Below are 72,089 nucleotides of genomic sequence, written 5' to 3' on the forward strand. Positions count from 1 at the left end.
ACATGACATCGGTGGATTCTGGAACCCTCTGGCCAGGGAACATGAGAACGGTTTGATTCTGGAACCCTGTGTCCTGGAAACTTGTCTGAGGTTTGATGGTGGAAACCTGTGACCAGGCAACATGACTGAGGGTTGATGGTGGAACCCTGTGGCCTGGAAAGATGACTTAGGTTTCATTGTGGAACACTCTGGCCTGGGAACATGACTGAGGCTTGCTGGTGGAACCGTGGCCTAGCAAAAGGACTGAGGTTTGATTGTGGAACCCTCTGGCCTGGGAATATGACTGAGGTTTAGTTGTGGTACCCTGTGGCCTGAGAACATGACTGGGATTTTATTTTTGAAACCTGTGTCCAGGGAACATGACTGAGGTTTGATTCTGGAACCCTGGGTCCTGGGAACATGACTGAGGTTTGAATCTGGAACCATGTGGCCTGGGAATATGACTGAGGTTTGATTCTGGAAACCATTGGCCTGGGAACATGCCTGATGTGAGATTGTGGAATCCTGTGGCTTGGGAACATGACATCGGTTTGGATTCTGGTACCCTGTTGCCTGGGAACATGAAATCGGATTGATTCTGGAAACCTGTGGCCTGGGAATATGAGTGAGGTTTGATTCTGGAACCAGGTGGCCTGGGAACATGACATCTGTTTAGTTTGTGGAATACTGTGCCCCGGTAACCTGACTGAGCCTTGGTTCCTGAACCCTGTGGACTGGGAACATGACTGAGGTTTGATTCTGGAACCCTGTAGCCAGGGAACATAACTGAGGATTGATTCTGGAACCCTGTGGCCTGGGAACATGACATCAGTGGATTCTGGAACCCTGTGGCCAGGGAACATGAGAACGGTTTGATTCTGGAACCCTGTGTCCTGGAAACTTGTCTGAGGTTTGATGGTGGAAACCTCTGACCTGGCAACATGACTGAGGTTTAATTCTGGAAGACTGTGGCCAGGGAACATGATCTCGGGTTGACTCTGGAAACCTGTGTCCTGGGAACATGACTGAGGTTTGCTTCTGGAAACCTGTGGCCTGGGAACATGGCTGAGGTTTGATTGTGGAACCCCCTGGCCTGGGAACATGACTGTGGTTTGAATCTGGAACCCTGTGGCCTGGGAACATGACATCGGTTGGATTCTGGAATCCTGTGGCCTGGGAACAAGACTGAGGTTTGATTGTGCAACCCTCTGGCCTGGGAACATGACTGTGGTTTGATTCTGAAACCCTGTGGCCTGGGAAAATGACTGAGGTTTGTTTCTGGAAGCCTGTTCCCTGGGAACATGACTGAGGTTGGATTCTGGACACCTGTGTTCTGGGAAATTGAATGAGGTTTGATTGTTGAAACCTGTGCCCTGCGAACATGACTGAGGTTTGATAATGGAAACATGTGTCCTGGGAATATGACTGAGGTTTGATTCTGGAAACCTGTGGCCTGGGATAATGACTGAGGTTTCATTGTGGAAACATGTGGCCTGGGATCATGACTGAGGTTTGATGGTGGACCACTCTTGACTGGCAAAATGACTGAGGCTGGATTTTGAAACCCTGTGGCCTGGCAACATGACTGAAGCCTGATTCTGAAACCCTGTGGCCTGGGAACATGAGAAAGGTTTGATTCTGGAACCCTGTGGCTTGGGAATATGTCTGAGGTTTGATGGTGGAAACCTGTGGCCTGGCAACATGACTGAGGTTTGTTACTGGAACCCTGTTCCCTGGGAACATGAGTGAGGTTTGCTTCTGGACACCTTTGTCCTGGGAACATGACCGTGCTTTGATTGTGGAAACCTGTGGCCTGCAAACATGACTGAGGTTTGATTCTGGAACCATGTGTCATGGGAATATGACTGAGGTTTGATTCTGGAAATCTGTGGCCTGGGAACTTGACTGAGGTTTGATGGCAGAAACCTGTGGACTGGCGACATGACTGAGGTTTGATTGTAGAACCCTCTGTCCTGGAAACATGACTGCGACCTGATACTTGAAACCCATGGCCTGGGAACTTGACATTGGTTTGATTCTGGAACCCTGTGGCCAGGGAACATGACAGAGGCGTGATTCTGGAATCCTGTGGCCTGGGAACATGACATCTGTTTAGATTGTGGAATACTGTGCCATGGGAACCTGACTGAGGCTTGGTTCTGGAACCCTGTGCACTGGGAACATGACTGAGGTTTTATTCTGGAATCCTGTGGCCTGGGAACATGACATCAGTGGATTCTGGAACCCTGTGGCCTGGGAACATGAGAACGGTTTGATTCTGGAACCCTATGGCCTGGGAACATGTCTGAGGTTTCATGGTGGAAACCTGTGGCTTGGCAACATGACTGAGGTTTGTTACTGGAACCCTGTTCCCTGGGAACATGACTGAGGTTTGATTCTGGACACCTTTGTGCTGGGAACATGACTGTGGTTTGATTGTGGAACCATGGGTCCTGCAAACATGACTGAGGTTTGATTCTGGAACCATGTGACCTGGGAATATGACTGCGGTTTGATTCTGGAAATCTGTGTCCTGGGAACTTGACTGAGGTTTGATGGCAGAAACCTGTGGACTGGCAACATGACTGAGGTTTGACTGTAGAACCCTGTGCCCTGGAAACATGACTGCGGCCTGGTACTGGAAACCCATGGCCTAGGAACTTGACATTGGTTTGATTCTGGAACCCTGTGGCCTGGGAACATGACTGAGGCGTGATTCTGGAAACCTGTGGCCTGGGAACATGACATCTGTTTAGATTGTGGAATACTGTGCCCTGGGAACCTGACTGAAGGCTTGGTTCTGGAATCCTGTGGACTGGGAACATGACTGAGGATTGATTCTGGGACCATGTGGCCTGGGTATATGACTGTGGTTTGATTCTGGAGGGCATTGTCCTGGGAACATGACTTATGTTAGATTGTGGAATCCTGTGGCCTGGGAACATGACATCGGTTTGGATTCTGGTACCCTGTTGCCTGGGAACATGAAATCGGTTTGATTTTGGAAACCTGTGGTCTGGCAATATGACTGAGGTTTGATGGTGGTACCCTATGGCCTGGCAACATGACTGAGGTTTAATTCTGGATGCTTGTGGCCTGGGAACATGACTGAGGCGTGATTCTGGAATCCTGTGGCCTGGGAATATGACATCTGTTTAGATTGTGGAATACTGTGCCCTGGGAACCTAACTGAGGCTTGGTTCTGGAACCCTGTGGACTGGGAACATGACTGAGGTTTTATTCTGGCACCCTGTAGACTGGGAATATAACTGAGGATTGATACTGGAACCCTGTTGCCTGGGAACATTACATCAGTGGATTCTGGAACCCTGTGGCCGGGGAACATGAGAACGGTTTGATTCTGGAACCCTGTGGCCTGGGAACATGTCTGAGGTTTGATGGTGGAAACCTGTGGCTTGGCAACATGACTGAGGTTTGTTCCTGGAACCCTGTTCCCTGGGAACATGACTGAGGTTTGATTCCGGAACCCTGTAGCCTGGGAACATAACTGAGGATTAATTCTGGAACCCTGTGGCCTGGGAACATGACATCGGTGGATTCTGGAACCCTGTGGCCTGGGAACATGACATCGGTGGATTCTGGAACCCTCTGGCCAGGGAACATGAGAACGGTTTGATTCTGGAACCCTGTGTCCTGGAAACTTGTCTGAGGTTTGATGGTGGAAACCTGTGACCAGGCAACATGACTGAGGGTTGATGGTGGAACCCTGTGGCCTGGAAAGATGACTTAGGTTTGATTGTGGAACACTCTGGCCTGGGAACATGACTGAGGCTTGCTGGTAGAACCGTGGCCTAGCAAAAGGACTGAGGTTTGATTGTGGAACCCTCTGGCCTGGGAATATGACTGAGGTTTAGTTGTGGTACCCTGTGGCCTGAGAACATGACTGGGATTTTATTTTTGAAACCTGTGTCCAGGGAACATGACTGAGGTTTGATTCTGGAACCCTGGGTCCTGGGAACATGACTGAGGTTTGAATCTGGAACCATGTGGCCTGGGAATATGACTGAGGTTTGATTCTGGAAACCATTGGCCTGGGAACATGCCTGATGTGAGATTGTGGAATCCTGTGGCTTGGGAACATGACATCGGTTTGGATTCTGGTACCCTGTTGCCTGGGAACATGAAATCGGATTGATTCTGGAAACCTGTGGCCTGGGAATATGAGTGAGGTTTGATTCTGGAACCATGTGGCCTGGGAACATGACATCTGTTTAGTTTGTGGAATACTGTGCCCCGGTAACCTGACTGAGCCTTGGTTCCTGAACCCTGTGGACTGGGAACATGACTGAGGTTTGATTCTGGAACCCTGTAGCCAGGGAACATAACTGAGGATTGATTCTGGAACCCTGTGGCCTGGGAACATGACATCAGTGGATTCTGGAACCCTGTGGCCAGGGAACATGAGAACGGTTTGATTCTGGAACCCTGTGTCCTGGAAACTTGTCTGAGGTTTGATGGTGGAAACCTCTGACCTGGCAACATGACTGAGGTTTAATTCTGGAAGACTGTGGCCAGGGAACATGATCTCGGGTTGACTCTGGAAACCTGTGTCCTGGGAACATGACTGAGGTTTGCTTCTGGAAACCTGTGGCCTGGGAACATGGCTGAGGTTTGATTGTGGAACCCCCTGGCCTGGGAACATGACTGTGGTTTGAATCTGGAACCCTGTGGCCTGGGAACATGACATCGGTTGGATTCTGGAATCCTGTGGCCTGGGAACAAGACTGAGGTTTGATTGTGCAACCCTCTGGCCTGGGAACATGACTGTGGTTTGATTCTGAAACCCTGTGGCCTGGGAAAATGACTGAGGTTTGTTTCTGGAAGCCTGTTCCCTGGGAACATGACTGAGGTTGGATTCTGGACACCTGTGTTCTGGGAAATTGAATGAGGTTTGATTGTTGAAACCTGTGCCCTGCGAACATGACTGAGGTTTGATAATGGAAACATGTGTCCTGGGAATATGACTGAGGTTTGATTCTGGAAACCTGTGGCCTGGGATAATGACTGAGGTTTCATTGTGGAAACATGTGGCCTGGGATCATGACTGAGGTTTGATGGTGGACCACTCTTGACTGGCAAAATGACTGAGGCTGGATTTTGGAACCCTGTGGCCTGGCAACATGACTGAAGCCTGATTCTGAAACCCTGTGGCCTGGGAACATGAGAAAGGTTTGATTCTGGAACCCTGTGGCTTGGGAATATGTCTGAGGTTTGATGGTGGAAACCTGTGGCCTGGCAACATGACTGAGGTTTGTTACTGGAACCCTGTTCCCTGGGAACATGAGTGAGGTTTGCTTCTGGACACCTTTGTCCTGGGAACATGACCGTGCTTTGATTGTGGAAACCTGTGGCCTGCGAACATGACTGAGGTTTGATTCTGGAACCATGTGTCATGGGAATATGACTGAGGTTTGATTCTGGAAATCTGTGGCCTGGGAACTTGACTGAGGTTTGATGGCAGAAACCTGTGGACTGGCGACATGACTGAGGTTTGATTGTAGAACCCTCTGTCCTGGAAACATGACTGCGACCTGATACTTGAAACCCATGGCCTGGGAACTTGACATTGGTTTGATTCTGGAACCCTGTGGCCAGGGAACATGACAGAGGCGTGATTCTGGAATCCTGTGGCCTGGGAACATGACATCTGTTTAGATTGTGGAATACTGTGCCATGGGAACCTGACTGAGGCTTGGTTCTGGAACCCTGTGCACTGGGAACATGACTGAGGTTTTATTCTGGAATCCTGTGGCCTGGGAACATGACATCAGTGGATTCTGGAACCCTGTGGCCTGGGAACATGAGAACGGTTTGATTCTGGAACCCTATGGCCTGGGAACATGTCTGAGGTTTCATGGTGGAAACCTGTGGCTTGGCAACATGACTGAGGTTTGTTACTGGAACCCTGTTCCCTGGGAACATGACTGAGGTTTGATTCTGGACACCTTTGTGCTGGGAACATGACTGTGGTTTGATTGTGGAACCATGGGTCCTGCAAACATGACTGAGGTTTGATTCTGGAACCATGTGACCTGGGAATATGACTGCGGTTTGATTCTGGAAATCTGTGTCCTGGGAACTTGACTGAGGTTTGATGGCAGAAACCTGTGGACTGGCAACATGACTGAGGTTTGACTGTAGAACCCTGTGCCCTGGAAACATGACTGCGGCCTGGTACTGGAAACCCATGGCCTAGGAACTTGACATTGGTTTGATTCTGGAACCCTGTGGCCTGGGAACATGACTGAGGCGTGATTCTGGAAACCTGTGGCCTGGGAACATGACATCTGTTTAGATTGTGGAATACTGTGCCCTGGGAACCTGACTGAAGGCTTGGTTCTGGAATCCTGTGGACTGGGAACATGACTGAGGATTGATTCTGGGACCATGTGGCCTGGGTATATGACTGTGGTTTGATTCTGGAGGGCATTGTCCTGGGAACATGACTTATGTTAGATTGTGGAATCCTGTGGCCTGGGAACATGACATCGGTTTGGATTCTGGTACCCTGTTGCCTGGGAACATGAAATCGGTTTGATTGTGGAAACCTGTGGTCTGGCAATATGACTGAGGTTTGATGGTGGTACCCTATGGCCTGGCAACATGACTGAGGTTTAATTCTGGATGCTTGTGGCCTGGGAACATGACTGAGGCGTGATTCTGGAATCCTGTGGCCTGGGAATATGACATCTGTTTAGATTGTGGAATACTGTGCCCTGGGAACCTAACTGAGGCTTGGTTCTGGAACCCTGTGGACTGGGAACATGACTGAGGTTTTATTCTGGCACCCTGTAGACTGGGACTATGACTGAGGATTGATACTGGAACCCTGTTGCCTGGGAACATTACATCAGTGGATTCTGGAACCCTGTGGCCTGGGAACATGAGAACGGTTTGATTCTGGAACCCTGTGGCCTGGGAACATGTCTGAGGTTTGATGGTGGAAACCTGTGGCTTGGCAACATGACTGAGGTTTGTTCCTGGAACCCTGTTCCCTGGGAACATGACTGAGGTTTGATTCCGGAACCCTGTAGCCTGGGAACATAACTGAGGATTAATTCTGGAACCCTGTGGCCTGGGAACATGACATCGGTGGATTCTGGAACCCTGTGGCCTGGGAACATGACATCGGTGGATTCTGGAACCCTCTGGCCAGGGAACATGAGAACGGTTTGATTCTGGAACCCTGTGTCCTGGAAACTTGTCTGAGGTTTGATGGTGGAAACCTGTGACCAGGCAACATGACTGAGGGTTGATGGTGGAACCCTGTGGCCTGGAAAGATGACTTAGGTTTGATTGTGGAACACTCTGGCCTGGGAACATGACTGAGGCTTGCTGGTGGAACCGTGGCCTAGCAAAAGGACTGAGGTTTGATTGTGGAACCCTCTGGCCTGGGAATATGACTGAGGTTTAGTTGTGGTACCCTGTGGCCTGAGAACATGACTGGGATTTTATTTTTGAAACCTGTGTCCAGGGAACATGACTGAGGTTTGATTCTGGAACCCTGGGTCCTGGGAACATGACTGAGGTTTGAATCTGGAACCATGTGGCCTGGGAATATGACTGAGGTTTGATTCTGGAAACCATTGGCCTGGGAACATGCCTGATGTGAGATTGTGGAATCCTGTGGCTTGGGAACATGACATCGGTTTGGATTCTGGTACCCTGTTGCCTGGGAACATGAAATCGGATTGATTCTGGAAACCTGTGGCCTGGGAATATGAGTGAGGTTTGATTCTGGAACCAGGTGGCCTGGGAACATGACATCTGTTTAGTTTGTGGAATACTGTGCCCCGGTAACCTGACTGAGCCTTGGTTCCTGAACCCTGTGGACTGGGAACATGACTGAGGTTTGATTCTGGAACCCTGTAGCCAGGGAACATAACTGAGGATTGATTCTGGAACCCTGTGGCCTGGGAACATGACATCAGTGGATTCTGGAACCCTGTGGCCAGGGAACATGAGAACGGTTTGATTCTGGAACCCTGTGTCCTGGAAACTTGTCTGAGGTTTGATGGTGGAAACCTCTGACCTGGCAACATGACTGAGGTTTAATTCTGGAAGACTGTGGCCAGGGAACATGATCTCGGGTTGACTCTGGAAACCTGTGTCCTGGGAACATGACTGAGGTTTGCTTCTGGAAACCTGTGGCCTGGGAACATGGCTGAGGTTTGATTGTGGAACCCCCTGGCCTGGGAACATGACTGTGGTTTGAATCTGGAACCCTGTGGCCTGGGAACATGACATCGGTTGGATTCTGGAATCCTGTGGCCTGGGAACAAGACTGAGGTTTGATTGTGCAACCCTCTGGCCTGGGAACATGACTGTGGTTTGATTCTGAAACCCTGTGGCCTGGGAAAATGACTGAGGTTTGTTTCTGGAAGCCTGTTCCCTGGGAACATGACTGAGGTTGGATTCTGGACACCTGTGTTCTGGGAAATTGAATGAGGTTTGATTGTTGAAACCTGTGCCCTGCGAACATGACTGAGGTTTGATAATGGAAACATGTGTCCTGGGAATATGACTGAGGTTTGATTCTGGAAACCTGTGGCCTGGGATAATGACTGAGGTTTCATTGTGGAAACATGTGGCCTGGGATCATGACTGAGGTTTGATGGTGGACCACTCTTGACTGGCAAAATGACTGAGGCTGGATTTTGGAACCCTGTGGCCTGGCAACATGACTGAAGCCTGATTCTGAAACCCTGTGGCCTGGGAACATGAGAAAGGTTTGATTCTGGAACCCTGTGGCTTGGGAATATGTCTGAGGTTTGATGGTGGAAACCTGTGGCCTGGCAACATGACTGAGGTTTGTTACTGGAACCCTGTTCCCTGGGAACATGAGTGAGGTTTGCTTCTGGACACCTTTGTCCTGGGAACATGACCGTGCTTTGATTGTGGAAACCTGTGGCCTGCGAACATGACTGAGGTTTGATTCTGGAACCATGTGTCATGGGAATATGACTGAGGTTTGATTCTGGAAATCTGTGGCCTGGGAACTTGACTGAGGTTTGATGGCAGAAACCTGTGGACTGGCGACATGACTGAGGTTTGATTGTAGAACCCTCTGTCCTGGAAACATGACTGCGACCTGATACTTGAAACCCATGGCCTGGGAACTTGACATTGGTTTGATTCTGGAACCCTGTGGCCAGGGAACATGACAGAGGCGTGATTCTGGAATCCTGTGGCCTGGGAACATGACATCTGTTTAGATTGTGGAATACTGTGCCATGGGAACCTGACTGAGGCTTGGTTCTGGAACCCTGTGCACTGGGAACATGACTGAGGTTTTATTCTGGAATCCTGTGGCCTGGGAACATGACATCAGTGGATTCTGGAACGCTGTGGCCTGGGAACATGAGAACGGTTTGATTCTGGAACCCTATGGCCTGGGAACATGTCTGAGGTTTCATGGTGGAAACCTGTGGCTTGGCAACATGACTGAGGTTTGTTACTGGAACCCTGTTCCCTGGGAACATGACTGAGGTTTGATTCTGGACACCTTTGTGCTGGGAACATGACTGTGGTTTGATTGTGGAACCATGGGTCCTGCAAACATGACTGAGGTTTGATTCTGGAACCATGTGACCTGGGAATATGACTGCGGTTTGATTCTGGAAATCTGTGTCCTGGGAACTTGACTGAGGTTTGATGGCAGAAACCTGTGGACTGGCAACATGACTGAGGTTTGACTGTAGAACCCTGTGCCCTGGAAACATGACTGCGGCCTGGTACTGGAAACCCATGGCCTAGGAACTTGACATTGGTTTGATTCTGGAACCCTGTGGCCTGGGAACATGACTGAGGCGTGATTCTGGAAACCTGTGGCCTGGGAACATGACATCTGTTTAGATTGTGGAATACTGTGCCCTGGGAACCTGACTGAAGGCTTGGTTCTGGAATCCTGTGGACTGGGAACATGACTGAGGATTGATTCTGGGACCATGTGGCCTGGGTATATGACTGTGGTTTGATTCTGGAGGGCATTGTCCTGGGAACATGACTGATGTTAGATTGTGGAATCCTGTGGCCTGGGAACATGACATCGGTTTGGATTCTGGTACCCTGTTGCCTGGGAACATGAAATCGGTTTGATTGTGGAAACCTGTGGTCTGGCAATATGACTGAGGTTTGATGGTGGTACCCTATGGCCTGGCAACATGACTGAGGTTTAATTCTGGATGCTTGTGGCCTGGGAACATGACTGAGGCGTGATTCTGGAATCCTGTGGCCTGGGAATATGACATCTGTTTAGATTGTGGAATACTGTGCCCTGGGAACCTAACTGAGGCTTGGTTCTGGAACCCTGTGGACTGGGAACATGACTGAGGTTTTATTCTGGAACCCTGTAGACTGGGAATATAACTGAGGATTGATACTGGAACCCTGTTGCCTGGGAACATTACATCAGTGGATTCTGGAACCCTGTGGCCTGGGAACATGAGAACGGTTTGATTCTGGAACCCTGTGGCCTGGGAACATGTCTGAGGTTTGATGGTGGAAACCTGTGGCTTGGCAACATGACTGAGGTTTGTTCCTGGAACCCTGTTCCCTGGGAACATGACTGAGGTTTGATTCCGGAACCCTGTAGCCTGGGAACATAACTGAGGATTAATTCTGGAACCCTGTGGCCTGGGAACATGACATCGGTGGATTCTGGAACCCTGTGGCCTGGGAACATGACATCGGTGGATTCTGGAACCCTCTGGCCAGGGAACATGAGAACGGTTTGATTCTGGAACCCTGTGTCCTGGAAACTTGTCTGAGGTTTGATGGTGGAAACCTGTGACCAGGCAACATGACTGAGGGTTGATGGTGGAACCCTGTGGCCTGGAAAGATGACTTAGGTTTGATTGTGGAACACTCTGGCCTGGGAACATGACTGAGGCTTGCTGGTAGAACCGTGGCCTAGCAAAAGGACTGAGGTTTGATTGTGGAACCCTCTGGCCTGGGAATATGACTGAGGTTTAGTTGTGGTACCCTGTGGCCTGAGAACATGACTGGGATTTTATTTTTGAAACCTGTGTCCAGGGAACATGACTGAGGTTTGATTCTGGAACCCTGGGTCCTGGGAACATGACTGAGGTTTGAATCTGGAACCATGTGGCCTGGGAATATGACTGAGGTTTGATTCTGGAAACCATTGGCCTGGGAACATGCCTGATGTGAGATTGTGGAATCCTGTGGCTTGGGAACATGACATCGGTTTGGATTCTGGTACCCTGTTGCCTGGGAACATGAAATCGGATTGATTCTGGAAACCTGTGGCCTGGGAATATGAGTGAGGTTTGATTCTGGAACCATGTGGCCTGGGAACATGACATCTGTTTAGTTTGTGGAATACTGTGCCCCGGTAACCTGACTGAGCCTTGGTTCCTGAACCCTGTGGACTGGGAACATGACTGAGGTTTGATTCTGGAACCCTGTAGCCAGGGAACATAACTGAGGATTGATTCTGGAACCCTGTGGCCTGGGAACATGACATCAGTGGATTCTGGAACCCTGTGGCCAGGGAACATGAGAACGGTTTGATTCTGGAACCCTGTGTCCTGGAAACTTGTCTGAGGTTTGATGGTGGAAACCTCTGACCTGGCAACATGACTGAGGTTTAATTCTGGAAGACTGTGGCCAGGGAACATGATCTCGGGTTGACTCTGGAAACCTGTGTCCTGGGAACATGACTGAGGTTTGCTTCTGGAAACCTGTGGCCTGGGAACATGGCTGAGGTTTGATTGTGGAACCCCCTGGCCTGGGAACATGACTGTGGTTTGAATCTGGAACCCTGTGGCCTGGGAACATGACATCGGTTGGATTCTGGAATCCTGTGGCCTGGGAACAAGACTGAGGTTTGATTGTGCAACCCTCTGGCCTGGGAACATGACTGTGGTTTGATTCTGAAACCCTGTGGCCTGGGAAAATGACTGAGGTTTGTTTCTGGAAGCCTGTTCCCTGGGAACATGACTGAGGTTGGATTCTGGACACCTGTGTTCTGGGAAATTGAATGAGGTTTGATTGTTGAAACCTGTGCCCTGCGAACATGACTGAGGTTTGATAATGGAAACATGTGTCCTGGGAATATGACTGAGGTTTGATTCTGGAAACCTGTGGCCTGGGATAATGACTGAGGTTTCATTGTGGAAACATGTGGCCTGGGATCATGACTGAGGTTTGATGGTGGACCACTCTTGACTGGCAAAATGACTGAGGCTGGATTTTGGAACCCTGTGGCCTGGCAACATGACTGAAGCCTGATTCTGAAACCCTGTGGCCTGGGAACATGAGAAAGGTTTGATTCTGGAACCCTGTGGCTTGGGAATATGTCTGAGGTTTGATGGTGGAAACCTGTGGCCTGGCAACATGACTGAGGTTTGTTACTGGAACCCTGTTCCCTGGGAACATGAGTGAGGTTTGCTTCTGGACACCTTTGTCCTGGGAACATGACCGTGCTTTGATTGTGGAAACCTGTGGCCTGCGAACATGACTGAGGTTTGATTCTGGAACCATGTGTCATGGGAATATGACTGAGGTTTGATTCTGGAAATCTGTGGCCTGGGAACTTGACTGAGGTTTGATGGCAGAAACCTGTGGACTGGCGACATGACTGAGGTTTGATTGTAGAACCCTCTGTCCTGGAAACATGACTGCGACCTGATACTTGAAACCCATGGCCTGGGAACTTGACATTGGTTTGATTCTGGAACCCTGTGGCCAGGGAACATGACAGAGGCGTGATTCTGGAATCCTGTGGCCTGGGAACATGACATCTGTTTAGATTGTGGAATACTGTGCCATGGGAACCTGACTGAGGCTTGGTTCTGGAACCCTGTGCACTGGGAACATGACTGAGGTTTTATTCTGGAATCCTGTGGCCTGGGAACATGACATCAGTGGATTCTGGAACGCTGTGGCCTGGGAACATGAGAACGGTTTGATTCTGGAACCCTATGGCCTGGGAACATGTCTGAGGTTTCATGGTGGAAACCTGTGGCTTGGCAACATGACTGAGGTTTGTTACTGGAACCCTGTTCCCTGGGAACATGACTGAGGTTTGATTCTGGACACCTTTGTGCTGGGAACATGACTGTGGTTTGATTGTGGAACCATGGGTCCTGCAAACATGACTGAGGTTTGATTCTGGAACCATGTGACCTGGGAATATGACTGCGGTTTGATTCTGGAAATCTGTGTCCTGGGAACTTGACTGAGGTTTGATGGCAGAAACCTGTGGACTGGCAACATGACTGAGGTTTGACTGTAGAACCCTGTGCCCTGGAAACATGACTGCGGCCTGGTACTGGAAACCCATGGCCTAGGAACTTGACATTGGTTTGATTCTGGAACCCTGTGGCCTGGGAACATGACTGAGGCGTGATTCTGGAAACCTGTGGCCTGGGAACATGACATCTGTTTAGATTGTGGAATACTGTGCCCTGGGAACCTGACTGAAGGCTTGGTTCTGGAATCCTGTGGACTGGGAACATGACTGAGGATTGATTCTGGGACCATGTGGCCTGGGTATATGACTGTGGTTTGATTCTGGAGGGCATTGTCCTGGGAACATGACTTATGTTAGATTGTGGAATCCTGTGGCCTGGGAACATGACATCGGTTTGGATTCTGGTACCCTGTTGCCTGGGAACATGAAATCGGTTTGATTGTGGAAACCTGTGGTCTGGCAATATGACTGAGGTTTGATGGTGGTACCCTATGGCCTGGCAACATGACTGAGGTTTAATTCTGGATGCTTGTGGCCTGGGAACATGACTGAGGCGTGATTCTGGAATCCTGTGGCCTGGGAATATGACATCTGTTTAGATTGTGGAATACTGTGCCCTGGGAACCTAACTGAGGCTTGGTTCTGGAACCCTGTGGACTGGGAACATGACTGAGGTTTTATTCTGGCACCCTGTAGACTGGGACTATAACTGAGGATTGATACTGGAACCCTGTTGCCTGGGAACATTACATCAGTGGATTCTGGAACCCTGTGGCCTGGGAACATGAGAACGGTTTGATTCTGGAACCCTGTGGCCTGGGAACATGTCTGAGGTTTGATGGTGGAAACCTGTGGCTTGGCAACATGACTGAGGTTTGTTCCTGGAACCCTGTTCCCTGGGAACATGACTGAGGTTTGATTCCGGAACCCTGTAGCCTGGGAACATAACTGAGGATTAATTCTGGAACCCTGTGGCCTGGGAACATGACATCGGTGGATTCTGGAACCCTGTGGCCTGGGAACATGACATCGGTGGATTCTGGAACCCTCTGGCCAGGGAACATGAGAACGGTTTGATTCTGGAACCCTGTGTCCTGGAAACTTGTCTGAGGTTTGATGGTGGAAACCTGTGACCAGGCAACATGACTGAGGGTTGATGGTGGAACCCTGTGGCCTGGAAAGATGACTTAGGTTTGATTGTGGAACACTCTGGCCTGGGAACATGACTGAGGCTTGCTGGTGGAACCGTGGCCTAGCAAAAGGACTGAGGTTTGATTGTGGAACCCTCTGGCCTGGGAATATGACTGAGGTTTAGTTGTGGTACCCTGTGGCCTGAGAACATGACTGGGATTTTATTTTTGAAACCTGTGTCCAGGGAACATGACTGAGGTTTGATTCTGGAACCCTGGGTCCTGGGAACATGACTGAGGTTTGAATCTGGAACCATGTGGCCTGGGAATATGACTGAGGTTTGATTCTGGAAACCATTGGCCTGGGAACATGCCTGATGTGAGATTGTGGAATCCTGTGGCTTGGGAACATGACATCGGTTTGGATTCTGGTACCCTGTTGCCTGGGAACATGAAATCGGATTGATTCTGGAAACCTGTGGCCTGGGAATATGAGTGAGGTTTGATTCTGGAACCATGTGGCCTGGGAACATGACATCTGTTTAGTTTGTGGAATACTGTGCCCCGGTAACCTGACTGAGCCTTGGTTCCAAAACCCTGTGGACTGGGAACATGACTGAGGTTTGATTCTGGAACCCTGTAGCCAGGGAACATAACTGAGGATTGATTCTGGAACCCTGTGGCCTGGGAACATGACATCAGTGGATTCTGGAACCCTGTGGCCAGGGAACATGAGAACGGTTTGATTCTGGAACCCTGTGTCCTGGAAACTTGTCTGAGGTTTGATGGTGGAAACCTCTGACCTGGCAACATGACTGAGGTTTAATTCTGGAAGACTGTGGCCAGGGAACATGATATCGGGTTGACTCTGGAAACCTGTGTCCTGGGAACATGACTGAGGTTTGCTTCTGGAAACCTGTGGCCTGGGAACATGGCTGAGGTTTGATTGTGGAACCCCCTGGCCTGGGAACATGACTGTGGTTTGAATCTGGAACCCTGTGGCCTGGGAACATGACATCGGTTGGATTCTGGAATCCTGTGGCCTGGGAACAAGACTGAGGTTTGATTGTGCAACCCTCTGGCCTGGGAACATGACTGTGGTTTGATTCTGAAACCCTGTGGCCTGGGAAAATGACTGAGGTTTGTTTCTGGAAGCCTGTTCCCTGGGAACATGACTGAGGTTGGATTCTGGACACCTGTGTTCTGGGAAATTGAATGAGGTTTGATTGTTGAAACCTGTGCCCTGCGAACATGACTGAGGTTTGATAATGGAAACATGTGTCCTGGGAATATGACTGAGGTTTGATTCTGGAAACCTGTGGCCTGGGATAATGACTGAGGTTTCATTGTGGAAACATGTGGCCTGGGATCATGACTGAGGTTTGATGGTGGACCACTCTTGACTGGCAAAATGACTGAGGCTGGATTTTGGAACCCTGTGGCCTGGCAACATGACTGAAGCCTGATTCTGAAACCCTGTGGCCTGGGAACATGAGAAAGGTTTGATTCTGGAACCCTGTGGCTTGGGAATATGTCTGAGGTTTGATGGTGGAAACCTGTGGCCTGGCAACATGACTGAGGTTTGTTACTGGAACCCTGTTCCCTGGGAACATGAGTGAGGTTTGCTTCTGGACACCTTTGTCCTGGGAACATGACCGTGCTTTGATTGTGGAAACCTGTGGCCTGCGAACATGACTGAGGTTTGATTCTGGAACCATGTGTCATGGGAATATGACTGAGGTTTGATTCTGGAAATCTGTGGCCTGGGAACTTGACTGAGGTTTGATGGCAGAAACCTGTGGACTGGCGACATGACTGAGGTTTGATTGTAGAACCCTCTGTCCTGGAAACATGACTGCGACCTGATACTTGAAACCCATGGCCTGGGAACTTGACATTGGTTTGATTCTGGAACCCTGTGGCCAGGGAACATGACAGAGGCGTGATTCTGGAATCCTGTGGCCTGGGAACATGACATCTGTTTAGATTGTGGAATACTGTGCCATGGGAACCTGACTGAGGCTTGGTTCTGGAACCCTGTGCACTGGGAACATGACTGAGGTTTTATTCTGGAATCCTGTGGCCTGGGAACATGACATCAGTGGATTCTGGAACGCTGTGGCCTGGGAACATGAGAACGGTTTGATTCTGGAACCCTATGGCCTGGGAACATGTCTGAGGTTTCATGGTGGAAACCTGTGGCTTGGCAACATGACTGAGGTTTGTTACTGGAACCCTGTTCCCTGGGAACATGACTGAGGTTTGATTCTGGACACCTTTGTGCTGGGAACATGACTGTGGTTTGATTGTGGAACCATGGGTCCTGCAAACATGACTGAGGTTTGATTCTGGAACCATGTGACCTGGGAATATGACTGCGGTTTGATTCTGGAAATCTGTGTCCTGGGAACTTGACTGAGGTTTGATGGCAGAAACCTGTGGACTGGCAACATGACTGAGGTTTGACTGTAGAACCCTGTGCCCTGGAAACATGACTGCGGCCTGGTACTGGAAACCCATGGCCTAGGAACTTGACATTGGTTTGATTCTGGAACCCTGTGGCCTGGGAACATGACTGAGGCGTGATTCTGGAAACCTGTGGCCTGGGAACATGACATCTGTTTAGATTGTGGAATACTGTGCCCTGGGAACCTGACTGAAGGCTTGGTTCTGGAATCCTGTGGACTGGGAACATGACTGAGGATTGATTCTGGGACCATGTGGCCTGGGTATATGACTGTGGTTTGATTCTGGAGGGCATTGTCCTGGGAACATGACTGATGTTAGATTGTGGAATCCTGTGGCCTGGGAACATGACATCGGTTTGGATTCTGGTACCCTGTTGCCTGGGAACATGAAATCGGTTTGATTGTGGAAACCTGTGGTCTGGCAATATGACTGAGGTTTGATGGTGGTACCCTATGGCCTGGCAACATGACTGAGGTTTAATTCTGGATGCTTGTGGCCTGGGAACATGACTGAGGCGTGATTCTGGAATCCTGTGGCCTGGGAATATGACATCTGTTTAGATTGTGGAATACTGTGCCCTGGGAACCTAACTGAGGCTTGGTTCTGGAACCCTGTGGACTGGGAACATGACTGAGGTTTTATTCTGGAACCCTGTAGACTGGGAATATAACTGAGGATTGATACTGGAACCCTGTTGCCTGGGAACATTACATCAGTGGATTCTGGAACCCTGTGGCCTGGGAACATGAGAACGGTTTGATTCTGGAACCCTGTGGCCTGGGAACATGTCTGAGGTTTGATGGTGGAAACCTGTGGCTTGGCAACATGACTGAGGTTTGTTCCTGGAACCCTGTTCCCTGGGAACATGACTGAGGTTTGATTCCGGAACCCTGTAGCCTGGGAACATAACTGAGGATTAATTCTGGAACCCTGTGGCCTGGGAACATGACATCGGTGGATTCTGGAACCCTGTGGCCTGGGAACATGACATCGGTGGATTCTGGAACCCTCTGGCCAGGGAACATGAGAACGGTTTGATTCTGGAACCCTGTGTCCTGGAAACTTGTCTGAGGTTTGATGGTGGAAACCTGTGACCAGGCAACATGACTGAGGGTTGATGGTGGAACCCTGTGGCCTGGAAAGATGACTTAGGTTTGATTGTGGAACACTCTGGCCTGGGAACATGACTGAGGCTTGCTGGTGGAACCGTGGCCTAGCAAAAGGACTGAGGTTTGATTGTGGAACCCTCTGGCCTGGGAATATGACTGAGGTTTAGTTGTGGTACCCTGTGGCCTGAGAACATGACTGGGATTTTATTTTTGAAACCTGTGTCCAGGGAACATGACTGAGGTTTGATTCTGGAACCCTGGGTCCTGGGAACATGACTGAGGTTTGAATCTGGAACCATGTGGCCTGGGAATATGACTGAGGTTTGATTCTGGAAACCATTGGCCTGGGAACATGCCTGATGTGAGATTGTGGAATCCTGTGGCTTGGGAACATGACATCGGTTTGGATTCTGGTACCCTGTTGCCTGGGAACATGAAATCGGATTGATTCTGGAAACCTGTGGCCTGGGAATATGAGTGAGGTTTGATTCTGGAACCATGTGGCCTGGGAACATGACATCTGTTTAGTTTGTGGAATACTGTGCCCCGGTAACCTGACTGAGCCTTGGTTCTGGAACCCTGTGGACTGGGAACATGACTGAGGTTTGATTCTGGAACCCTGTAGCCAGGGAACATAACTGAGGATTGATTCTGGAACCCTGTGGCCTGGGAACATGACATCGGTGGATTCTGGAACCCTGTGGCCAGGGAACATGAGAACGGTTTGATTCTGGAACCCTGTGTCCTGGAAACTTGTCTGAGGTTTGATGGTGGAAACCTCTGACCTGGCAACATGACTGAGGTTTAATTCTGGAAGACTGTGGCCAGGGAACATGATATCGGGTTGACTCTGGAAACCTGTGTCCTGGGAACATGACTGAGGTTTGCTTCTGGAAACCTGTGGCCTGGGAACATGGCTGAGGTTTGATTGTGGAACCCCCTGGCCTGGGAACATGACTGTGGTTTGAATCTGGAACCCTGTGGCCTGGGAACATGACATCGGTTGGATTCTGGAATCCTGTGGCCTGGGAACAAGACTGAGGTTTGATTGTGCAACCCTCTGGCCTGGGAACATGACTGTGGTTTGATTCTGAAACCCTGTGGCCTGGGAAAATGACTGAGGTTTGTTTCTGGAAGCCTGTTCCCTGGGAACATGACTGAGGTTGGATTCTGGACACCTGTGTTCTGGGAAATTGAATGAGGTTTGATTGTTGAAACCTGTGCCCTGCGAACATGACTGAGGTTTGATAATGGAAACATGTGTCCTGGGAATATGACTGAGGTTTGATTCTGGAAACCTGTGGCCTGGGATAATGACTGAGGTTTCATTGTGGAAACATGTGGCCTGGGATCATGACTGAGGTTTGATGGTGGACCACTCTTGACTGGCAAAATGACTGAGGCTGGATTTTGAAACCCTGTGGCCTGGCAACATGACTGAAGCCTGATTCTGAAACCCTGTGGCCTGGGAACATGAGAAAGGTTTGATTCTGGAACCCTGTGGCTTGGGAATATGTCTGAGGTTTGATGGTGGAAACCTGTGGCCTGGCAACATGACTGAGGTTTGTTACTGGAACCCTGTTCCCTGGGAACATGAGTGAGGTTTGCTTCTGGACACCTTTGTCCTGGGAACATGACCGTGCTTTGATTGTGGAAACCTGTGGCCTGCGAACATGACTGAGGTTTGATTCTGGAACCATGTGTCATGGGAATATGACTGAGGTTTGATTCTGGAAATCTGTGGCCTGGGAACTTGACTGAGGTTTGATGGCAGAAACCTGTGGACTGGCGACATGACTGAGGTTTGATTGTAGAACCCTCTGTCCTGGAAACATGACTGCGACCTGATACTTGAAACCCATGGCCTGGGAACTTGACATTGGTTTGATTCTGGAACCCTGTGGCCAGGGAACATGACAGAGGCGTGATTCTGGAATCCTGTGGCCTGGGAACATGACATCTGTTTAGATTGTGGAATACTGTGCCATGGGAACCTGACTGAGGCTTGGTTCTGGAACCCTGTGCACTGGGAACATGACTGAGGTTTTATTCTGGAATCCTGTGGCCTGGGAACATGACATCAGTGGATTCTGGAACCCTGTGGCCTGGGAACATGAGAACGGTTTGATTCTGGAACCCTATGGCCTGGGAACATGTCTGAGGTTTCATGGTGGAAACCTGTGGCTTGGCAACATGACTGAGGTTTGTTACTGGAACCCTGTTCCCTGGGAACATGACTGAGGTTTGATTCTGGACACCTTTGTGCTGGGAACATGACTGTGGTTTGATTGTGGAACCATGGGTCCTGCAAACATGACTGAGGTTTGATTCTGGAACCATGTGACCTGGGAATATGACTGAGGTTTGATTCTGGAAATCTGTGTCCTGGGAACTTGACTGAGGTTTGATGGCAGAAACCTGTGGACTGGCAACATGACTGAGGTTTGACTGTAGAACCCTGTGCCCTGGAAACATGACTGCAGCCTGGTACTGGAAACCCATGGCCTAGGAACTTGACATTGGTTTGATTCTGGAACCCTGTGGCCAGGGAACATGACAGAGGCGTGATTCTGGAATCCTGTGGCCTGGGAACATGACATCTGTTTAGATTGTGGAATACTGTGCCATGGGAACCTGACTGAGGCTTGGTTCTGGAACCCTGTGCACTGGGAACATGACTGAGGTTTTATTCTGGAATCCTGTGGCCTGGGAACATGACATCAGTGGATTCTGGAACCCTGTGGCCTGGGAACATGAGAACGGTTTGATTCTGGAACCCTATGGCCTGGGAACATGTCTGAGGTTTCATGGTGGAAACCTGTGGCTTGGCAACATGACTGAGGTTTGTTACTGGAACCCTGTTCCCTGGGAACATGACTGAGGTTTGATTCTGGACACCTTTGTGCTGGGAACATGACTGTGGTTTGATTGTGGAACCATGGGTCCTGCAAACATGACTGAGGTTTGATTCTGGAACCATGTGACCTGGGAATATGACTGCGGTTTGATTCTGGAAATCTGTGTCCTGGGAACTTGACTGAGGTTTGATGGCAGAAACCTGTGGACTGGCAACATGACTGAGGTTTGACTGTAGAACCCTGTGCCCTGGAAACATGACTGCGGCCTGGTACTGGAAACCCATGGCCTAGGAACTTGACATTGGTTTGATTCTGGAACCCTGTGGCCTGGGAACATGACTGAGGCGTGATTCTGGAAACCTGTGGCCTGGGAACATGACATCTGTTTAGATTGTGGAATACTGTGCCCTGGGAACCTGACTGAAGGCTTGGTTCTGGAATCCTGTGGACTGGGAACATGACTGAGGATTGATTCTGGGACCATGTGGCCTGGGTATATGACTGTGGTTTGATTCTGGAAACCATTGGCCTGGGAACATGACTTATGTTAGATTGTGGAATCCTGTGGCCTGGGAACATGACATTGGTTTGGATTCTGGTACCCTGTTGCCTGGGAACATGAAATCGGTTTGATTGTGGAAACCTGTGGTCTGGCAATATGACTGAGGTTTGATGGTGGTACCCTATGGCCTGGCAACATGACTGAGGTTTAATTCTGGATGCTTGTGGCCTGGGAACATGACTGAGGCGTGATTCTGGAATCCTGGGGCCTGGGAATATGACATCTGTTTAGATTGTGGAATACTGTGCCCTGGGAACCTAACTGAGGCTTGGTTCTGGAACCCTGTGGACTGGGAACATGACTGAGGTTTTATTCTGGCACCCTGTAGACTGGGAATATAACTGAGGATTGATACTGGAACCCTGTTGCCTGGGAACATTACATCAGTGGATTCTGGAACCCTGTGGCCGGGGAACATGAGAACGGTTTGATTCTGGAACCCTGTGGCCTGGGAACATGTCTGAGGTTTGATGGTGGAAACCTGTGGCTTGGCAACATGACTGAGGTTTGTTCCTGGAACCCTGTTCCCTGGGAACATGACTGAGGTTTGATTCCGGAACCCTGTAGCCTGGGAACATAACTGAGGATTAATTCTGGAACCCTGTGGCCTGGGAACATGACATCGGTGGATTCTGGAACCCTGTGGCCTGGGAACATGACATCGGTGGATTCTGGAACCCTCTGGCCAGGGAACATGAGAACGGTTTGATTCTGGAACCCTGTGTCCTGGAAACTTGTCTGAGGTTTGATGGTGGAAACCTGTGACCAGGCAACATGACTGAGGGTTGATGGTGGAACCCTGTGGCCTGGAAAGATGACTTAGGTTTGATTGTGGAACACTCTGGCCTGGGAACATGACTGAGGCTTGCTGGTGGAACCGTGGCCTAGCAAAAGGACTGAGGTTTGATTGTGGAACCCTCTGGCCTGGGAATATGACTGAGGTTTAGTTGTGGTACCCTGTGGCCTGAGAACATGACTGGGATTTTATTTTTGAAACCTGTGTCCAGGGAACATGACTGAGGTTTGATTCTGGAACCCTGGGTCCTGGGAACATGACTGAGGTTTGAATCTGGAACCATGTGGCCTGGGAATATGACTGAGGTTTGATTCTGGAAACCATTGGCCTGGGAACATGCCTGATGTGAGATTGTGGAATCCTGTGGCTTGGGAACATGACATCGGTTTGGATTCTGGTACCCTGTTGCCTGGGAACATGAAATCGGATTGATTCTGGAAACCTGTGGCCTGGGAATATGAGTGAGGTTTGATTCTGGAACCATGTGGCCTGGGAACATGACATCTGTTTAGTTTGTGGAATACTGTGCCCCGGTAACCTGACTGAGCCTTGGTTCTGGAACCCTGTGGACTGGCAACATGACTGAGGTTTGATTCTGGAACCCTGTAGCCAGGGAACATAACTGAGGATTGATTCTGGAACCCTGTGGCCTGGGAACATGACATCGGTGGATTCTGGAACCCTGTGGCCAGGGAACATGAGAACGGTTTGATTCTGGAACCCTGTGTCCTGGAAACTTGTCTGAGGTTTGATGGTGGAAACCTCTGACCTGGCAACATGACTGAGGTTTAATTCTGGAAGACTGTGGCCAGGGAACATGATCTCGGGTTGACTCTGGAAACCTGTGTCCTGGGAACATGACTGAGGTTTGCTTCTGGAAACCTGTGGCCTGGGAACATGGCTGAGGTTTGATTGTGGAACCCCCTGGCCTGGGAACATGACTGTGGTTTGAATCTGGAACCCTGTGGCCTGGGAACATGACATCGGTTGGATTCTGGAATCCTGTGGCCTGGGAACAAGACTGAGGTTTGATTGTGCAACCCTCTGGCCTGGGAACATGACTGTGGTTTGATTCTGAAACCCTGTGGCCTGGGAAAATGACTGAGGTTTGTTTCTGGAAGCCTGTTCCCTGGGAACATGACTGAGGTTGGATTCTGGACACCTGTGTTCTGGGAAATTGAATGAGGTTTGATTGTTGAAACCTGTGCCCTGCGAACATGACTGAGGTTTGATAATGGAAACATGTGTCCTGGGAATATGACTGAGGTTTGATTCTGGAAACCTGTGGCCTGGGATAATGACTGAGGTTTCATTGTGGAAACATGTGGCCTGGGATCATGACTGAGGTTTGATGGTGGACCACTCTTGACTGGCAAAATGACTGAGGCTGGATTTTGGAACCCTGTGGCCTGGCAACATGACTGAAGCCTGATTCTGAAACCCTGTGGCCTGGGAACATGAGAAAGGTTTGATTCTGGAACCCTGTGGCTTGGGAATATGTCTGAGGTTTGATGGTGGAAACCTGTGGCCTGGCAACATGACTGAGGTTTGTTACTGGAACCCTGTTCCCTGGGAACATGAGTGAGGTTTGCTTCTGGACACCTTTGTCCTGGGAACATGACCGTGCTTTGATTGTGGAAACCTGTGGCCTGCGAACATGACTGAGGTTTGATTCTGGAACCATGTGTCATGGGAATATGACTGAGGTTTGATTCTGGAAATCTGTGGCCTGGGAACTTGACTGAGGTTTGATGGCAGAAACCTGTGGACTGGCGACATGACTGAGGTTTGATTGTAGAACCCTCTGTCCTGGAAACATGACTGCGACCTGATACTTGAAACCCATGGCCTGGGAACTTGACATTGGTTTGATTCTGGAACCCTGTGGCCAGGGAACATGACAGAGGCGTGATTCTGGAATCCTGTGGCCTGGGAACATGACATCTGTTTAGATTGTGGAATACTGTGCCATGGGAACCTGACTGAGGCTTGGTTCTGGAACCCTGTGCACTGGGAACATGACTGAGGTTTTATTCTGGAATCCTGTGGCCTGGGAACATGACATCAGTGGATTCTGGAACCCTGTGGCCTGGGAACATGAGAACGGTTTGATTCTGGAACCCTATGGCCTGGGAACATGTCTGAGGTTTCATGGTGGAAACCTGTGGCTTGGCAACATGACTGAGGTTTGTTACTGGAACCCTGTTCCCTGGGAACATGACTGAGGTTTGATTCTGGACACCTTTGTGCTGGGAACATGACTGTGGTTTGATTGTGGAACCATGGGTCCTGCAAACATGACTGAGGTTTGATTCTGGAACCATGTGACCTGGGAATATGACTGCGGTTTGATTCTGGAAATCTGTGTCCTGGGAACTTGACTGAGGTTTGATGGCAGAAACCTGTGGACTGGCAACATGACTGAGGTTTGACTGTAGAACCCTGTGCCCTGGAAACATGACTGCGGCCTGGTACTGGAAACCCATGGCCTAGGAACTTGACATTGGTTTGATTCTGGAACCCTGTGGCCTGGGAACATGACTGAGGCGTGATTCTGGAAACCTGTGGCCTGGGAACATGACATCTGTTTAGATTGTGGAATACTGTGCCCTGGGAACCTGACTGAAGGCTTGGTTCTGGAATCCTGTGGACTGGGAACATGACTGAGGATTGATTCTGGGACCATGTGGCCTGGGTATATGACTGTGGTTTGATTCTGGAGGGCATTGTCCTGGGAACATGACTTATGTTAGATTGTGGAATCCTGTGGCCTGGGAACATGACATCGGTTTGGATTCTGGTACCCTGTTGCCTGGGAACATGAAATCGGTTTGATTGTGGAAACCTGTGGTCTGGCAATATGACTGAGGTTTGATGGTGGTACCCTATGGCCTGGCAACATGACTGAGGTTTAATTCTGGATGCTTGTGGCCTGGGAACATGACTGAGGCGTGATTCTGGAATCCTGTGGCCTGGGAATATGACATCTGTTTAGATTGTGGAATACTGTGCCCTGGGAACCTAACTGAGGCTTGGTTCTGGAACCCTGTGGACTGGGAACATGACTGAGGTTTGATTCTGGAACCCTGTAGACTGGGAATATAACTGAGGATTGATACTGGAACCCTGTTGCCTGGGAACATTACATCAGTGGATTCTGGAACCCTGTGGCCTGGGAACATGAGAACAGTTTGATTCTGGAACCCTGTGGCCTGGGAACATGTCTGAGGTTTGATGGTGGAAACCTGTGGCTTGGCAACATGACTGAGGTTTGTTCCTGGAACCCTGTTCCCTGGGAACATGACTGAGGTTTGATTCCGGAACCCTGTAGCCTGGGAACATAACTGAGGATTAATTCTGGAACCCTGTGGCCTGGGAACATGACATCGGTGGATTCTGGAACCCTGTGGCCTGGGAACATGACATCGGTGGATTCTGGAACCCTCTGGCCAGGGAACATGAGAACGGTTTGATTCTGGAACCCTGTGTCCTGGAAACTTGTCTGAGGTTTGATGGTGGAAACCTGTGACCAGGCAACATGACTGAGGGTTGATGGTGGAACCCTGTGGCCTGGAAAGATGACTTAGGTTTGATTGTGGAACACTCTGGCCTGGGAACATGACTGAGGCTTGCTGGTGGAACCGTGGCCTAGCAAAAGGACTGAGGTTTGATTGTGGAACCCTCTGGCCTGGGAATATGACTGAGGTTTAGTTGTGGTACCCTGTGGCCTGAGAACATGACTGGGATTTTATTTTTGAAACCTGTGTCCAGGGAACATGACTGAGGTTTGATTCTGGAACCCTGGGTCCTGGGAACATGACTGAGGTTTGAATCTGGAACCATGTGGCCTGGGAATATGACTGAGGTTTGATTCTGGAAACCATTGGCCTGGGAACATGCCTGATGTGAGATTGTGGAATCCTGTGGCTTGGGAACATGACATCGGTTTGGATTCTGGTACCCTGTTGCCTGGGAACATGAAATCGGATTGATTCTGGAAACCTGTGGCCTGGGAATATGAGTGAGGTTTGATTCTGGAACCAGGTGGCCTGGGAACATGACATCTGTTTAGTTTGTGGAATACTGTGCCCCGGTAACCTGACTGAGCCTTGGTTCTGGAACCCTGTGGACTGGGAACATGACTGAGGTTTGATTCTGGAACCCTGTAGCCAGGGAACATAACTGAGGATTGATTCTGGAACCCTGTGGCCTGGGAACATGACATCAGTGGATTCTGGAACCCTGTGGCCAGGGAACATGAGAACGGTTTGATTCTGGAACCCTGTGTCCTGGAAACTTGTCTGAGGTTTGATGGTGGAAACCTCTGACCTGGCAACATGACTGAGGTTTAATTCTGGAAGACTGTGGCCAGGGAACATGATCTCGGGTTGACTCTGGAAACCTGTGTCCTGGGAACATGACTGAGGTTTGCTTCTGGAAACCTGTGGCCTGGGAACATGGCTGAGGTTTGATTGTGGAACCCCCTGGCCTGGGAACATGACTGTGGTTTGAATCTGGAACCCTGTGGCCTGGGAACATGACATCGGTTGGATTCTGGAATCCTGTGGCCTGGGAACAAGACTGAGGTTTGATTGTGCAACCCTCTGGCCTGGGAACATGACTGTGGTTTGATTCTGAAACCCTGTGGCCTGGGAAAATGACTGAGGTTTGTTTCTGGAAGCCTGTTCCCTGGGAACATGACTGAGGTTGGATTCTGGACACCTGTGTTCTGGGAAATTGAATGAGGTTTGATTGTTGAAACCTGTGCCCTGCGAACATGACTGAGGTTTGATAATGGAAACATGTGTCCTGGGAATATGACTGAGGTTTGATTCTGGAAACCTGTGGCCTGGGATAATGACTGAGGTTTCATTGTGGAAACATGTGGCCTGGGATCATGACTGAGGTTTGATGGTGGACCACTCTTGACTGGCAAAATGACTGAGGCTGGATTTTGGAACCCTGTGGCCTGGCAACATGACTGAAGCCTGATTCTGAAACCCTGTGGCCTGGGAACATGAGAAAGGTTTGATTCTGGAACCCTGTGGCTTGGGAATATGTCTGAGGTTTGATGGTGGAAACCTGTGGCCTGGCAACATGACTGAGGTTTGTTACTGGAACCCTGTTCCCTGGGAACATGAGTGAGGTTTGCTTCTGGACACCTTTGTCCTGGGAACATGACCGTGCTTTGATTGTGGAAACCTGTGGCCTGCGAACATGACTGAGGTTTGATTCTGGAACCATGTGTCATGGGAATATGACTGAGGTTTGATTCTGGAAATCTGTGGCCTGGGAACTTGACTGAGGTTTGATGGCAGAAACCTGTGGACTGGCGACATGACTGAGGTTTGATTGTAGAACCCTCTGTCCTGGAAACATGACTGCGACCTGATACTTGAAACCCATGGCCTGGGAACTTGACATTGGTTTGATTCTGGAACCCTGTGGCCAGGGAACATGACAGAGGCGTGATTCTGGAATCCTGTGGCCTGGGAACATGACATCTGTTTAGATTGTGGAATACTGTGCCATGGGAACCTGACTGAGGCTTGGTTCTGGAACCCTGTGCACTGGGAACATGACTGAGGTTTTATTCTGGAATCCTGTGGCCTGGGAACATGACATCAGTGGATTCTGGAACCCTGTGGCCTGGGAACATGTCTGAGGTTTCATGGTGGAAACCTGTGGCTTGGCAACATGACTGAGGTTTGTTACTGGAACCCTGTTCCCTGGGAACATGACTGAGGTTTGATTCTGGACACCTTTGTGCTGGGAACATGACTGTGGTTTGATTGTGGAACCATGGGTCCTGCAAACATGACTGAGGTTTGATTCTGGAACCATGTGACCTGGGAATATGACTGCGGTTTGATTCTGGAAATCTGTGTCCTGGGAACTTGACTGAGGTTTGATGGCAGAAACCTGTGGACTGGCAACATGACTGAGGTTTTATTCTGGAACCCTGTAGACTGGGAATATAACTGAGGATTGATACTGGAACCCTGTTGCCTGGGAACATTAAATCAGTGGATTCTGGAACCCTGTGGCCGGGGAACATGAGAACGGTTTGATTCTGGAACCCTGTGGCCTGGGAACATGTCTGAGGTTTGATGGTGGAAACCTGTGGCTTGGCAACATGACTGAGGTTTGTTCCTGGAACCCTGTTCCCTGGGAACATGACTGAGGTTTGATTCCGGAACCCTGTAGCCTGGGAACATAACTGAGGATTAATTCTGGAACCCTGTGGCCTGGGAACATGACATCGGTGGATTCTGGAACCCTGTGGCCTGGGAACATGACATTGGTGGATTCTGGAACCCTCTGGCCAGGGAACATGAGAACGGTTTGATTCTGGAACCCTGTGTCCTGGAAACTTGTCTGAGGTTTGATGGTGGAAACCTGTGACCAGGCAACATGACTGAGGGTTGATGGTGGAACCCTGTGGCCTGGAAAGATGACTTAGGTTTGATTGTGGAACACTCTGGCCTGGGAACATGACTGAGGCTTGCTGGTGGAACCGTGGCCTAGCAAAAGGACTGAGGTTTGATTGTGGAACCCTCTGGCCTGGGAATATGACTGAGGTTTAGTTGTGGTACCCTGTGGCCTGAGAACATGACTGGGATTTTATTTTTGAAACCTGTGTCCAGGGAACATGACTGAGGTTTGATTCTGGAACCCTGGGTCCTGGGAACATGACTGAGGTTTGAATCTGGAACCATGTGGCCTGGGAATATGACTGAGGTTTGATTCTGGAAACCATTGGCCTGGGAACATGCCTGATGTGAGATTGTGGAATCCTGTGGCTTGGGAACATGACATCGGTTTGGATTCTGGTACCCTGTTGCCTGGGAACATGAAATCGGATTGATTCTGGAAACCTGTGGCCTGGGAATATGAGTGAGGTTTGATTCTGGAACCAGGTGGCCTGGGAACATGACATCTGTTTAGTTTGTGGAATACTGTGCCCCGGTAACCTGACTGAGCCTTGGTTCTGGAACCCTGTGGACTGGGAACATGACTGAGGTTTGATTCTGGAACCCTGTAGCCAGGGAACATAACTGAGGATTGATTCTGGAACCCTGTGGCCTGGGAACATGACATCAGTGGATTCTGGAACCCTGTGGCCAGGGAACATGAGAACGGTTTGATTCTGGAACCCTGTGTCCTGGAAACTTGTCTGAGGTTTGATGGTGGAAACCTCTGACCTGGCAACATGACTGAGGTTTAATTCTGGAAGACTGTGGCCAGGGAACATGATCTCGGGTTGACTCTGGAAACCTGTGTCCTGGGAACATGACTGAGGTTTGCTTCTGGAAACCTGTGGCCTGGGAACATGGCTGAGGTTTGATTGTGGAACCCCCTGGCCTGGGAACATGACTGTGGTTTGAATCTGGAACCCTGTGGCCTGGGAACATGACATCGGTTGGATTCTGGAATCCTGTGGCCTGGGAACAAGACTGAGGTTTGATTGTGCAACCCTCTGGCCTGGGAACATGACTGTGGTTTGATTCTGAAACCCTGTGGCCTGGGAAAATGACTGAGGTTTGTTTCTGGAAGCCTGTTCCCTGGGAACATGACTGAGGTTGGATTCTGGACACCTGTGTTCTGGGAAATTGAATGAGGTTTGATTGTTGAAACCTGTGCCCTGCGAACATGACTGAGGTTTGATAATGGAAACATGTGTCCTGGGAATATGACTGAGGTTTGATTCTGGAAACCTGTGGCCTGGGATAATGACTGAGGTTTCATTGTGGAAACATGTGGCCTGGGATCATGACTGAGGTTTGATGGTGGACCACTCTTGACTGGCAAAATGACTGAGGCTGGATTTTGGAACCCTGTGGCCTGGCAACATGACTGAAGCCTGATTCTGAAACCCTGTGGCCTGGGAACATGAGAAAGGTTTGATTCTGGAACCCTGTGGCTTGGGAATATGTCTGAGGTTTGATGGTGGAAACCTGTGGCCTGGCAACATGACTGAGGTTTGTTACTGGAACCCTGTTCCCTGGGAACATGAGTGAGGTTTGCTTCTGGACACCTTTGTCCTGGGAACATGACCGTGCTTTGATTGTGGAAACCTGTGGCCTGCGAACATGACTGAGGTTTGATTCTGGAACCATGTGTCATGGGAATATGACTGAGGTTTGATTCTGGAAATCTGTGGCCTGGGAACTTGACTGAGGTTTGATGGCAGAAACCTGTGGACTGGCGACATGACTGAGGTTTGATTGTAGAACCCTCTGTCCTGGAAACATGACTGCGACCTGATACTTGAAACCCATGGCCTGGGAACTTGACATTGGTTTGATTCTGGAACCCTGTGGCCAGGGAACATGACAGAGGCGTGATTCTGGAATCCTGTGGCCTGGGAACATGACATCTGTTTAGATTGTGGAATACTGTGCCATGGGAACCTGACTGAGGCTTGGTTCTGGAACCCTGTGCACTGGGAACATGACTGAGGTTTTATTCTGGAATCCTGTGGCCTGGGAACATGACATCAGTGGATTCTGGAACCCTGTGGCCTGGGAACATGTCTGAGGTTTCATGGTGGAAACCTGTGGCTTGGCAACATGACTGAGGTTTGTTACTGGAACCCTGTTCCCTGGGAACATGACTGAGGTTTGATTCTGGACACCTTTGTGCTGGGAACATGACTGTGGTTTGATTGTGGAACCATGGGTCCTGCAAACATGACTGAGGTTTGATTCTGGAACCATGTGACCTGGGAATATGACTGCGGTTTGATTCTGGAAATCTGTGTCCTGGGAACTTGACTGAGGTTTGATGGCAGAAACCTGTGGACTGGCAACATGACTGAGGTTTTATTCTGGAACCCTGTAGACTGGGAATATAACTGAGGATTGATACTGGAACCCTGTTGCCTGGGAACATTAAATCAGTGGATTCTGGAACCCTGTGGCCGGGGAACATGAGAACGGTTTGATTCTGGAACCCTGTGGCCTGGGAACATGTCTGAGGTTTGATGGTGGAAACCTGTGGCTTGGCAACATGACTGAGGTTTGTTCCTGGAACCCTGTTCCCTGGGAACATGACTGAGGTTTGATTCCGGAACCCTGTAGCCTGGGAACATAACTGAGGATTAATTCTGGAACCCTGTGGCCTGGGAACATGACATCGGTGGATTCTGGAACCCTGTGGCCTGGGAACATGACATCGGTGGATTCTGGAACCCTCTGGCCAGGGAACATGAGAACGGTTTGATTCTGGAACCCTGTGTCCTGGAAACTTGTCTGAGGTTTGATGGTGGAAACCTGTGACCAGGCAACATGACTGAGGGTTGATGGTGGAACCCTGTGGCCTGGAAAGATGACTTAGGTTTGATTGTGGAACACTCTGGCCTGGGAACATGACTGAGGCTTGCTGGTGGAACCGTGGCCTAGCAAAAGGACTGAGGTTTGATTGTGGAACCCTCTGGCCTGGGAATATGACTGAGGTTTAGTTGTGGTACCCTGTGGCCTGAGAACATGACTGGGATTTTATTTTTGAAACCTGTGTCCAGGGAACATGACTGAGGTTTGATTCTGGAACCCTGGGTCCTGGGAACATGACTGAGGTTTGAATCTGGAACCATGTGGCCTGGGAATATGACTGAGGTTTGATTCTGGAAACCATTGGCCTGGGAACATGCCTGATGTGAGATTGTGGAATCCTGTGGCTTGGGAACATGACATCGGTTTGGATTCTGGTACCCTGTTGCCTGGGAACATGAAATCGGATTGATTCTGGAAACCTGTGGCCTGGGAATATGAGTGAGGTTTGATTCTGGAACCATGTGGCCTGGGAACATGACATCTGTTTAGTTTGTGGAATACTGTGCCCCGGTAACCTGACTGAGCCTTGGTTCTGGAACCCTGTGGACTGGGAACATGACTGAGGTTTGATTCTGGAACCCTGTAGCCAGGGAACATAACTGAGGATTGATTCTGGAACCCTGTGGCCTGGGAACATGACATCGGTGGATTCTGGAACCCTGTGGCCAGGGAACATGAGAACGGTTTGATTCTGGAACCCTGTGTCCTGGAAACTTGTCTGAGGTTTGATGGTGGAAACCTCTGACCTGGCAACATGACTGAGGTTTAATTCTGGAAGACTGTGGCCAGGGAACATGATCTCGGGTTGACTCTGGAAACCTGTGTCCTGGGAACATGACTGAGGTTTGCTTCTGGAAACCTGTGGCCTGGGAACATGGCTGAGGTTTGATTGTGGAACCCCCTGGCCTGGGAACATGACTGTGGTTTGAATCTGGAACCCTGTGGCCTGGGAACATGACATCGGTTGGATTCTGGAATCCTGTGGCCTGGGAACAAGACTGAGGTTTGATTGTGCAACCCTCTGGCCTGGGAACATGACTGTGGTTTGATTCTGAAACCCTGTGGCCTGGGAAAATGACTGAGGTTTGTTTCTGGAAGCCTGTTCCCTGGGAACATGACTGAGGTTGGATTCTGGACACCTGTGTTCTGGGAAATTGAATGAGGTTTGATTGTTGAAACCTGTGCCCTGCGAACATGACTGAGGTTTGATAATGGAAACATGTGTCCTGGGAATATGACTGAGGTTTGATTCTGGAAACCTGTGGCCTGGGATAATGACTGAGGTTTCATTGTGGAAACATGTGGCCTGGGATCATGACTGAGGTTTGATGGTGGACCACTCTTGACTGGCAAAATGACTGAGGCTGGATTTTGGAACCCTGTGGCCTGGCAACATGACTGAAGCCTGATTCTGAAACCCTGTGGCCTGGGAACATGAGAAAGGTTTGATTCTGGAACCCTGTGGCTTGGGAATATGTCTGAGGTTTGATGGTGGAAACCTGTGGCCTGGCAACATGACTGAGGTTTGTTACTGGAACCCTGTTCCCTGGGAACATGAGTGAGGTTTGCTTCTGGACACCTTTGTCCTGGGAACATGACCGTGCTTTGATTGTGGAAACCTGTGGCCTGCGAACATGACTGAGGTTTGATTCTGGAACCATGTGTCATGGGAATATGACTGAGGTTTGATTCTGGAAATCTGTGGCCTGGGAACTTGACTGAGGTTTGATGGCAGAAACCTGTGGACTGGCGACATGACTGAGGTTTGATTGTAGAACCCTCTGTCCTGGAAACATGACTGCGACCTGATACTTGAAACCCATGGCCTGGGAACTTGACATTGGTTTGATTCTGGAACCCTGTGGCCAGGGAACATGACAGAGGCGTGATTCTGGAATCCTGTGGCCTGGGAACATGACATCTGTTTAGATTGTGGAATACTGTGCCATGGGAACCTGACTGAGGCTTGGTTCTGGAACCCTGTGCACTGGGAACATGACTGAGGTTTTATTCTGGAATCCTGTGGCCTGGGAACATGACATCAGTGGATTCTGGAACCCTGTGGCCTGGGAACATGAGAACGGTTTGATTCTGGAACCCTATGGCCTGGGAACATGTCTGAGGTTTCATGGTGGAAACCTGTGGCTTGGCAACATGACTGAGGTTTGTTACTGGAACCCTGTTCCCTGGGAACATGACTGAGGTTTGATTCTGGACACCTTTGTGCTGGGAACATGACTGTGGTTTGATTGTGGAACCATGGGTCCTGCAAACATGACTGAGGTTTGATTCTGGAACCATGTGACCTGGGAATATGACTGAGGTTTGATTCTGGAAATCTGTGTCCTGGGAACTTGACTGAGGTTTGATGGCAGAAACCTGTGGACTGGCAACATGACTGAGGTTTGACTGTAGAACCCTGTGCCCTGGAAACATGACTGCAGCCTGGTACTGGAAACCCATGGCCTAGGAACTTGACATTGGTTTGATTCTGGAACCCTGTGGCCAGGGAACATGACAGAGGCGTGATTCTGGAATCCTGTGGCCTGGGAACATGACATCTGTTTAGATTGTGGAATACTGTGCCATGGGAACCTGACTGAGGCTTGGTTCTGGAACCCTGTGCACTGGGAACATGACTGAGGTTTTATTCTGGAATCCTGTGGCCTGGGAACATGACATCAGTGGATTCTGGAACCCTGTGGCCTGGGAACATGAGAACGGTTTGATTCTGGAACCCTATGGCCTGGGAACATGTCTGAGGTTTCATGGTGGAAACCTGTGGCTTGGCAACATGACTGAGGTTTGTTACTGGAACCCTGTTCCCTGGGAACATGACTGAGGTTTGATTCTGGACACCTTTGTGCTGGGAACATGACTGTGGTTTGATTGTGGAACCATGGGTCCTGCAAACATGACTGAGGTTTGATTCTGGAACCATGTGACCTGGGAATATGACTGCGGTTTGATTCTGGAAATCTGTGTCCTGGGAACTTGACTGAGGTTTGATGGCAGAAACCTGTGGACTGGCAACATGACTGAGGTTTGACTGTAGAACCCTGTGCCCTGGAAACATGACTGCGGCCTGGTACTGGAAACCCATGGCCTAGGAACTTGACATTGGTTTGATTCTGGAACCCTGTGGCCTGGGAACATGACTGAGGCGTGATTCTGGAAACCTGTGGCCTGGGAACATGACATCTGTTTAGATTGTGGAATACTGTGCCCTGGGAACCTGACTGAAGGCTTGGTTCTGGAATCCTGTGGACTGGGAACATGACTGAGGATTGATTCTGGGACCATGTGGCCTGGGTATATGACTGTGGTTTGATTCTGGAAACCATTGGCCTGGGAACATGACTTATGTTAGATTGTGGAATCCTGTGGCCTGGGAACATGACATTGGTTTGGATTCTGGTACCCTGTTGCCTGGGAACATGAAATCGGTTTGATTGTGGAAACCTGTGGAATGGCAATATGACTGAGGTTTGATGGTGGTACCCTATGGCCTGGCAGCATGATTGAGGTTTAATTCTGGATGCTTGTGGCCTGGGAACATGACTGAGGCGTGATTCTGGAATCCTGTGGCCTGGGAATATGACATCTGTTTAGATTGTGGAATACTGTGCCCTGGGAACCTAACTGAGGCTTGGTTCTGGAACCCTGTGGACTGGGAACATGACTGAGGTTTTATTCTGGAACCCTGTAGACTGGGAATATAACTGAGGATTGATACTGGAACCCTGTTGCCTGGGAACATTACATCAGTGGATTCTGGAACCCTGTGGCCGGGGAACATGAGAACGGTTTGATTCCGGAACCCTGTAGCCTGGGAACATAACTGAGGATTAATTCTGGAACCCTGTGGCCTGGGAACATGACATCGGTGGATTCTGGAACCCTGTGTCCTGGGAACATTACATCGGTGGATTCTGGAACCCTCTGGCCAGGGAACATGAGAACGGTTTGATTCTGGAACCCTGTGTCCTGGAAACTTGTCTGAGGTTTGATGGTGGAAACCTGTGACCAGGCAACATGACTGAGGGTTGATGGTGGAACCCTGTGGCCTGGAAAGATGACTTAGGTTTGATTGTGGAACACTCTGGCCTGGGAACATGACTGAGGCTTGCTGGTGGAACCGTGGCCTAGCAAAAGGACTGAGGTTTGATTGTGGAACCCTCTGGCCTGGGAATATGACTGAGGTTTAGTTGTGGTACCCTGTGGCCTGAGAACATGACTGGGATTTTATTTTTGAAACCTGTGTCCAGGGAACATGACTGAGGTTTGATTCTGGAACCCTGGGTCCTGGGAACATGACTGAGGTTTGAATCTGGAACCATGTGGCCTGGGAATATGACTGAGGTTTGATTCTGGAAACCATTGGCCTGGGAACATGCCTGATGTGAGATTGTGGAATCCTGTGGCTTGGGAACATGACATCGGTTTGGATTCTGGTACCCTGTTGCCTGGGAACATGAAATCGGATTGATTCTGGAAACCTGTGGCCTGGGAATATGAGTGAGGTTTGATTCTGGAACCATGTGGCCTGGGAACATGACATCTGTTTAGTTTGTGGAATACTGTGCCCCGGTAACCTGACTGAGCCTTGGTTCTGGAACCCTGTGGACTGGGAACATGACTGAGGTTTGATTCTGGAACCCTGTAGCCAGGGAACATAACTGAGGATTGATTCTGGAACCCTGTGGCCTGGGAACATGACATCAGTGGATTCTGGAACCCTGTGGCCAGGGAACATGAGAACGGTTTGATTCTGGAACCCTGTGTCCTGGAAACTTGTCTGAGGTTTGATGGTGGAAACCTCTGACCTGGCAACATGACTGAGGTTTAATTCTGGAAGACTGTGGCCAGGGAACATGATCTCGGGTTGACTCTGGAAACCTGTGTCCTGGGAACATGACTGAGGTTTGCTTCTGGAAACCTGTGGCCTGGGAACATGGCTGAGGTTTGATTGTGGAACCCCCTGGCCTGGGAACATGACTGTGGTTTGAATCTGGAACCCTGTGGCCTGGGAACATGACATCGGTTGGATTCTGGAATCCTGTGGCCTGGGAACAAGACTGAGGTTTGATTGTGCAACCCTCTGGCCTGGGAACATGACTGTGGTTTGATTCTGAAACCCTGTGGCCTGGGAAAATGACTGAGGTTTGTTTCTGGAAGCCTGTTCCCTGGGAACATGACTGAGGTTGGATTCTGGACACCTGTGTTCTGGGAAATTGAATGAGGTTTGATTGTTGAAACCTGTGCCCTGCGAACATGACTGAGGTTTGATAATGGAAACATGTGTCCTGGGAATATGACTGAGGTTTGATTCTGGAAACCTGTGGCCTGGGATAATGACTGAGGTTTCATTGTGGAAACATGTGGCCTGGGATCATGACTGAGGTTTGATGGTGGACCACTCTTGACTGGCAAAATGACTGAGGCTGGATTTTGGAACCCTGTGGCCTGGCAACATGACTGAAGCCTGATTCTGAAACCCTGTGGCCTGGGAACATGAGAAAGGTTTGATTCTGGAACCCTGTGGCTTGGGAATATGTCTGAGGTTTGATGGTGGAAACCTGTGGCCTGGCAACATGACTGAGGTTTGTTACTGGAACCCTGTTCCCTGGGAACATGAGTGAGGTTTGCTTCTGGACACCTTTGTCCTGGGAACATGACCGTGCTTTGATTGTGGAAACCTGTGGCCTGCGAACATGACTGAGGTTTGATTCTGGAACCATGTGTCATGGGAATATGACTGAGGTTTGATTCTGGAAATCTGTGGCCTGGGAACTTGACTGAGGTTTGATGGCAGAAACCTGTGGACTGGCGACATGACTGAGGTTTGATTGTAGAACCCTCTGTCCTGGAAACATGACTGCGACCTGATACTTGAAACCCATGGCCTGGGAACTTGACATTGGTTTGATTCTGGAACCCTGTGGCCAGGGAACATGACAGAGGCGTGATTCTGGAATCCTGTGGCCTGGGAACATGACATCTGTTTAGATTGTGGAATACTGTGCCATGGGAACCTGACTGAGGCTTGGTTCTGGAACCCTGTGCACTGGGAACATGACTGAGGTTTTATTCTGGAATCCTGTGGCCTGGGAACATGACATCAGTGGATTCTGGAACCCTGTGGCCTGGGAACATGAGAACGGTTTGATTCTGGAACCCTATGGCCTGGGAACATGTCTGAGGTTTCATGGTGGAAACCTGTGGCTTGGCAACATGACTGAGGTTTGTTACTGGAACCCTGTTCCCTGGGAACATGACTGAGGTTTGATTCTGGACACCTTTGTGCTGGGAACATGACTGTGGTTTGATTGTGGAACCATGGGTCCTGCAAACATGACTGAGGTTTGATTCTGGAACCATGTGACCTGGGAATATGACTGAGGTTTGATTCTGGAAATCTGTGTCCTGGGAACTTGACTGAGGTTTGATGGCAGAAACCTGTGGACTGGCAACATGACTGAGGTTTGACTGTAGAACCCTGTGCCCTGGAAACATGACTGCAGCCTGGTACTGGAAACCCATGGCCTAGGAACTTGACATTGGTTTGATTCTGGAACCCTGTGGCCAGGGAACATGACAGAGGCGTGATTCTGGAATCCTGTGGCCTGGGAACATGACATCTGTTTAGATTGTGGAATACTGTGCCATGGGAACCTGACTGAGGCTTGGTTCTGGAACCCTGTGCACTGGGAACATGACTGAGGTTTTATTCTGGAATCCTGTGGCCTGGGAACATGACATCAGTGGATTCTGGAACCCTGTGGCCTGGGAACATGAGAACGGTTTGATTCTGGAACCCTATGGCCTGGGAACATGTCTGAGGTTTCATGGTGGAAACCTGTGGCTTGGCAACATGACTGAGGTTTGTTACTGGAACCCTGTTCCCTGGGAACATGACTGAGGTTTGATTCTGGACACCTTTGTGCTGGGAACATGACTGTGGTTTGATTGTGGAACCATGGGTCCTGCAAACATGACTGAGGTTTGATTCTGGAACCATGTGACCTGGGAATATGACTGCGGTTTGATTCTGGAAATCTGTGTCCTGGGAACTTGACTGAGGTTTGATGGCAGAAACCTGTGGACTGGCAACATGACTGAGGTTTGACTGTAGAACCCTGTGCCCTGGAAACATGACTGCGGCCTGGTACTGGAAACCCATGGCCTAGGAACTTGACATTGGTTTGATTCTGGAACCCTGTGGCCTGGGAACATGACTGAGGCGTGATTCTGGAAACCTGTGGCCTGGGAACATGACATCTGTTTAGATTGTGGAATACTGTGCCCTGGGAACCTGACTGAAGGCTTGGTTCTGGAATCCTGTGGACTGGGAACATGACTGAGGATTGATTCTGGGACCATGTGGCCTGGGTATATGACTGTGGTTTGATTCTGGAAACCATTGGCCTGGGAACATGACTTATGTTAGATTGTGGAATCCTGTGGCCTGGGAACATGACATTGGTTTGGATTCTGGTACCCTGTTGCCTGGGAACATGAAATCGGTTTGATTGTGGAAACCTGTGGAATGGCAATATGACTGAGGTTTGATGGTGGTACCCTATGGCCTGGCAGCATGATTGAGGTTTAATTCTGGATGCTTGTGGCCTGGGAACATGACTGAGGCGTGATTCTGGAATCCTGTGGCCTGGGAATATGACATCTGTTTAGATTGTGGAATACTGTGCCCTGGGAACCTAACTGAGGCTTGGTTCTGGAACCCTGTGGACTGGGAACATGACTGAGGTTTTATTCTGGAACCCTGTAGACTGGGAATATAACTGAGGATTGATACTGGAACCCTGTTGCCTGGGAACATTACATCAGTGGATTCTGGAACCCTGTGGCCGGGGAACATGAGAACGGTTTGATTCCGGAACCCTGTAGCCTGGGAACATAACTGAGGATTAATTCTGGAACCCTGTGGCCTGGGAACATGACATCGGTGGATTCTGGAACCCTGTGTCCTGGGAACATTACATCGGTGGATTCTGGAACCCTCTGGCCAGGGAACATGAGAACGGTTTGATTCTGGAACCCTGTGTCCTGGAAACTTGTCTGAGGTTTGATGGTGGAAACCTGTGACCAGGCAACATGACTGAGGGTTGATGGTGGAACCCTGTGGCCTGGAAAGATGACTTAGGTTTGATTGTGGAACACTCTGGCCTGGGAACATGACTGAGGCTTGCTGGTGGAACCGTGGCCTAGCAAAAGGACTGAGGTTTGATTGTGGAACCCTCTGGCCTGGGAATATGACTGAGGTTTAGTTGTGGTACCCTGTGGCCTGAGAACATGACTGGGATTTTATTTTTGAAACCTGTGTCCAGGGAACATGACTGAGGTTTGATTCTGGAACCCTGGGTCCTGGGAACATGACTGAGGTTTGAATCTGGAACCATGTGGCCTGGGAATATGACTGAGGTTTGATTCTGGAAACCATTGGCCTGGGAACATGCCTGATGTGAGATTGTGGAATCCTGTGGCTTGGGAACATGACATCGGTTTGGATTCTGGTACCCTGTTGCCTGGGAACATGAAATCGGATTGATTCTGGAAACCTGTGGCCTGGGAATATGAGTGAGGTTTGATTCTGGAACCATGTGGCCTGGGAACATGACATCTGTTTAGTTTGTGGAATACTGTGCCCCGGTAACCTGACTGAGCCTTGGTTCTGGAACCCTGTGGACTGGGAACATGACTGAGGTTTGATTCTGGAACCCTGTAGCCAGGGAACATAACTGAGGATTGATTCTGGAACCCTGTGGCCTGGGAACATGACATCAGTGGATTCTGGAACCCTGTGGCCAGGGAACATGAGAACGGTTTGATTCTGGAACCCTGTGTCCTGGAAACTTGTCTGAGGTTTGATGGTGGAAACCTCTGACCTGGCAACATGACTGAGGTTTAATTCTGGAAGACTGTGGCCAGGGAACATGATCTCGGGTTGACTCTGGAAACCTGTGTCCTGGGAACATGACTGAGGTTTGCTTCTGGAAACCTGTGGCCTGGGAACATGGCTGAGGTTTGATTGTGGAACCCCCTGGCCTGGGAACATGACTGTGGTTTGAATCTGGAACCCTGTGGCCTGGGAACATGACATCGGTTGGATTCTGGAATCCTGTGGCCTGGGAACAAGACTGAGGTTTGATTGTGCAACCCTCTGGCCTGGGAACATGACTGTGGTTTGATTCTGAAACCCTGTGGCCTGGGAAAATGACTGAGGTTTGTTTCTGGAAGCCTGTTCCCTGGGAACATGACTGAGGTTGGATTCTGGACACCTGTGTTCTGGGAAATTGAATGAGGTTTGATTGTTGAAACCTGTGCCCTGCGAACATGACTGAGGTTTGATAATGGAAACATGTGTCCTGGGAATATGACTGAGGTTTGATTCTGGAAACCTGTGGCCTGGGATAATGACTGAGGTTTCATTGTGGAAACATGTGGCCTGGGATCATGACTGAGGTTTGATGGTGGACCACTCTTGACTGGCAAAATGACTGAGGCTGGATTTTGGAACCCTGTGGCCTGGCAACATGACTGAAGCCTGATTCTGAAACCCTGTGGCCTGGGAACATGAGAAAGGTTTGATTCTGGAACCCTGTGGCTTGGGAATATGTCTGAGGTTTGATGGTGGAAACCTGTGGCCTGGCAACATGACAGGTTTGTTACTGGAACCCTGTTCCCTGGGAACATGAGTGAGGTTTGCTTCTGGACACCTTTGTCCTGGGAACATGACCGTGCTTTGATTGTGGAAACCTGTGGCCTGCGAACATGACTGAGGTTTGATTCTGGAACCATGTGTCATGGGAATATGACTGAGGTTTGATTCTGGAAATCTGTGGCCTGGGAACTTGACTGAGGTTTGATGGCAGAAACCTGTGGACTGGCGACATGACTGAGGTTTGATTGTAGAACCCTCTGTCCTGGAAACATGACTGCGACCTGATACTTGAAACCCATGGCCTGGGAACTTGACATTGGTTTGATTCTGGAACCCTGTGGCCAGGGAACATGACAGAGGCGTGATTCTGGAATCCTGTGGCCTGGGAACATGACATCTGTTTAGATTGTGGAATACTGTGCCATGGGAACCTGACTGAGGCTTGGTTCTGGAACCCTGTGCACTGGGAACATGACTGAGGTTTTATTCTGGAATCCTGTGGCCTGGGAACATGACATCAGTGGATTCTGGAACCCTGTGGCCTGGGAACATGTCTGAGGTTTCATGGTGGAAACCTGTGGCTTGGCAACATGACTGAGGTTTGTTACTGGAACCCTGTTCCCTGGGAACATGACTGAGGTTTGATTCTGGACACCTTTGTGCTGGGAACATGACTGTGGTTTGATTGTGGAACCATGGGTCCTGCAAACATGACTGAGGTTTGATTCTGGAACCATGTGACCTGGGAATATGACTGCGGTTTGATTCTGGAAATCTGTGTCCTGGGAACTTGACTGAGGTTTGATGGCAGAAACCTGTGGACTGGCAACATGACTGAGGTTTGACTGTAGAACCCTGTGCCCTGGAAACATGACTGCAGCCTGGTACTGGAAACCCATGGCCTGGGAACTTGACATTGGTTTGATTCTGGAACCCTGTGGCCTGGGAACATGACTGAGGTGTGATTCTGGAAACCTGTGGCCTGGGAACATGACATCTGTTTAGATTGTGGAATACTGTGCCCTGGGAACCTGACTGAAGGCTTGGTTCTGGAATCCTGTGGACTGGGAACATGACTGAGGATTGATTCTGGGACCATGTGGCCTGGGTATATGACTGTGGTTTGATTCTGGAGGGCATTGTCCTGGGAACATGACTGATGTTAGATTGTGGAATCCTGTGGCCTGGGAACATGACATCGGTTTGGATTCTGGTACCCTGTTGCCTGGGAACATGAAATCGGTTTGATTGTGGAAACCTGTGGTCTGGCAATATGACTGAGGTTTGATGGTGGTACCCTATGGCCTGGCAACATGACTGAGGTTTAATTCTGGATGCTTGTGGCCTGGGAACATGACTGAGGCGTGATTCTGGAATCCTGTGGCCTGGGAATATGACATCTGTTTAGATTGTGGAATACTGTGCCCTGGGAACCTAACTGAGGCTTGGTTCTGGAACCCTGTGGACTGGGAACATGACTGAGGTTTTATTCTGGAACCCTGTAGACTGGGAATATAACTGAGGATTGATACTGGAACCCTGTTGCCTGGGAACATTAAATCAGTGGATTCTGGAACCCTGTGGCCGGGGAACATGAGAACGGTTTGATTCTGGAACCCTGTGGCCTGGGAACATGTCTGAGGTTTGATGGTGGAAACCTGTGGCTTGGCAACATGACTGAGGTTTGTTCCTGGAACCCTGTTCCCTGGGAACATGACTGAGGTTTGATTCCGGAACCCTGTAGCCTGGGAACATAACTGAGGATTAATTCTGGAACCCTGTGGCCTGGGAACATGACATCGGTGGATTCTGGAACCCTGTGGCCTGGGAACATGACATCGGTGGATTCTGGAACCCTCTGGCCAGGGAACATGAGAACGGTTTGATTCTGGAACCCTGTGTCCTGGAAACTTGTCTGAGGTTTGATGGTGGAAACCTGTGACCAGGCAACATGACTGAGGGTTGATGGTGGAACCCTGTGGCCTGGAAAGATGACTTAGGTTTGATTGTGGAACACTCTGGCCTGGGAACATGACTGAGGCTTGCTGGTGGAACCGTGGCCTAGCAAAAGGACTGAGGTTTGATTGTGGAACCCTCTGGCCTGGGAATATGACTGAGGTTTAGTTGTGGTACCCTGTGGCCTGAGAACATGACTGGGATTTTATTTTTGAAACCTGTGTCCAGGGAACATGACTGAGGTTTGATTCTGGAACCCTGGGTCCTGGGAACATGACTGAGGTTTGAATCTGGAACCATGTGGCCTGGGAATATGACTGAGGTTTGATTCTGGAAACCATTGGCCTGGGAACATGCCTGATGTGAGATTGTGGAATCCTGTGGCTTGGGAACATGACATCGGTTTGGATTCTGGTACCCTGTTGCCTGGGAACATGAAATCGGATTGATTCTGGAAACCTGTGGCCTGGGAATATGAGTGAGGTTTGATTCTGGAACCATGTGGCCTGGGAACATGACATCTGTTTAGTTTGTGGAATACTGTGCCCCGGTAACCTGACTGAGCCTTGGTTCTGGAACCCTGTGGACTGGCAACATGACTGAGGTTTGATTCTGGAACCCTGTAGCCAGGGAACATAACTGAGGATTGATTCTGGAACCCTGTGGCCTGGGAACATGACATCGGTGGATTCTGGAACCCTGTGGCCAGGGAACATGAGAACGGTTTGATTCTGGAACCCTGTGTCCTGGAAACTTGTCTGAGGTTTGATGGTGGAAACCTCTGACCTGGCAACATGACTGAGGTTTAATTCTGGAAGACTGTGGCCAGGGAACATGATATCGGGTTGACTCTGGAAACCTGTGTCCTGGGAACATGACTGAGGTTTGCTTCTGGAAACCTGTGGCCTGGGAACATGGCTGAGGTTTGATTGTGGAACCCCCTGGCCTGGGAACATGACTGTGGTTTGAATCTGGAACCCTGTGGCCTGGGAACATGACATCGGTTGGATTCTGGAATCCTGTGGCCTGGGAACAAGACTGAGGTTTGATTGTGCAACCCTCTGGCCTGGGAACATGACTGTGGTTTGATTCTGAAACCCTGTGGCCTGGGAAAATGACTGAGGTTTGTTTCTGGAAGCCTGTTCCCTGGGAACATGACTGAGGTTGGATTCTGGACACCTGTGTTCTGGGAAATTGAATGAGGTTTGATTGTTGAAACCTGTGCCCTGCGAACATGACTGAGGTTTGATAATGGAAACATGTGTCCTGGGAATATGACTGAGGTTTGATTCTGGAAACCTGTGGCCTGGGATAATGACTGAGGTTTCATTGTGGAAACATGTGGCCTGGGATCATGACTGAGGTTTGATGGTGGACCACTCTTGACTGGCAAAATGACTGAGGCTGGATTTTGGAACCCTGTGGCCTGGCAACATGACTGAAGCCTGATTCTGAAACCCTGTGGCCTGGGAACATGAGAAAGGTTTGATTCTGGAACCCTGTGGCTTGGGAATATGTCTGAGGTTTGATGGTGGAAACCTGTGGCCTGGCAACATGACTGAGGTTTGTTACTGGAACCCTGTTCCCTGGGAACATGAGTGAGGTTTGCTTCTGGACACCTTTGTCCTGGGAACATGACCGTGCTTTGATTGTGGAAACCTGTGGCCTGCGAACATGACTGAGGTTTGATTCTGGAACCATGTGTCATGGCAATATGACTGAGGTTTGATTCTGGAAATCTGTGGCCTGGGAACTTGACTGAGGTTTGATGGCAGAAACCTGTGGACTGGCGACATGACTGAGGTTTGATTGTAGAACCCTCTGTCCTGGAAACATGACTGCGACCTGATACTTGAAACCCATGGCCTGGGAACTTGACATTGGTTTGATTCTGGAACCCTGTGGCCAGGGAACATGACAGAGGCGTGATTCTGGAATCCTGTGGCCTGGGAACATGACATCTGTTTAGATTGTGGAATACTGTGCCATGGGAACCTGACTGAGGCTTGGTTCTGGAACCCTGTGCACTGGGAACATGACTGAGGTTTTATTCTGGAATCCTGTGGCCTGGGAACATGACATCAGTGGATTCTGGAACCCTGTGGCCTGGGAACATGAGAACGGTTTGATTCTGGAACCCTATGGCCTGGGAACATGTCTGAGGTTTCATGGTGGAAACCTGTGGCTTGGCAACATGACTGAGGTTTGTTACTGGAACCCTGTTCCCTGGGAACATGACTGAGGTTTGATTCTGGACACCTTTGTGCTGGGAACATGACTGTGGTTTGATTGTGGAACCATGGGTCCTGCAAACATGACTGAGGTTTGATTCTGGAACCATGTGACCTGGGAATATGACTGCGGTTTGATTCTGGAAATCTGTGTCCTGGGAACTTGACTGAGGTTTGATGGCAGAAACCTGTGGACTGGCAACATGACTGAGGTTTGACTGTAGAACCCTGTGCCCTGGAAACATGACTGCAGCCTGGTACTGGAAACCCATGGCCTGGGAACTTGACATTGGTTTGATTCTGGAACCCTGTGGCCTGGGAACATGACTGAGGTGTGATTCTGGAAACCTGTGGCCTGGGAACATGACATCTGTTTAGATTGTGGAATACTGTGCCCTGGGAACCTGACTGAAGGCTTGGTTCTGGAATCCTGTGGACTGGGAACATGACTGAGGATTGATTCTGGGACCATGTGGCCTGGGTATATGACTGTGGTTTGATTCTGGAGGGCATTGTCCTGGGAACATGACTGATGTTAGATTGTGGAATCCTGTGGCCTGGGAACATGACATCGGTTTGGATTCTGGTACCCTGTTGCCTGGGAACATGAAATCGGTTTGATTGTGGAAACCTGTGGTCTGGCAATATGACTGAGGTTTGATGGTGGTACCCTATGGCCTGGCAACATGACTGAGGTTTAATTCTGGATGCTTGTGGCCTGGGAACATGACTGAGGCGTGATTCTGGAATCCTGTGGCCTGGGAATATGACATCTGTTTAGATTGTGGAATACTGTGCCCTGGGAACCTAACTGAGGCTTGGTTCTGGAACCCTGTGGACTGGGAACATGACTGAGGTTTTATTCTGGAACCCTGTAGACTGGGAATATAACTGAGGATTGATACTGGAACCCTGTTGCCTGGGAACATTAAATCAGTGGATTCTGGAACCCTGTGGCCGGGGAACATGAGAACGGTTTGATTCTGGAACCCTGTGGCCTGGGAACATGTCTGAGGTTTGATGGTGGAAACCTGTGGCTTGGCAACATGACTGAGGTTTGTTCCTGGAACCCTGTTCCCTGGGAACATGACTGAGGTTTGATTCCGGAACCCTGTAGCCTGGGAACATAACTGAGGATTAATTCTGGAACCCTGTGGCCTGGGAACATGACATCGGTGGATTCTGGAACCCTGTGGCCTGGGAACATGACATCGGTGGATTCTGGAACCCTCTGGCCAGGGAACATGAGAACGGTTTGATTCTGGAACCCTGTGTCCTGGAAACTTGTCTGAGGTTTGATGGTGGAAACCTGTGACCAGGCAACATGACTGAGGGTTGATGGTGGAACCCTGTGGCCTGGAAAGATGACTTAGGTTTGATTGTGGAACACTCTGGCCTGGGAACATGACTGAGGCTTGCTGGTGGAACCGTGGCCTAGCAAAAGGACTGAGGTTTGATTGTGGAACCCTCTGGCCTGGGAATATGACTGAGGTTTAGTTGTGGTACCCTGTGGCCTGAGAACATGACTGGGATTTTATTTTTGAAACCTGTGTCCAGGGAACATGACTGAGGTTTGATTCTGGAACCCTGGGTCCTGGGAACATGACTGAGGTTTGAATCTGGAACCATGTGGCCTGGGAATATGACTGAGGTTTGATTCTGGAAACCATTGGCCTGGGAACATGCCTGATGTGAGATTGTGGAATCCTGTGGCTTGGGAACATGACATCGGTTTGGATTCTGGTACCCTGTTGCCTGGGAACATGAAATCGGATTGATTCTGGAAACCTGTGGCCTGGGAATATGAGTGAGGTTTGATTCTGGAACCATGTGGCCTGGGAACATGACATCTGTTTAGTTTGTGGAATACTGTGCCCCGGTAACCTGACTGAGCCTTGGTTCTGGAACCCTGTGGACTGGCAACATGACTGAGGTTTGATTCTGGAACCCTGTAGCCAGGGAACATAACTGAGGATTGATTCTGGAACCCTGTGGCCTGGGAACATGACATCGGTGGATTCTGGAACCCTGTGGCCAGGGAACATGAGAACGGTTTGATTCTGGAACCCTGTGTCCTGGAAACTTGTCTGAGGTTTGATGGTGGAAACCTCTGACCTGGCAACATGACTGAGGTTTAATTCTGGAAGACTGTGGCCAGGGAACATGATATCGGGTTGACTCTGGAAACCTGTGTCCTGGGAACATGACTGAGGTTTGCTTCTGGAAACCTGTGGCCTGGGAACATGGCTGAGGTTTGATTGTGGAACCCCCTGGCCTGGGAACATGACTGTGGTTTGAATCTGGAACCCTGTGGCCTGGGAACATGACATCGGTTGGATTCTGGAATCCTGTGGCCTGGGAACAAGACTGAGGTTTGATTGTGCAACCCTCTGGCCTGGGAACATGACTGTGGTTTGATTCTGAAACCCTGTGGCCTGGGAAAATGACTGAGGTTTGTTTCTGGAAGCCTGTTCCCTGGGAACATGACTGAGGTTGGATTCTGGACACCTGTGTTCTGGGAAATTGAATGAGGTTTGATTGTTGAAACCTGTGCCCTGCGAACATGACTGAGGTTTGATAATGGAAACATGTGTCCTGGGAATATGACTGAGGTTTGATTCTGGAAACCTGTGGCCTGGGATAATGACTGAGGTTTCATTGTGGAAACATGTGGCCTGGGATCATGACTGAGGTTTGATGGTGGACCACTCTTGACTGGCAAAATGACTGAGGCTGGATTTTGGAACCCTGTGGCCTGGCAACATGACTGAAGCCTGATTCTGAAACCCTGTGGCCTGGGAACATGAGAAAGGTTTGATTCTGGAACCCTGTGGCTTGGGAATATGTCTGAGGTTTGATGGTGGAAACCTGTGGCCTGGCAACATGACTGAGGTTTGTTACTGGAACCCTGTTCCCTGGGAACATGAGTGAGGTTTGCTTCTGGACACCTTTGTCCTGGGAACATGACCGTGCTTTGATTGTGGAAACCTGTGGCCTGCGAACATGACTGAGGTTTGATTCTGGAACCATGTGTCATGGCAATATGACTGAGGTTTGATTCTGGAAATCTGTGGCCTGGGAACTTGACTGAGGTTTGATGGCAGAAACCTGTGGACTGGCGACATGACTGAGGTTTGATTGTAGAACCCTCTGTCCTGGAAACATGACTGCGACCTGATACTTGAAACCCATGGCCTGGGAACTTGACATTGGTTTGATTCTGGAACCCTGTGGCCAGGGAACATGACAGAGGCGTGATTCTGGAATCCTGTGGCCTGGGAACATGACATCTGTTTAGATTGTGGAATACTGTGCCATGGGAACCTGACTGAGGCTTGGTTCTGGAACCCTGTGCACTGGGAACATGACTGAGGTTTTATTCTGGAATCCTGTGGCCTGGGAACATGACATCAGTGGATTCTGGAACCCTGTGGCCTGGGAACATGAGAACGGTTTGATTCTGGAACCCTATGGCCTGGGAACATGTCTGAGGTTTCATGGTGGAAACCTGTGGCTTGGCAACATGACTGAGGTTTGTTACTGGAACCCTGTTCCCTGGGAACATGACTGAGGTTTGATTCTGGACACCTTTGTGCTGGGAACATGACTGTGGTTTGATTGTGGAACCATGGGTCCTGCAAACATGACTGAGGTTTGATTCTGGAACCATGTGACCTGGGAATATGACTGCGGTTTGATTCTGGAAATCTGTGTCCTGGGAACTTGACTGAGGTTTGATGGCAGAAACCTGTGGACTGGCAACATGACTGAGGTTTGACTGTAGAACCCTGTGCCCTGGAAACATGACTGCAGCCTGGTACTGGAAACCCATGGCCTGGGAACTTGACATTGGTTTGATTCTGGAACCCTGTGGCCTGGGAACATGACTGAGGTGTGATTCTGGAAACCTGTGGCCTGGGAACATGACATCTGTTTAGATTGTGGAATACTGTGCCCTGGGAACCTGACTGAAGGCTTGGTTCTGGAATCCTGTGGACTGGGAACATGACTGAGGATTGATTCTGGGACCATGTGGCCTGGGTATATGACTGTGGTTTGATTCTGGAGGGCATTGTCCTGGGAACATGACTGATGTTAGATTGTGGAATCCTGTGGCCTGGGAACATGACATCGGTTTGGATTCTGGTACCCTGTTGCCTGGGAACATGAAATCGGTTTGATTGTGGAAACCTGTGGTCTGGCAATATGACTGAGGTTTGATGGTGGTACCCTATGGCCTGGCAACATGACTGAGGTTTAATTCTGGATGCTTGTGGCCTGGGAACATGACTGAGGCGTGATTCTGGAATCCTGTGGCCTGGGAATATGACATCTGTTTAGATTGTGGAATACTGTGCCCTGGGAACCTAACTGAGGCTTGGTTCTGGAACCCTGTGGACTGGGAACATGACTGAGGTTTTATTCTGGAACCCTGTAGACTGGGAATATAACTGAGGATTGATACTGGAACCCTGTTGCCTGGGAACATTAAATCAGTGGATTCTGGAACCCTGTGGCCGGGGAACATGAGAACGGTTTGATTCTGGAACCCTGTGGCCTGGGAACATGTCTGAGGTTTGATGGTGGAAACCTGTGGCTTGGCAACATGACTGAGGTTTGTTCCTGGAACCCTGTTCCCTGGGAACATGACTGAGGTTTGATTCCGGAACCCTGTAGCCTGGGAACATAACTGAGGATTAATTCTGGAACCCTGTGGCCTGGGAACATGACATCGGTGGATTCTGGAACCCTGTGGCCTGGGAACATGACATCGGTGGATTCTGGAACCCTCTGGCCAGGGAACATGAGAACGGTTTGATTCTGGAACCCTGTGTCCTGGAAACTTGTCTGAGGTTTGATGGTGGAAACCTGTGACCAGGCAACATGACTGAGGGTTGATGGTGGAACCCTGTGGCCTGGAAAGATGACTTAGGTTTGATTGTGGAACACTCTGGCCTGGGAACATGACTGAGGCTTGCTGGTGGAACCGTGGCCTAGCAAAAGGACTGAGGTTTGATTGTGGAACCCTCTGGCCTGGGAATATGACTGAGGTTTAGTTGTGGTACCCTGTGGCCTGAGAACATGACTGGGATTTTATTTTTGAAACCTGTGTCCAGGGAACATGACTGAGGTTTGATTCTGGAACCCTGGGTCCTGGGAACATGACTGAGGTTTGAATCTGGAACCATGTGGCCTGGGAATATGACTGAGGTTTGATTCTGGAAACCATTGGCCTGGGAACATGCCTGATGTGAGATTGTGGAATCCTGTGGCTTGGGAACATGACATCGGTTTGGATTCTGGTACCCTGTTGCCTGGGAACATGAAATCGGATTGATTCTGGAAACCTGTGGCCTGGGAATATGAGTGAGGTTTGATTCTGGAACCATGTGGCCTGGGAACATGACATCTGTTTAGTTTGTGGAATACTGTGCCCCGGTAACCTGACTGAGCCTTGGTTCTGGAACCCTGTGGACTGGCAACATGACTGAGGTTTGATTCTGGAACCCTGTAGCCAGGGAACATAACTGAGGATTGATTCTGGAACCCTGTGGCCTGGGAACATGACATCGGTGGATTCTGGAACCCTGTGGCCAGGGAACATGAGAACGGTTTGATTCTGGAACCCTGTGTCCTGGAAACTTGTCTGAGGTTTGATGGTGGAAACCTCTGACCTGGCAACATGACTGAGGTTTAATTCTGGAAGACTGTGGCCAGGGAACATGATATCGGGTTGACTCTGGAAACCTGTGTCCTGGGAACATGACTGAGGTTTGCTTCTGGAAACCTGTGGCCTGGGAACATGGCTGAGGTTTGATTGTGGAACCCCCTGGTCTGGGAACATGACTGTGGTTTGAATCTGGAACCCTGTGGCCTGGGAACATGACATCGGTTGGATTCTGGAATCCTGTGGCCTGGGAACAAGACTGAGGTTTGATTGTGCAACCCTCTGGCCTGGGAACATGACTGTGGTTTGATTCTGAAACCCTGTGGCCTGGGAAAATGACTGAGGTTTGTTTCTGGAAGCCTGTTCCCTGGGAACATGACTGAGGTTGGATTCTGGACACCTGTGTTCTGGGAAATTGAATGAGGTTTGATTGTTGAAACCTGTGCCCTGCGAACATGACTGAGGTTTGATAATGAAAACATGTGTCCTGGGAATATGACTGAGGTTTGATTCTGGAAACCTGTGGCCTGGGATAATGACTGAGGTTTCATTGTGGAAACATGTGGCCTGGGATCATGACTGAGGTTTGATGGTGGACCACTCTTGACTGGCAAAATGACTGAGGCTGGATTTTGGAACCCTGTGGCCTGGCAACATGACTGAAGCCTGATTCTGAAACCCTGTGGCCTGGGAACATGAGAAAGGTTTGATTCTGGAACCCTGTGGCTTGGGAATATGTCTGAGGTTTGATGGTGGAAACCTGTGGCCTGGCAACATGACTGAGGTTTGTTACTGGAACCCTGTTCCCTGGGAACATGAGTGAGGTTTGCTTCTGGACACCTTTGTCCTGGGAACATGACCGTGCTTTGATTGTGGAAACCTGTGGCCTGCGAACATGACTGAGGTTTGATTCTGGAACCATGTGTCATGGGAATATGACTGAGGTTTGATTCTGGAAATCTGTGGCCTGGGAACTTGACTGAGGTTTGATGGCAGAAACCTGTGGACTGGCGACATGACTGAGGTTTGATTGTAGAACCCTCTGTCCTGGAAACATGACTGCGACCTGATACTTGAAACCCATGGCCTGGGAACTTGACATTGGTTTGATTCTGGAACCCTGTGGCCAGGGAACATGACAGAGGCGTGATTCTGGAATCCTGTGGCCTGGGAACATGACATCTGTTTAGATTGTGGAATACTGTGCCATGGGAACCTGACTGAGGCTTGGTTCTGGAACCCTGTGCACTGGGAACATGACTGAGGTTTTATTCTGGAATCCTGTGGCCTGGGAACATGACATCAGTGGATTCTGGAACCCTGTGGCCTGGGAACATGAGAACGGTTTGATTCTGGAACCCTATGGCCTGGGAACATGTCTGAGGTTTCATGGTGGAAACCTGTGGCTTGGCAACATGACTGAGGTTTGTTACTGGAACCCTGTTCCCTGGGAACATGACTGAGGTTTGATTCTGGACACCTTTGTGCTGGGAACATGACTGTGGTTTGATTGTGGAACCATGGGTCCTGCAAACATGACTGAGGTTTGATTCTGGAACCATGTGACCTGGGAATATGACTGCGGTTTGATTCTGGAAATCTGTGTCCTGGGAACTTGACTGAGGTTTGATGGCAGAAACCTGTGGACTGGCAACATGACTGAGGTTTGACTGTAGAACCCTGTGCCCTGGAAACATGACTGCAGCCTGGTACTGGAAACCCATGGCCTGGGAACTTGACATTGGTTTGATTCTGGAACCCTGTGGCCTGGGAACATGACTGAGGCGTGATTCTGGAAACCTGTGGCCTGGGAACATGACATCTGTTTAGATTGTGGAATACTGTGCCCTGGGAACCTGACTGAAGGCTTGGTTCTGGAATCCTGTGGACTGGGAACATGACTGAGGATTGATTCTGGGACCATGTGGCCTGGGTATATGACTGTGGTTTGATTCTGGAGGGCATTGTCCTGGGAACATGACTTATGTTAGATTGTGGAATCCTGTGGCCTGGGAACATGACATCGGTTTGGATTCTGGTACCCTGTTGCCTGGGAACATGAAATCGGTTTGATTGTGGAAACCTGTGGTCTGGCAATATGACTGAGGTTTGATGGTGGTACCCTATGGCCTGGCAACATGACTGAGGTTTAATTCTGGATGCTTGTGGCCTGGGAACATGACTGAGGCGTGATTCTGGAATCCTGGGGCCTGGGAATATGACATCTGTTTAGATTGTGGAATACTGTGCCCTGGGAACCTAACTGAGGCTTGGTTCTGGAACCCTGTGGACTGGGAACATGACTGAGGTTTTATTCTGGCACCCTGTAGACTGGGAATATAACTGAGGATTGATACTGGAACCCTGTTGCCTGGGAACATTACATCAGTGGATTCTGGAACCCTGTGGCCGGGGAACATGAGAACGGTTTGATTCTGGAACCCTGTGGCCTGGGAACATGTCTGAGGTTTGATGGTGGAAACCTGTGGCTTGGCAACATGACTGAGGTTTGTTCCTGGAACCCTGTTCCCTGGGAACATGACTGAGGTTTGATTCCGGAACCCTGTAGCCTGGGAACATAACTGAGGATTAATTCTGGAACCCTGTGGCCTGGGAACATGACATCGGTGGATTCTGGAACCCTGTGGCCTGGGAACATGACATCGGTGGATTCTGGAACCCTCTGGCCAGGGAACATGAGAACGGTTTGATTCTGGAACCCTGTGTCCTGGAAACTTGTCTGAGGTTTGATGGTGGAAACCTGTGACCAGGCAACATGACTGAGGGTTGATGGTGGAACCCTGTGGCCTGGAAAGATGACTTAGGTTTGATTGTGGAACACTCTGGCCTGGGAACATGACTGAGGCTTGCTGGTGGAACCGTGGCCTAGCAAAAGGACTGAGGTTTGATTGTGGAACCCTCTGGCCTGGGAATATGACTGAGGTTTAGTTGTGGTACCCTGTGGCCTGAGAACATGACTGGGATTTTATTTTTGAAACCTGTGTCCAGGGAACATGACTGAGGTTTGATTCTGGAACCCTGGGTCCTGGGAACATGACTGAGGTTTGAATCTGGAACCATGTGGCCTGGGAATATGACTGAGGTTTGATTCTGGAAACCATTGGCCTGGGAACATGCCTGATGTGAGATTGTGGAATCCTGTGGCTTGGGAACATGACATCGGTTTGGATTCTGGTACCCTGTTGCCTGGGAACATGAAATCGGATTGATTCTGGAAACCTGTGGCCTGGGAATATGAGTGAGGTTTGATTCTGGAACCATGTGGCCTGGGAACATGACATCTGTTTAGTTTGTGGAATACTGTACCCCGGTAACCTGACTGAGCCTTGGTTCTGGAACCCTGTGGACTGGGAACATGACTGAGGTTTTATTCTGGAATCCTGTGGCCTGGGAACATGACATCAGTGGATTCTGGAACCCTGTGGCCTGGGAACATGAGAACGGTTTGATTCTGGAACCCTATGGCCTGGGAACATGTCTGAGGTTTCATGGTGGAAACCTGTGGCTTGGCAACATGACTGAGGTTTGTTACTGGAACCCTGTTCCCTGGGAACATGACTGAGGTTTGATTCTGGACACCTTTGTGCTGGGAACATGACTGTGGTTTGATTGTGGAACCATGGGTCCTGCAAACATGACTGAGGTTTGATTCTGGAACCATGTGACCTGGGAATATGACTGCGGTTTGATTCTGGAAATCTGTGTCCTGGGAACTTGACTGAGGTTTGATGGCAGAAACCTGTGGACTGGCAACATGACTGAGGTTTGACTGTAGAACCCTGTGCCCTGGAAACATGACTGCAGCCTGGTACTGGAAACCCATGGCCTAGGAACTTGACATTGGTTTGATTCTGGAACCCTGTGGCCTGGGAACATGACTGAGGCGTGATTCTGGAAACCTGTGGCCTGGGAACATGACATCTGTTTAGATTGTGGAATACTGTGCCCTGGGAACCTGACTGAAGGCTTGGTTCTGGAATCCTGTGGACTGGGAACATGACTGAGGATTGATTCTGGGACCATGTGGCCTGGGTATATGACTGTGGTTTGATTCTGGAGGGCATTGTCCTGGGAACATGACTGATGTTAGATTGTGGAATCCTGTGGCCTGGGAACATGACATCGGTTTGGATTCTGGTACCCTGTTGCCTGGGAACATGAAATCGGTTTGATTGTGGAAACCTGTGGTCTGGCAATATGACTGAGGTTTGATGGTGGTACCCTATGGCCTGGCAACATGACTGAGGTTTAATTCTGGATGCTTGTGGCCTGGGAACATGACTGAGGCGTGATTCTGGAATCCTGTGGCCTGGGAATATGACATCTGTTTAGATTGTGGAATACTGTGCCCTGGGAACCTAACTGAGGCTTGGTTCTGGAACCCTGTGGACTGGGAACATGACTGAGGTTTTATTCTGGAACCCTGTAGACTGGGAATATAACTGAGGATTGATACTGGAACCCTGTTGCCTGGGAACATTAAATCAGTGGATTCTGGAACCCTGTGGCCGGGGAACATGAGAACGGTTTGATTCTGGAACCCTGTGGCCTGGGAACATGTCTGAGGTTTGATGGTGGAAACCTGTGGCTTGGCAACATGACTGAGGTTTGTTCCTGGAACCCTGTTCCCTGGGAACATGACTGAGGTTTGATTCCGGAACCCTGTAGCCTGGGAACATAACTGAGGATTAATTCTGGAACCCTGTGGCCTGGGAACATGACATCGGTGGATTCTGGAACCCTGTGGCCTGGGAACATGACATCGGTGGATTCTGGAACCCTCTGGCCAGGGAACATGAGAACGGTTTGATTCTGGAACCCTGTGTCCTGGAAACTTGTCTGAGGTTTGATGGTGGAAACCTGTGACCAGGCAACATGACTGAGGGTTGATGGTGGAACCCTGTGGCCTGGAAAGATGACTTAGGTTTGATTGTGGAACACTCTGGCCTGGGAACATGACTGAGGCTTGCTGGTGGAACCGTGGCCTAGCAAAAGGACTGAGGTTTGATTGTGGAACCCTCTGGCCTGGGAATATGACTGAGGTTTAGTTGTGGTACCCTGTGGCCTGAGAACATGACTGGGATTTTATTTTTGAAACCTGTGTCCAGGGAACATGACTGAGGTTTGATTCTGGAACCCTGGGTCCTGGGAACATGACTGAGGTTTGAATCTGGAACCATGTGGCCTGGGAATATGACTGAGGTTTGATTCTGGAAACCATTGGCCTGGGAACATGCCTGATGTGAGATTGTGGAATCCTGTGGCTTGGGAACATGACATCGGTTTGGATTCTGGTACCCTGTTGCCTGGGAACATGAAATCGGATTGATTCTGGAAACCTGTGGCCTGGGAATATGAGTGAGGTTTGATTCTGGAACCATGTGGCCTGGGAACATGACATCTGTTTAGTTTGTGGAATACTGTGCCCCGGTAACCTGACTGAGCCTTGGTTCTGGAACCCTGTGGACTGGCAACATGACTGAGGTTTGATTCTGGAACCCTGTAGCCAGGGAACATAACTGAGGATTGATTCTGGAACCCTGTGGCCTGGGAACATGACATCGGTGGATTCTGGAACCCTGTGGCCAGGGAACATGAGAACGGTTTGATTCTGGAACCCTGTGTCCTGGAAACTTGTCTGAGGTTTGATGGTGGAAACCTCTGACCTGGCAACATGACTGAGGTTTAATTCTGGAAGACTGTGGCCAGGGAACATGATATCGGGTTGACTCTGGAAACCTGTGTCCTGGGAACATGACTGAGGTTTGCTTCTGGAAACCTGTGGCCTGGGAACATGGCTGAGGTTTGATTGTGGAACCCCCTGGCCTGGGAACATGACTGTGGTTTGAATCTGGAACCCTGTGGCCTGGGAACATGACATCGGTTGGATTCTGGAATCCTGTGGCCTGGGAACAAGACTGAGGTTTGATTGTGCAACCCTCTGGCCTGGGAACATGACTGTGGTTTGATTCTGAAACCCTGTGGCCTGGGAAAATGACTGAGGTTTGTTTCTGGAAGCCTGTTCCCTGGGAACATGACTGAGGTTGGATTCTGGACACCTGTGTTCTGGGAAATTGAATGAGGTTTGATTGTTGAAACCTGTGCCCTGCGAACATGACTGAGGTTTGATAATGGAAACATGTGTCCTGGGAATATGACTGAGGTTTGATTCTGGAAACCTGTGGCCTGGGATAATGACTGAGGTTTCATTGTGGAAACATGTGGCCTGGGATCATGACTGAGGTTTGATGGTGGACCACTCTTGACTGGCAAAATGACTGAGGCTGGATTTTGGAACCCTGTGGCCTGGCAACATGACTGAAGCCTGATTCTGAAACCCTGTGGCCTGGGAACATGAGAAAGGTTTGATTCTGGAACCCTGTGGCTTGGGAATATGTCTGAGGTTTGATGGTGGAAACCTGTGGCCTGGCAACATGACTGAGGTTTGTTACTGGAACCCTGTTCCCTGGGAACATGAGTGAGGTTTGCTTCTGGACACCTTTGTCCTGGGAACATGACCGTGCTTTGATTGTGGAAACCTGTGGCCTGCGAACATGACTGAGGTTTGATTCTGGAACCATGTGTCATGGCAATATGACTGAGGTTTGATTCTGGAAATCTGTGGCCTGGGAACTTGACTGAGGTTTGATGGCAGAAACCTGTGGACTGGCGACATGACTGAGGTTTGATTGTAGAACCCTCTGTCCTGGAAACATGACTGCGACCTGATACTTGAAACCCATGGCCTGGGAACTTGACATTGGTTTGATTCTGGAACCCTGTGGCCAGGGAACATGACAGAGGCGTGATTCTGGAATCCTGTGGCCTGGGAACATGACATCTGTTTAGATTGTGGAATACTGTGCCATGGGAACCTGACTGAGGCTTGGTTCTGGAACCCTGTGCACTGGGAACATGACTGAGGTTTTATTCTGGAATCCTGTGGCCTGGGAACATGACATCAGTGGATTCTGGAACCCTGTGGCCTGGGAACATGAGAACGGTTTGATTCTGGAACCCTATGGCCTGGGAACATGTCTGAGGTTTCATGGTGGAAACCTGTGGCTTGGCAATATGACTGAGGTTTGTTACTGGAACCCTGTTCCCTGGGAACATGACTGAGGTTTGATTCTGGACACCTTTGTGCTGGGAACATGACTGTGGTTTGATTGTGGAACCATGGGTCCTGCAAACATGACTGAGGTTTGATTCTGGAACCATGTGACCTGGGAATATGACTGCGGTTTGATTCTGGAAATCTGTGTCCTGGGAACTTGACTGAGGTTTGATGGCAGAAACCTGTGGACTGGCAACATGACTGAGGTTTGACTGTAGAACCCTGTGCCCTGGAAACATGACTGCAGCCTGGTACTGGAAACCCATGGCCTGGGAACTTGACATTGGTTTGATTCTGGAACCCTGTGGCCTGGGAACATGACTGAGGTGTGATTCTGGAAACCTGTGGCCTGGGAACATGACATCTGTTTAGATTGTGGAATACTGTGCCCTGGGAACCTGACTGAAGGCTTGGTTCTGGAATCCTGTGGACTGGGAACATGACTGAGGATTGATTCTGGGAAGATGTGGCCTGGGTATATGACTGTGGTTTGATTCTGGAGGGCATTGTCCTGGGAACATGACTGATGTTAGATTGTGGAATCCTGTGGCCTGGGAACATGACATCGGTTTGGATTCTGGTACCCTGTTGCCTGGGAACATGAAATCGGTTTGATTGTGGAAACCTGTGGTCTGGCAATATGACTGAGGTTTGATGGTGGTACCCTATGGCCTGGCAACATGACTGAGGTTTAATTCTGGATGCTTGTGGCCTGGGAACATGACTGAGGCGTGATTCTGGAATCCTGTGGCCTGGGAATATGACATCTGTTTAGATTGTGGAATACTGTGCCCTGGGAACCTAACTGAGGCTTGGTTCTGGAACCCTGTGGACTGGGAACATGACTGAGGTTTTATTCTGGAACCCTGTAGACTGGGAATATAACTGAGGATTGATACTGGAACCCTGTTGCCTGGGAACATTAAATCAGTGGATTCTGGAACCCTGTGGCCGGGGAACATGAGAACGGTTTGATTCTGGAACCCTGTGGCCTGGGAACATGTCTGAGGTTTGATGGTGGAAACCTGTGGCTTGGCAACATGACTGAGGTTTGTTCCTGGAACCCTGTTCCCTGGGAACATGACTGAGGTTTGATTCCGGAACCCTGTAGCCTGGGAACATAACTGAGGATTAATTCTGGAACCCTGTGGCCTGGGAACATGACATCGGTGGATTCTGGAACCCTGTGGCCTGGGAACATGACATCGGTGGATTCTGGAACCCTCTGGCCAGGGAACATGAGAACGGTTTGATTCTGGAACCCTGTGTCCTGGAAACTTGTCTGAGGTTTGATGGTGGAAACCTGTGACCAGGCAACATGACTGAGGGTTGATGGTGGAACCCTGTGGCCTGGAAAGATGACTTAGGTTTGATTGTGGAACACTCTGGCCTGGGAACATGACTGAGGCTTGCTGGTGGAACCGTGGCCTAGCAAAAGGACTGAGGTTTGATTGTGGAACCCTCTGGCCTGGGAATATGACTGAGGTTTAGTTGTGGTACCCTGTGGCCTGAGAACATGACTGGGATTTTATTTTTGAAACCTGTGTCCAGGGAACATGACTGAGGTTTGATTCTGGAACCCTGGGTCCTGGGAACATGACTGAGGTTTGAATCTGGAACCATGTGGCCTGGGAATATGACTGAGGTTTGATTCTGGAAACCATTGGCCTGGGAACATGCCTGATGTGAGATTGTGGAATCCTGTGGCTTGGGAACATGACATCGGTTTGGATTCTGGTACCCTGTTGCCTGGGAACATGAAATCGGATTGATTCTGGAAACCTGTGGCCTGGGAATATGAGTGAGGTTTGATTCTGGAACCATGTGGCCTGGGAACATGACATCTGTTTAGTTTGTGGAATACTGTGCCCCGGTAACCTGACTGAGCCTTGGTTCTGGAACCCTGTGGACTGGGAACATGACTGAGGTTTGATTCTGGAACCCTGTAGCCAGGGAACATAACTGAGGGTTGATTCTGGAACCCTGTGGCCTGGGAACATGACATCGGTGGATTCTGGAACCCTGTGGCCAGGGAACATGAGAACGGTTTGATTCTGGAACCCTGTGTCCTGGAAACTTGTCTGAGGTTTGATGGTGGAAACCTCTGACCTGGCAACATGACTGAGGTTTGATTCTGGACACCTTTGTGCTGGGAACATGACTGTGGTTTGATTGTGGAACCATGGGTCCTGCAAACATGACTGAGGTTTGATTCTGGAACCATGTGACCTGGGAATATGACTGCGGTTTGATTCTGGAAATCTGTGTCCTGGGAACTTGACTGAGGTTTGATGGCAGAAACCTGTGGACTGGCAACATGACTGAGGTTTGACTGTAGAACCCTGTGCCCTGGAAACATGACTGCAGCCTGGTACTGGAAACCCATGGCCTGGGAACTTGACATTGGTTTGATTCTGGAACCCTGTGGCCTGGGAACATGACTGAGGTGTGATTCTGGAAACCTGTGGCCTGGGAACATGACATCTGTTTAGATTGTGGAATACTGTGCCCTGGGAACCTGACTGAAGGCTTGGTTCTGGAATCCTGTGGACTGGGAACATGACTGAGGATTGATTCTGGGACCATGTGGCCTGGGTATATGACTGTGGTTTGATTCTGGAGGGCATTGTCCTGGGAACATGACTGATGTTAGATTGTGGAATCCTGTGGCCTGGGAACATGACATCGGTTTGGATTCTGGTACCCTGTTGCCTGGGAACATGAAATCGGTTTGATTGTGGAAACCTGTGGTCTGGCAATATGACTGAGGTTTGATGGTGGTACCCTATGGCCTGGCAACATGACTGAGGTTTAATTCTGGATGCTTGTGGCCTGGGAACATGACTGAGGCGTGATTCTGGAATCCTGTGGCCTGGGAATATGACATCTGTTTAGATTGTGGAATACTGTGCCCTGGGAACCTAACTGAGGCTTGGTTCTGGAACCCTGTGGACTGGGAACATGACTGAGGTTTTATTCTGGAACCCTGTAGACTGGGAATATAACTGAGGATTGATACTGGAACCCTGTTGCCTGGGAACATTAAATCAGTGGATTCTGGAACCCTGTGGCCGGGGAACATGAGAACGGTTTGATTCTGGAACCCTGTGGCCTGGGAACATGTCTGAGGTTTGATGGTGGAAACCTGTGGCTTGGCAACATGACTGAGGTTTGTTCCTGGAACCCTGTTCCCTGGGAACATGACTGAGGTTTGATTCCGGAACCCTGTAGCCTGGGAACATAACTGAGGATTAATTCTGGAACCCTGTGGCCTGGGAACATGACATCGGTGGATTCTGGAACCCTGTGGCCTGGGAACATGACATCGGTGGATTCTGGAACCCTCTGGCCAGGGAACATGAGAACGGTTTGATTCTGGAACCCTGTGTCCTGGAAACTTGTCTGAGGTTTGATGGTGGAAACCTGTGACCAGGCAACATGACTGAGGGTTGATGGTGGAACCCTGTGGCCTGGAAAGATGACTTAGGTTTGATTGTGGAACACTCTGGCCTGGGAACATGACTGAGGCTTGCTGGTGGAACCGTGGCCTAGCAAAAGGACTGAGGTTTGATTGTGGAACCCTCTGGCCTGGGAATATGACTGAGGTTTAGTTGTGGTACCCTGTGGCCTGAGAACATGACTGGGATTTTATTTTTGAAACCTGTGTCCAGGGAACATGACTGAGGTTTGATTCTGGAACCCTGGGTCCTGGGAACATGACTGAGGTTTGAATCTGGAACCATGTGGCCTGGGAATATGACTGAGGTTTGATTCTGGAAACCATTGGCCTGGGAACATGCCTGATGTGAGATTGTGGAATCCTGTGGCTTGGGAACATGACATCGGTTTGGATTCTGGTACCCTGTTGCCTGGGAACATGAAATCGGATTGATTCTGGAAACCTGTGGCCTGGGAATATGAGTGAGGTTTGATTCTGGAACCATGTGGCCTGGGAACATGACATCTGTTTAGTTTGTGGAATACTGTGCCCCGGTAACCTGACTGAGCCTTGGTTCTGGAACCCTGTGGACTGGCAACATGACTGAGGTTTGATTCTGGAACCCTGTAGCCAGGGAACATAACTGAGGATTGATTCTGGAACCCTGTGGCCTGGGAACATGACATCGGTGGATTCTGGAACCCTGTGGCCAGGGAACATGAGAACGGTTTGATTCTGGAACCCTGTGTCCTGGAAACTTGTCTGAGGTTTGATGGTGGAAACCTCTGACCTGGCAACATGACTGAGGTTTAATTCTGGAAGACTGTGGCCAGGGAACATGATCTCGGGTTGACTCTGGAAACCTGTGTCCTGGGAACATGACTGAGGTTTGCTTCTGGAAACCTGTGGCCTGGGAACATGGCTGAGGTTTGATTGTGGAACCCCCTGGCCTGGGAACATGACTGTGGTTTGAATCTGGAACCCTGTGGCCTGGGAACATGACATCGGTTGGATTCTGGAATCCTGTGGCCTGGGAACAAGACTGAGGTTTGATTGTGCAACCCTCTGGCCTGGGAACATGACTGTGGTTTGATTCTGAAACCCTGTGGCCTGGGAAAATGACTGAGGTTTGTTTCTGGAAGCCTGTTCCCTGGGAACATGACTGAGGTTGGATTCTGGACACCTGTGTTCTGGGAAATTGAATGAGGTTTGATTGTTGAAACCTGTGCCCTGCGAACATGACTGAGGTTTGATAATGGAAACATGTGTCCTGGGAATATGACTGAGGTTTGATTCTGGAAACCTGTGGCCTGGGATAATGACTGAGGTTTCATTGTGGAAACATGTGGCCTGGGATCATGACTGAGGTTTGATGGTGGACCACTCTTGACTGGCAAAATGACTGAGGCTGGATTTTGGAACCCTGTGGCCTGGCAACATGACTGAAGCCTGATTCTGAAACCCTGTGGCCTGGGAACATGAGAAAGGTTTGATTCTGGAACCCTGTGGCTTGGGAATATGTCTGAGGTTTGATGGTGGAAACCTGTGGCCTGGCAACATGACTGAGGTTTGTTACTGGAACCCTGTTCCCTGGGAACATGAGTGAGGTTTGCTTCTGGACACCTTTGTCCTGGGAACATGACCGTGCTTTGATTGTGGAAACCTGTGGCCTGCGAACATGACTGAGGTTTGATTCTGGAACCATGTGTCATGGGAATATGACTGAGGTTTGATTCTGGAAATCTGTGGCCTGGGAACTTGACTGAGGTTTGATGGCAGAAACCTGTGGACTGGCGACATGACTGAGGTTTGATTGTAGAACCCTCTGTCCTGGAAACATGACTGCGACCTGATACTTGAAACCCATGGCCTGGGAACTTGACATTGGTTTGATTCTGGAACCCTGTGGCCAGGGAACATGACAGAGGCGTGATTCTGGAATCCTGTGGCCTGGGAACATGACATCTGTTTAGATTGTGGAATACTGTGCCATGGGAACCTGACTGAGGCTTGGTTCTGGAACCCTGTGCACTGGGAACATGACTGAGGTTTTATTCTGGAATCCTGTGGCCTGGGAACATGACATCAGTGGATTCTGGAACCCTGTGGCCTGGGAACATGAGAACGGTTTGATTCTGGAACCCTATGGCCTGGGAACATGTCTGAGGTTTCATGGTGGAAACCTGTGGCTTGGCAACATGACTGAGGTTTGTTACTGGAACCCTGTTCCCTGGGAACATGACTGAGGTTTGATTCTGGACACCTTTGTGCTGGGAACATGACTGTGGTTTGATTGTGGAACCATGGGTCCTGCAAACATGACTGAGGTTTGATTCTGGAACCATGTGACCTGGGAATATGACTGCGGTTTGATTCTGGAAATCTGTGTCCTGGGAACTTGACTGAGGTTTGATGGCAGAAACCTGTGGACTGGCAACATGACTGAGGTTTGACTGTAGAACCCTGTGCCCTGGAAACATGACTGCAGCCTGGTACTGGAAACCCATGGCCTAGGAACTTGACATTGGTTTGATTCTGGAACCCTGTGGCCTGGGAACATGACTGAGGCGTGATTCTGGAAACCTGTGGCCTGGGAACATGACATCTGTTTAGATTGTGGAATACTGTGCCCTGGGAACCTGACTGAAGGCTTGGTTCTGGAATCCTGTGGACTGGGAACATGACTGAGGATTGATTCTGGGACCATGTGGCCTGGGTATATGACTGTGGTTTGATTCTGGAGGGCATTGTCCTGGGAACATGACTTATGTTAGATTGTGGAATCCTGTGGCCTGGGAACATGACATCGGTTTGGATTCTGGTACCCTGTTGCCTGGGAACATGAAATCGGTTTGATTGTGGAAACCTGTGGTCTGGCAATATGACTGAGGTTTGATGGTGGTACCCTATGGCCTGGCAACATGACTGAGGTTTAATTCTGGATGCTTGTGGCCTGGGAACATGACTGAGGCGTGATTCTGGAATCCTGGGGCCTGGGAATATGACATCTGTTTAGATTGTGGAATACTGTGCCCTGGGAACCTAACTGAGGCTTGGTTCTGGAACCCTGTGGACTGGGAACATGACTGAGGTTTTATTCTGGCACCCTGTAGACTGGGAATATAACTGAGGATTGATACTGGAACCCTGTTGCCTGGGAACATTACATCAGTGGATTCTGGAACCCTGTGGCCGGGGAACATGAGAACGGTTTGATTCTGGAACCCTGTGGCCTGGGAACATGTCTGAGGTTTGATGGTGGAAACCTGTGGCTTGGCAACATGACTGAGGTTTGTTCCTGGAACCCTGTTCCCTGGGAACATGACTGAGGTTTGATTCCGGAACCCTGTAGCCTGGGAACATAACTGAGGATTAATTCTGGAACCCTGTGGCCTGGGAACATGACATCGGTGGATTCTGGAACCCTGTGGCCTGGGAACATGACATCGGTGGATTCTGGAACCCTCTGGCCAGGGAACATGAGAACGGTTTGATTCTGGAACCCTGTGTCCTGGAAACTTGTCTGAGGTTTGATGGTGGAAACCTGTGACCAGGCAACATGACTGAGGGTTGATGGTGGAACCCTGTGGCCTGGAAAGATGACTTAGGTTTGATTGTGGAACACTCTGGCCTGGGAACATGACTGAGGCTTGCTGGTGGAACCGTGGCCTAGCAAAAGGACTGAGGTTTGATTGTGGAACCCTCTGGCCTGGGAATATGACTGAGGTTTAGTTGTGGTACCCTGTGGCCTGAGAACATGACTGGGATTTTATTTTTGAAACCTGTGTCCAGGGAACATGACTGAGGTTTGATTCTGGAACCCTGGGTCCTGGGAACATGACTGAGGTTTGAATCTGGAACCATGTGGCCTGGGAATATGACTGAGGTTTGATTCTGGAAACCATTGGCCTGGGAACATGCCTGATGTGAGATTGTGGAATCCTGTGGCTTGGGAACATGACATCGGTTTGGATTCTGGTACCCTGTTGCCTGGGAACATGAAATCGGATTGATTCTGGAAACCTGTGGCCTGGGAATATGAGTGAGGTTTGATTCTGGAACCATGTGGCCTGGGAACATGACATCTGTTTAGTTTGTGGAATACTGTACCCCGGTAACCTGACTGAGCCTTGGTTCTGGAACCCTGTGGACTGGGAACATGACTGAGGTTTTATTCTGGAATCCTGTGGCCTGGGAACATGACATCAGTGGATTCTGGAACCCTGTGGCCTGGGAACATGAGAACGGTTTGATTCTGGAACCCTATGGCCTGGGAACATGTCTGAGGTTTCATGGTGGAAACCTGTGGCTTGGCAACATGACTGAGGTTTGTTACTGGAACCCTGTTCCCTGGGAACATGACTGAGGTTTGATTCTGGACACCTTTGTGCTGGGAACATGACTGTGGTTTGATTGTGGAACCATGGGTCCTGCAAACATGACTGAGGTTTGATTCTGGAACCATGTGACCTGGGAATATGACTGCGGTTTGATTCTGGAAATCTGTGTCCTGGGAACTTGACTGAGGTTTGATGGCAGAAACCTGTGGACTGGCAACATGACTGAGGTTTGACTGTAGAACCCTGTGCCCTGGAAACATGACTGCAGCCTGGTACTGGAAACCCATGGCCTAGGAACTTGACATTGGTTTGATTCTGGAACCCTGTGGCCTGGGAACATGACTGAGGCGTGATTCTGGAAACCTGTGGCCTGGGAACATGACATCTGTTTAGATTGTGGAATACTGTGCCCTGGGAACCTGACTGAAGGCTTGGTTCTGGAATCCTGTGGACTGGGAACATGACTGAGGATTGATTCTGGGACCATGTGGCCTGGGTATATGACTGTGGTTTGATTCTGGAGGGCATTGTCCTGGGAACATGACTGATGTTAGATTGTGGAATCCTGTGGCCTGGGAACATGACATCGGTTTGGATTCTGGTACCCTGTTGCCTGGGAACATGAAATCGGTTTGATTGTGGAAACCTGTGGTCTGGCAATATGACTGAGGTTTGATGGTGGTACCCTATGGCCTGGCAACATGACTGAGGTTTAATTCTGGATGCTTGTGGCCTGGGAACATGACTGAGGCGTGATTCTGGAATCCTGTGGCCTGGGAATATGACATCTGTTTAGATTGTGGAATACTGTGCCCTGGGAACCTAACTGAGGCTTGGTTCTGGAACCCTGTGGACTGGGAACATGACTGAGGTTTTATTCTGGAACCCTGTAGACTGGGAATATAACTGAGGATTGATACTGGAACCCTGTTGCCTGGGAACATTAAATCAGTGGATTCTGGAACCCTGTGGCCGGGGAACATGAGAACGGTTTGATTCTGGAACCCTGTGGCCTGGGAACATGTCTGAGGTTTGATGGTGGAAACCTGTGGCTTGGCAACATGACTGAGGTTTGTTCCTGGAACCCTGTTCCCTGGGAACATGACTGAGGTTTGATTCCGGAACCCTGTAGCCTGGGAACATAACTGAGGATTAATTCTGGAACCCTGTGGCCTGGGAACATGACATCGGTGGATTCTGGAACCCTGTGGCCTGGGAACATGACATCGGTGGATTCTGGAACCCTCTGGCCAGGGAACATGAGAACGGTTTGATTCTGGAACCCTGTGTCCTGGAAACTTGTCTGAGGTTTGATGGTGGAAACCTGTGACCAGGCAACATGACTGAGGGTTGATGGTGGAACCCTGTGGCCTGGAAAGATGACTTAGGTTTGATTGTGGAACACTCTGGCCTGGGAACATGACTGAGGCTTGCTGGTGGAACCGTGGCCTAGCAAAAGGACTGAGGTTTGATTGTGGAACCCTCTGGCCTGGGAATATGACTGAGGTTTAGTTGTGGTACCCTGTGGCCTGAGAACATGACTGGGATTTTATTTTTGAAACCTGTGTCCAGGGAACATGACTGAGGTTTGATTCTGGAACCCTGGGTCCTGGGAACATGACTGAGGTTTGAATCTGGAACCATGTGGCCTGGGAATATGACTGAGGTTTGATTCTGGAAACCATTGGCCTGGGAACATGCCTGATGTGAGATTGTGGAATCCTGTGGCTTGGGAACATGACATCGGTTTGGATTCTGGTACCCTGTTGCCTGGGAACATGAAATCGGATTGATTCTGGAAACCTGTGGCCTGGGAATATGAGTGAGGTTTGATTCTGGAACCATGTGGCCTGGGAACATGACATCTGTTTAGTTTGTGGAATACTGTGCCCCGGTAACCTGACTGAGCCTTGGTTCTGGAACCCTGTGGACTGGCAACATGACTGAGGTTTGATTCTGGAACCCTGTAGCCAGGGAACATAACTGAGGATTGATTCTGGAACCCTGTGGCCTGGGAACATGACATCGGTGGATTCTGGAACCCTGTGGCCAGGGAACATGAGAACGGTTTGATTCTGGAACCCTGTGTCCTGGAAACTTGTCTGAGGTTTGATGGTGGAAACCTCTGACCTGGCAACATGACTGAGGTTTAATTCTGGAAGACTGTGGCCAGGGAACATGATATCGGGTTGACTCTGGAAACCTGTGTCCTGGGAACATGACTGAGGTTTGCTTCTGGAAACCTGTGGCCTGGGAACATGGCTGAGGTTTGATTGTGGAACCCCCTGGCCTGGGAACATGACTGTGGTTTGAATCTGGAACCCTGTGGCCTGGGAACATGACATCGGTTGGATTCTGGAATCCTGTGGCCTGGGAACAAGACTGAGGTTTGATTGTGCAACCCTCTGGCCTGGGAACATGACTGTGGTTTGATTCTGAAACCCTGTGGCCTGGGAAAATGACTGAGGTTTGTTTCTGGAAGCCTGTTCCCTGGGAACATGACTGAGGTTGGATTCTGGACACCTGTGTTCTGGGAAATTGAATGAGGTTTGATTGTTGAAACCTGTGCCCTGCGAACATGACTGAGGTTTGATAATGGAAACATGTGTCCTGGGAATATGACTGAGGTTTGATTCTGGAAACCTGTGGCCTGGGATAATGACTGAGGTTTCATTGTGGAAACATGTGGCCTGGGATCATGACTGAGGTTTGATGGTGGACCACTCTTGACTGGCAAAATGACTGAGGCTGGATTTTGGAACCCTGTGGCCTGGCAACATGACTGAAGCCTGATTCTGAAACCCTGTGGCCTGGGAACATGAGAAAGGTTTGATTCTGGAACCCTGTGGCTTGGGAATATGTCTGAGGTTTGATGGTGGAAACCTGTGGCCTGGCAACATGACTGAGGTTTGTTACTGGAACCCTGTTCCCTGGGAACATGAGTGAGGTTTGCTTCTGGACACCTTTGTCCTGGGAACATGACCGTGCTTTGATTGTGGAAACCTGTGGCCTGCGAACATGACTGAGGTTTGATTCTGGAACCATGTGTCATGGCAATATGACTGAGGTTTGATTCTGGAAATCTGTGGCCTGGGAACTTGACTGAGGTTTGATGGCAGAAACCTGTGGACTGGCGACATGACTGAGGTTTGATTGTAGAACCCTCTGTCCTGGAAACATGACTGCGACCTGATACTTGAAACCCATGGCCTGGGAACTTGACATTGGTTTGATTCTGGAACCCTGTGGCCAGGGAACATGACAGAGGCGTGATTCTGGAATCCTGTGGCCTGGGAACATGACATCTGTTTAGATTGTGGAATACTGTGCCATGGGAACCTGACTGAGGCTTGGTTCTGGAACCCTGTGCACTGGGAACATGACTGAGGTTTTATTCTGGAATCCTGTGGCCTGGGAACATGACATCAGTGGATTCTGGAACCCTGTGGCCTGGGAACATGAGAACGGTTTGATTCTGGAACCCTATGGCCTGGGAACATGTCTGAGGTTTCATGGTGGAAACCTGTGGCTTGGCAATATGACTGAGGTTTGTTACTGGAACCCTGTTCCCTGGGAACATGACTGAGGTTTGATTCTGGACACCTTTGTGCTGGGAACATGACTGTGGTTTGATTGTGGAACCATGGGTCCTGCAAACATGACTGAGGTTTGATTCTGGAACCATGTGACCTGGGAATATGACTGCGGTTTGATTCTGGAAATCTGTGTCCTGGGAACTTGACTGAGGTTTGATGGCAGAAACCTGTGGACTGGCAACATGACTGAGGTTTGACTGTAGAACCCTGTGCCCTGGAAACATGACTGCAGCCTGGTACTGGAAACCCATGGCCTGGGAACTTGACATTGGTTTGATTCTGGAACCCTGTGGCCTGGGAACATGACTGAGGTGTGATTCTGGAAACCTGTGGCCTGGGAACATGACATCTGTTTAGATTGTGGAATACTGTGCCCTGGGAACCTGACTGAAGGCTTGGTTCTGGAATCCTGTGGACTGGGAACATGACTGAGGATTGATTCTGGGAAGATGTGGCCTGGGTATATGACTGTGGTTTGATTCTGGAGGGCATTGTCCTGGGAACATGACTGATGTTAGATTGTGGAATCCTGTGGCCTGGGAACATGACATCGGTTTGGATTCTGGTACCCTGTTGCCTGGGAACATGAAATCGGTTTGATTGTGGAAACCTGTGGTCTGGCAATATGACTGAGGTTTGATGGTGGTACCCTATGGCCTGGCAACATGACTGAGGTTTAATTCTGGATGCTTGTGGCCTGGGAACATGACTGAGGCGTGATTCTGGAATCCTGTGGCCTGGGAATATGACATCTGTTTAGATTGTGGAATACTGTGCCCTGGGAACCTAACTGAGGCTTGGTTCTGGAACCCTGTGGACTGGGAACATGACTGAGGTTTTATTCTGGAACCCTGTAGACTGGGAATATAACTGAGGATTGATACTGGAACCCTGTTGCCTGGGAACATTAAATCAGTGGATTCTGGAACCCTGTGGCCGGGGAACATGAGAACGGTTTGATTCTGGAACCCTGTGGCCTGGGAACATGTCTGAGGTTTGATGGTGGAAACCTGTGGCTTGGCAACATGACTGAGGTTTGTTCCTGGAACCCTGTTCCCTGGGAACATGACTGAGGTTTGATTCCAGAACCCTGTAGCCTGGGAACATAACTGAGGATTAATTCTGGAACCCTGTGGCCTGGGAACATGACATCGGTGGATTCTGGAACCCTGTGGCCTGGGAACATGACATCGGTGGATTCTGGAACCCTCTGGCCAGGGAACATGAGAACGGTTTGATTCTGGAACCCTGTGTCCTGGAAACTTGTCTGAGGTTTGATGGTGGAAACCTGTGACCAGGCAACATGACTGAGGGTTGATGGTGGAACCCTGTGGCCTGGAAAGATGACTTAGGTTTGATTGTGGAACACTCTGGCCTGGGAACATGACTGAGGCTTGCTGGTGGAACCGTGGCCTAGCAAAAGGACTGAGGTTTGATTGTGGAACCCTCTGGCCTGGGAATATGACTGAGGTTTAGTTGTGGTACCCTGTGGCCTGAGAACATGACTGGGATTTTATTTTTGAAACCTGTGTCCAGGGAACATGACTGAGGTTTGATTCTGGAACCCTGGGTCCTGGGAACATGACTGAGGTTTGAATCTGGAACCATGTGGCCTGGGAATATGACTGAGGTTTGATTCTGGAAACCATTGGCCTGGGAACATGCCTGATGTGAGATTGTGGAATCCTGTGGCTTGGGAACATGACATCGGTTTGGATTCTGGTACCCTGTTGCCTGGGAACATGAAATCGGATTGATTCTGGAAACCTGTGGCCTGGGAATATGAGTGAGGTTTGATTCTGGAACCATGTGGCCTGGGAACATGACATCTGTTTAGTTTGTGGAATACTGTGCCCCGGTAACCTGACTGAGCCTTGGTTCTGGAACCCTGTGGACTGGCAACATGACTGAGGTTTGATTCTGGAACCCTGTAGCCAGGGAACATAACTGAGGATTGATTCTGGAACCCTGTGGCCTGGGAACATGACATCGGTGGATTCTGGAACCCTGTGGCCAGGGAACATGAGAACGGTTTGATTCTGGAACCCTGTGTCCTGGAAACTTGTCTGAGGTTTGATGGTGGAAACCTCTGACCTGGCAACATGACTGAGGTTTAATTCTGGAAGACTGTGGCCAGGGAACATGATATCGGGTTGACTCTGGAAACCTGTGTCCTGGGAACATGACTGAGGTTTGCTTCTGGAAACCTGTGGCCTGGGAACATGGCTGAGGTTTGATTGTGGAACCCCCTGGTCTGGGAACATGACTGTGGTTTGAATCTGGAACCCTGTGGCCTGGGAACATGACATCGGTTGGATTCTGGAATCCTGTGGCCTGGGAACAAGACTGAGGTTTGATTGTGCAACCCTCTGGCCTGGGAACATGACTGTGGTTTGATTCTGAAACCCTGTGGCCTGGGAAAATGACTGAGGTTTGTTTCTGGAAGCCTGTTCCCTGGGAACATGACTGAGGTTGGATTCTGGACACCTGTGTTCTGGGAAATTGAATGAGGTTTGATTGTTGAAACCTGTGCCCTGCGAACATGACTGAGGTTTGATAAT

Source organism: Balaenoptera borealis (genome assembly GCF_965194805.1).
Source record: "Balaenoptera borealis genome assembly, chromosome: 19".
NCBI lineage: Eukaryota > Metazoa > Chordata > Mammalia > Artiodactyla > Balaenopteridae > Balaenoptera > Balaenoptera borealis.